Genomic DNA, 66,285 nt, shown 5'->3' with positions numbered 1-66,285 from the left:
TTGACGGGGGGGGCAGGCAGGTTTGGGGCCATCGAGCAGCTCCCGGGCTGGGGAGAAGAGGGGGGGGTGGCTGCCCCCGGGGCTGCGGCCCCCAGACCCTTGGCGGGGGGGGGGGGGTTTGCAACGGAGGGAAACAAAACCCAGCACCACCGAACTGGGATTTGGGCAGATCTGGAATAAATTGCTGCTGTGGGCAGGCGTAATTTGGTCCAGGTGCGTCTGCCCCCCCCCCCCCCCCGCACCCCCCATTAGCTGGGACCCCCCGGGGCCAAGCAGGGTCCCAGGGTGCCCCCCCCCACCCTCTTGGCTGTAACATCCCCTTCCTGTGCTCACCCCCCGTAACCAAAACCTATTGAAATTCCCCCAAAACAAGATGGGGGGAGGGACACATTGCCCCTTGATTTTAACAGGGATTCACAATCTGGGTGTTACGGGACCGTGACCCCCCCCGCCCCCGGCACCCCTCCATGTGCCACCACCACCCGCTGCAGTGACCCCCGTGGGCACCAGCCACCCCAGATCCCTCCGGCCTGAGACAGCGATGGTTCGGGGTGGGTGGGGGGGGATGAAGGCAACCCCCCCCTCATCACTTCTACTGAAATAACTCCTATAAATCTCCTCTCCCCCCTCTCCAAAAAAAAAAAAACCCAAACCCAAAAACCCCAAAAAACCCCCAACAACTCCAGGCCTCTCGCAGTCGCTGACCTAAATCTGGTTTCTCCATCGTAACCTCAGTTTTACCGCAATTAATTTTTTTCTGCTGGTCACAAGATAATTCCTGACGCCAGAAAGTCTGGAGGTCAGATGAGAAGCGGATTGAGGAACAGGGCGGCACTAATTTCCTTACGAGACCGGCCGGTAAAAACGGGGGCGGGGGGGGGGAACCCCCATCGTCTTGCTTAAAAATAGGGGGGACTCACTGGGATGGGGGGGGGGCGCAGGTTGAAGGGGTTGGGGTGTCCGTGGGGTTCGGGGGGGGGGGAATCCCCTCGCCAAGGGGGTGGGTGTGAGGTCTGGCTATGGGGTGGCGATGGGAACCTCCGTGGTCGTGTGTGTGTGTCCCCCGTGGGAGCACCCCGGCCACCAAGGGTCACTTTTTGGGGAGGCGGGGGGGGGGGGGGGTGTAGGAGGGGTGGTGTCTCTCGCTTCATTTACATGCAAGGGTGGTGTTTAGTGCCTCATTTACATAAAAAGGGTGGGACATACGCCTCATTTGCATGCGGGGCCCGCCCCCGCAGCGCTGCCTATATCAGGGGCGGCGCGGGGCCCCCCCCAGCCCAGTGCAGCAGCGAGCTCCGAGGGGTGGCGGGTTGGAGGGGGGGTGCCGCTCCCAGCGCTCGGTGCTCCAACCTTTGGTGGTCCCGGGGCTCGGAGGTCCCAGCAGAGCTGTAGCTGTCGCGACACCCACCGACACGACCAGGCATTTCCTCCTCCTTCTCCCCCCCCCCCCCTTCCCTCCCACCCTCCTCCACCTTGCCCCTGCATCCCCCAGCCGAGCTCTGAAGCCCACCATGAAAGCCATCAGCCCGGTGCGGTCGGTGCGGAGCTGTTACGAGGCGGTGTGCTGCCTCTCGGAGCAGAGTTTGGCCATCGCCCGGGGGAGCAGCAACAAGAGCCCGGCCTTGGAGGAACCCATGAACTTACTGTACGATATGAACGATTGTTATTCCAAATTGCGGGAGCTGGTGCCGGGCATCCCGCAAGGCACCAAGGTGAGCCAGATGGAGATCCTCCAGCACGTCATCGACTACATCTTCGACCTGCAGATCGTGCTGGAGGGGGCCAAGGGCCGCGACCCCTCCTCCGAGGCCACCCTGCTCTCCCTGAAGGTAAGGGCTGCTTGGGGCTGGGGGGGCACTCATGTCGGGCTGGGGGTGATGCGCGGTCCCGCATGCGGTGGGGGGGGGGGAGGAGGAGGGATGGGGACCCCCCCCCCGCCGCCGGGGTGGCCCTGAGTCCTGTCCCCGCTCTCCGCAGGCGGCCGACCTCGCCTCTGAACTCTGCTCCAAAGACGAGAGAAGTTTGTGTCACTAACGGCTCCTCCATCAGGTGAGTCTCTCCCCAATTCCCCCCCCCAGCACCAGCATCCCCAGGGGACCGATACCAGCCCCGATACCACTCGGTCCCCCGGCTCCCCCCATTTCGCGCGACCCCCAAATCCCCCATCCTATCTGCCTAGAGTTATCCCCAAACTAATTACATTTTTTTCCCCTCTCTCTTCCCTCTCCCCCCCCCCCCCCCTTTTTTCTCTCTCCTCCCGGTGCCAATTAGCAAACAGGCAGCGAGTGTCGGTTCCTGGTTCGTTATCAGCCGGAGGTAAATAGCAGCTTCCTCCGTGGCGCCGGGCTGTCTGCGACCTACCGGCCCCGGCATCGCCTCCCCCGGGCCCGGGCACCGCAGGCGGGGAGCGGCTGGTCCCGACCCCCCTCCATCCCTCCACCGCCAGCATCCCCCCCCCACACCCCCCCCTCCGAACCCGGAGTGCAGCATCCCGGCTTTCGCAGGACTTTGGACCCGAACCTTAAATGAGACATTTTTAATGATAGACTGATGAAGAGGCGGTTGTCTGTATATTTTTGGATTATAGCAGCGAGTCCTTTTTTTTTTAAAGGTGTTTGATGGGATGGGGGGGGGGAATTAGGGGGTTTTGGGGAGGGGGGGGACACGACTCACACACACACACATCCTCGAGTATGAACCAAACTCTCTGGGGCCACGGCCTCGTGTATTGTGGAGCTCTATACTAGAGTATAATGTTTTGTACCTTTTGTGCAGGAAGGTGAATTTCTGCAAACATGCCTTGTACTTGCTTTATAAACTTTTTATAAAAGTTACCATTTTTACATAATAAAAAAAAAAAGTCGGTTTGAATGTTTTCCCCATCCTTGGGGTGGAGGGAGCCAGGGTGCACCCATGGGTGGGAGAGCAGCACCCTGGGGGTGGGAGCCCCCTGAACCCTCTCGATTGTAACTTCTAGGGTTACAGTAGGAATCTCACTAATTGTTTAATAGCTTTGAAATGTCAGCTCAGGTATGGGAGGAATTAACCCTAGGCTGTCGTCTCCCGGCGGAGGTGTCTGCCAGCTATTTTGGGTGCTGCTCCGTTTATCTGATATGGAAGGAGTGAAGACGCTGCTGAGCCCCGGGGACCATCTGGAGGTGTAGCTGGAGCCCTGGGAGGGGGGAAAAGATGCTTTTTCCAGGCTTCTACTCTCTGCCTTGCAAAAAGGGCTGCCTGGTGCCTCAGGGCTGGGTTTGAGCTTCTCTTGGGCTGGAAGGGGTGATGCTGCTCCCCCAAGGGTAGAGGAGTTTATGGGCTGCAGCTGTCCTGGCTCTAATTGGGGCTGCTCTGAGCCTTGCAATTCCCCAGGTGGCATCTGCACCGTGTACCCCCTGCCTGGCCTGGAGCCCCCTGGGGTTATGGGGGGGAGTAGCACCCCAGGGAGGGGGTGTTGGGGGGCAGAAATGCCTTTCTTTCCTCTTGGATTAATGCTGTGGTTTCCCTTTGGCCCTGGAGCAGATGTGACCCGCTGGCCAGCTCAGCTGCAGAGCCCCATAGCTGCAGCACAGCTGGGCCAGATCCTGCTCCCTGGGGAAGGTTCTGGCCTGCCTGCAATCGGGGTCAGGCCTGGCTGCTCTGCCCATGGTTAAGTTAAAATCCCCCACCTATAGCACCATCATCTTCATCCCCTGTGCCAGGCTCTGGCTTTGCTGGCGTGGGCTCAGCCACGCACGGTGTGGGTGCTCACCTCATGGCACTGGGGTGTCCCCAGGGTGCTGCAGCATCCAGGTGAGCTGCAAGGGGTCAGGGGCTGCAAGATAGGAGGAGGAGGAGGAAGGCAGGAGGGGGTCTTGGGGCATGGGGTGATCCAAACCTTCTTCCGCATGCTCTGGCTTCAGCCCCCACCCCTACAATGGCCAGCGTCAGCTCAGGGTGCAGCTGGCACCCACCAAGCACCCCTTGTCTGTGGGCATTTCCATGGGGAAAAGCAGCACATGGGGCATCTGAAAAGCAACAGCCAGTCCAACGGGATCGCAAACCCCTGGGAACATCCCTCCCTCCTCCTGGCCTTGTTTCCCCAGGCTCCCCCAGCACGGGCTACCCTCTGGCACCCATGGGTGAGGTGGGATGGGGTGACACGGGGCTGTCCCAGCAGGCTAGAAACCACCGCTTCTGGGAACGGAGCTGGTGTTACCCTTAATGGCTAAAAATGGCTTTTGCCATCTCTGCTGGGTTTTAGTTTGGGAGGATAAGCCGAGGGTGGGTCGGGGGCAAGCGTCCCCACGCTCACCCCGGTGTCGTGGTCCTCCAGCTGTGCTGCTGCAGATGTGCCAAAGGGGTTTAATTGGGATGGGTGGGAAAAGCACCCCGGGAATGAGATGGGTCTCGGTAGCTGCAAAATGGGGCTCCCCTGGTGCGAGCACCCTGGCTTGCAACGGGTCCCCCAGCTGGGGTGATGGTGGTGGAGATCCCAGACCTGCAGGAGCAGTTAATGAGCCCAGTTTGGGGCTGGGGTTACTGGGAGAAGTGGGGACAGGCACTGGTGGGGTGGCAGAAACCATCCTGCTGGGGTTTTTCAGATGGAAACGGCACTGGGGAGGCGGGGGGGGAAGGACTCCCAGCCTGGGGGAGCGGAGGTGGCCCCTGTCCCCTCGCTGCGGGGGGGTCAGGGCAGGGGATTCCCTGGGCCAAGGCCGGGGGCCACAGCTCCCTGGGGGGCCCTGGGATTTGGCAGGGCGAGGGTTTGGCGCTGGCTCCCAGGAAGCCTCCCAGGGCCATCGCCTCCTCCCCCGTGGCGGACGGATCCCGGCGCCTTTCCTGGAACAGCCGCCCCACTGTTCCCAGGCCCCGGGGATGGCTGGGGGGGCACAAACCTTGCCTGGACCCCCAGCCTGGGCTGAGGCGTAATGCCGGCACTTTCCTAGCAAATCCTGATTTAAAAAAAAAAACCCCAAGAAAAAGGGAAAAAAGGAAAAAAACACGACTAAAAATAGCTGCTGTTGCCCCGCCGGGGCTGGGATTTACCTTGCGGGGCAGATTTTGTGTAAGAAATGCCCCCGGCCCCCCCCGCCGAGCAAACCGGGCTTTGCTTTTATCTTCCAAACTACGTCGCATGGGTGCAAAAAGAGGATGAGGAGAGCAAAAAAAATAACCCCGGGGGGGGTGTGTGGGGGTGAAGGCCAAGCACCCCCCCCCCCCCCGCTGTGCCGGTGGCCGGCCAGGCCGGCTCGCTCGCTCGCCTCTTGGCAAGAGCGGGAGTCTGATGCAATCGGCTGCGCTGACGGAGGCCGTGGTTCCCCACCTGTATTTGCCATTGTGTGCCCGGAGCTGTTTGCAGGTGTTTGCTGGCGCCGCACTGTCTGAGCCGCACTTCCCTCCTCCTCCTCCCGCTGCCTGCCCCGGCCAAGGCCTGGGCCCCCCCCCCGCCTCCTTTGCTCCCCGCCGCCCCGGCTCACCGCCAGCCGGCCGCCGCCTCGCTGGGACGGATGCAGCGCTCACACGCGTGGCCTTGGGCGGGCGTGCACGGCTGGGCGCGCTCACGCGTGGGATTGGGCGCGCGTATGCGCGCTTGCAGCCTGCGGTACGTGCGTGCGCTTAGCATGTGTGTGCGCACATGCACTCGTGTGCACACATGCACGCACGTATGCACGCGTGCCTATGTGCGCTTACACACGTGCCTACAGCCACTTACACACATGCCTATGCGCAGTTACACACATAGGCATGCACGTATGCACGCACACGCATTTGCATGTGCATGCATGCGTGTACACGCACATGCTTATGCACGCATGCAAACATACCGCAATGAGGGTACGCACACGGGTATACGTGCACGCTCTGGTGGACACACGTGCAAGCACACCTACGACAAAGCACCAGCTGCGCATGCGCTCCTCCAAAACATGCATGTGCACACATGCACTAATGCACATGGGCTGCAATAAGGGTGCAACACACACGTGCACCCCCTCAACAGGGGCGCACACACATGCACATGTGTGCACACCCACACGTGCACAGATGCATGCACACACATGCACACCCCAGCCCAGCCAACAGGGACATGCATCCACAGGCGTGCATGTGCACAGCACCCCAAATCCAAACATGCAGCCCCCCCCCCCCCAAGCACCTTGGCCCCCCACCGTGGGTGCCATGGGTTTGCTCCCAGCCCTGGAAGCCGCCCTCCCCAGAGCGAGCCCTGCGGCCCTTCCGGGCTCCCGGTGTATTTTGGGCTCTGCTGGGGATGGCGCCTGAACCGGCCCCACGTGGCCCGTTGGCCCCATCCTGCCCGGCACAGGGCGTTCCCAGCACCCTCAACACCCTGCTTACGCCTCGCCCTGCTCTGGTTCCCACGCAAGCACTGAGTGGGGAAACTGAGGCACGCTCAGGATTTCCAGTGTGGGGAAGGGGTGAACAAACCCCAGCCTCCCCCCGCACCCTTCCAGAGGCCCCCAAATTTCCTCTGGCACCCTCCACCCAAGACGCTCCTACTTGCCAGGCCAGGAGGGCTCATCCTGCAAACCGAGCCGTGGTGCAGCTCAGCACCCCCTTGGCTGGAGCTCCTGGCGGTGCTGTGGGATTGGGGGGGTGGCTATTCCTGTCCCCTCCCTTTCACAGGGAACAAACAAGGTTGTCCCCCCCCCCCTTATTTTACACGTGGGGAAAGTGAAGCCCCCTCCCCGCTATCCCGGAGACCACCCAGAGTCCTGGCAGCCCCCCTGCGTGCTCCCACCAGCCCCTCGCCTTCCTTTTCCCACGGGTGACATCGGGACTCTGTCCCACAGAGGGACCGGGGCTCCCCACGCGCCTGAAAGCAGCCCCAAAATTCATCGGGGATGGTGCTGCGGGGAGGTGAAGGCTGGAGCGGAGGAAGGAAGCTCGTTACTGCTGGGTTTTAATTAACGAGGGGATCTGGAGCATGGAGCTTTGTGATGGGTTCGATCACCCAGAGAGACCCGAGCCACTGACACCCGTGGGGACACGGTGGTGGACCCATGGGCTCTGCTGGGGGTGGTCCTGGCTGTGGGTGAGGGTGGGGTGGGCGACGGGGGAGCGTTTGCGGGGGGGGGATGCGATGCGAGGAAGGTCATCCTGATCGTGGGGCGGAATCGGCAGAGAAACCTGGTTCTCCATCCACAAAATCTTGGGGCCGTTGGGTCCCTGAGCTCCCTCCGTGCCTCAGTTTCCCCATCTGTGTAGAGGGGAGTGGCTGCAGCTCCAGGAAGCAAACTGGGATAGAGGAGCGATGCTGCCGGGGTAACTGGGAAAGGCCGGTGGTGATACTGGCCCAGCCTGGCTCTGGCACGTGTCCCTTGTCCCCTGGCACTGAAGCCACCAGTGTCCCTCTGGTTTCAAACTGGAGCCGGACCAGTTTGGGGAACTGAGTCCCCATTAACCTCCCTGCTCTTCTGGTCCTTTCCCCCTTCCATGCCTCCCCCTTTCTGGGGAGAAGCAGTGATGGCAGAGGGCATGGAAACGTGACGTCACACATTCTGCTGCTTGGAATGGTGAGGTCATGCTGCAGTGGGTGCTGCCAGCACCCGCCATGGCTTCTCTGCACAGGGGGGTGAAGGGACTCTGCCATCACCCCGGACTGGGGGGGGCAGCCGGGGGGGTAACTGGTCCTGGGGGCGGGGGGCAGCAGATCCCATGCGGTGCCACCAGTGCCTGTGACCGCCTGTCCCCTCCCCGCCACCAGCACAAGCGGGAGCCGGATGCGAAGCCGCAGTGGCTGCTCCTCGACTTCAGAGGTGTGGTGTGCAGTGAGGTAGGGTGGGCGATGGGCGCCGGGTCTGCCACCCACCACGACGGTGGGGACACCCTCCCCGGGCTCCCCACCCTTCCCCCCCCTCCAGGACTCCTGGGACCATAAGAAATAAATACATGGTCACGGTACGGCCAGGGCTCTTGCTCACCCACCCCGCCATCAAGCTCACCCTGTCTGTGCTCAGCATCGTCAGCGGGGTGTTGACCGCCAGCCAGACCCCCACCATGCTGCCCTGGAGCATGAGCGCTGGCCGTGCCCACCACCGCCTGCCCCTGCCCCTTCCCGCTCCCTCGCCTTTTGCTGCCTCCAGGACGGGTCCATGAAACCCTGCAGCCCCGTTTGGTGGCAGAGAGATGCCCCAACGTGACTCCTTCCCTGAGAACTTTGTGCATGGGGAGGGGGTCACCATGCTCACATCTGGGCAGTGAATTCATCCATACTAGCCACTGGAGAATCCACAAGGCTTTGTATTTACACCCACATGGGTCTGGTGGGAGAACCTTGGCTGGTTTTCCAGTGGGCGATTGCCACGTGTCCCTTGGTCCTGCCCCAGAGGTGCCCTCATCTCCTTCTCCTCTTCTCCTTCCAGTTCCAGTTTTGGCTGAGCTGCATCACAGACAACGTTGTGCTGGTGGCCCTGGTCACCAAGGCCCTGGTCCACCGGCTCACAGGTTTCTGGCTGTACTGGAAGGTGGGAGCTGCAGTGAGCCGGGCTGTAGGCCTTCAGCATCTCTCTCTCTCCCTGTGTTCCTCCATCCCTGAGTCCCTCAGCCCTCCGCCTCTGCATCCCCATTTCCCTCCCTGCGTCCCTTGCTCCCTGCATCCTTCTGTCCCTGAGTCTCTCCATCACTCCGTCCCTCCATCTCTGCATCCCTCCATCCCTCTGTCTCCATGTCCCTGAGTCCCTCCATCCCCCTGTCCTTCTGTCCCTCCATCCCTCTGTCCTTGTGCTCCAGCGTCCCTCCATCCCTGCATCCCTCCATCCCTGCATCCCTGTGTCCCTCCATCCCTCCTTCCCTGTGTCCATCCCTCCCCGCACCTCTCCATCCCACGGTCCCCCACGGACTCCGGCTGCGGCGGCCCGGGGATGCCGGTGCCGGGGGGCGGCGGTGGGGGGGGTGGTGGGGTGGCCGGGGCGGTGCGGGCCCCGCAGCCGCGGCTCGCTGCTGCCGTCTCCAGGGCAGAGGAGGAAGAGCCCGGCTCGCTGCCGGGCTACGGGGCTGCTCCCCGGGAAGGACCGGGACCTCCTCCGGTGCCCCCCGCGAAGGATCGGGACCTCCTCCGGTGCCCCCCCGGGAAGGACCAGGCTGCTGGCCACCTGTGCTCGGCTGGTGGCCCATCACCTGCTACCAGGCCAGTGCAGGGCCGCGGGGTACCTGCACCCCTTGCAGCCCCCTGTCCCCTGTGGATGTTCCTGGGGGGGAACATTAGGGGAAGGGCCCTCATTTATGGTCCAGCCTCAGCCCACTGCTCCTCTGCCCGCAGGACGACTGGAACATCAACGTCTTCCTCGTGGTGGGGCCGCTGATCCCCAAGCTGGATGTCCAGGAGATTTTCCAGCATCCGAGGTGATCGAGGGCAGAGGGTGCCATACCCCCAAAGCCTCTGGTGTCCCTGTGTTGGTCTGAGCACAGATGCTGTGGCCCAGGCATGGTGCCCCCACCCCACGTGCTGGATCTGCACTGGGAAAGGCAACATCATCGCTTGCTCTTCACCCTCACTTTTTTCCCCTGGTTTGAGGGTGCAGTGTAGACCCTCCCCAAACCCTCAGGGGAGAGGCCAGGAGGGGACCCAGGTCTCCTGGCTCCTTTCCCCGCTGTGATCAGTGCAGTGATGGGATCTTTCACCTTGCCCCAGATGATGAGGTGCTGTAGGTCTGCAGGCTGGTCGAGGGGCTGGCTGGGATGCTTCAGGCCATCCTCAAGGTCAACCCTGACCTCTGCAACATCATGTTCATCCTCTTTATCTCCATGCTGGAAATGCCCTTCTGGGCTTGGAGCATTGGCTTGGAGAAGTGTCTTAGCCAACGGGGTCCAGTGCTGGCCATGGGACCTTGGGGACCATGGGGACAGCAGGCACATACCCAGCAGCAGGATAGTCCTTCCTCACCATGATGGCCCATCCCACCTCCCCAGCAGGCTCAGGGACACTGAGGGGAGTTCTGAGCTCCCAGCACCGGGGCTGTACTCGCTCTTCACCTGCATCACGCTGGACGGCTGGCTGGACATCTATGAGGCCTTCCAGTGAGCACACAGCAGGGTGTGAGCCCACCACAGGGCAGGGGCTTGGGGACAGCTGGGGCTGAGCCATGTCCCCCCACCCAGGGAGGGATGTGGGGCACATGGGGGGCTCCTTTCCTGTGGATGCTGAGAAGCTCTCCCTGAGCTTGGTGCTGGGGTGGTGGCCACCACCAATGGTCAAACAGATGGTCCCTGTCCCCAACAGGGAAGAAGGGCAGACCCTGAAGATGATGGTGGCCATTTACTTCATCATCTTCATCACAAGTGAGGCCTTCATCTGTGCCAACCTGCTGGTGGTTGTGGTGACATCCAGCCTGTGGGAAACCCTGTTCACCCAAGCCAAGGAGGAGCAGAGGGAGCAGGAGACCAGGCTGGAGGAGAGCCAGGACCAGGCACCCAGGGCAGGCTGGCTCTGCGGGTGAGGATGGACAGAAAGCATCTGTCAAACCCATCCTGAAAGGGCTACGTTTTGGTGGTCCCCTGTAGAGGTGGCTTGGGTGAAGAGCTGCATGGTTCTTCCTCCACAGCCAAAAGCCAGGAGAATTTTGATAAAACGGGTGTTTCTCACAAAAACCATCAATGGGAGGAGGGGAGGAGGATAGAAGTGGAGATTTTGCAACAGTTTGAAGCTGGTTGTAGCAGAGATCTGCACTTTGCACCCACCATTTAAAGGCCGGGATTTCCACCTCCATGATGTTGGACTCTGGGCTTGGCTTGTTTGAGGGAGGGTTGGGAGGAGGGGCTGGTCCTTTAGTTCAGTCCTTGGAGGAGAGGACACAGCCACATCGCTTGTGTTAACTCTTTCAGCTGGACGGCGGAGAAGCCAACATGGACACTCAGCTCAGCCCGAAGGTGATGGAGGACGGGGCCTTCATGCACATCTCCCAGGACCTGTTCACCTATAGCCAGCTGGGCAAGCTGAGCGAGAAGACCTTGCATGAAGTCGAACGCCTCTCAGAGAGCAGCAAGGAGAACATCAGAGAGTACAAACGGATCCGTGAGGAGCTCAACGTGTGAAACCTGCTGCAAACCTTCCTCTTCGCTGGCCTCATTGAGTGGAATCAGCCCATTTATACACAGCCAAGGCAAAACTTCCCCGAGCTGTTTCTTTTGGGTTGGGGGTGGAAGCTGGTGGCTGCCACCCATCCGGAGGCATTGGTGTCACAGGGAGATATCAGCCTGTGGTTTCTGGCATGGGAGAGGACTTTGCTGGTGGAAAGCCATGGCTGGAAAGCCTGGAGAAGGTTTATTGAGCAGGTATTAGGTACTGGGAGGGGGGAAGGATGCTCCTAACTCCTCGTTTGGCTGTGCCTCCCAGCACACCGAGGACGTGAGGGTCATCAAGTTCAACACAGCACAGGAGCATGAGATGATTCAGCAGAAGCTTTTCTACACCACCTTCTCGGACAGCCCTTACCCCAGCAAGGTCACACTGATGATGTGTTTGGACATCACCTTTGCTTTCTCCAAGCTGGAGAAGGTAGGGGCACAACCTGCCAGCACCAGCTCCTGGAGCCAAGACCCTCCCCGTACCCCGATGTCCCTGTCCCAAGGGTCACCCAGCTGAAGCCAGCCCAAGGCAGCCAAGCGACACTGATCCGCTCTGCCGGGCACGGCGTTGTCTTTGTGCACTGAAATGGAGATGGCAGTTGCCTTCTCCCCGCAGGGGAGAAGATGAAGGTCTGGGTGGGTTGAGCTGCCAAGCTCAGCCGTGCTCCTGGCAGAGGGACACGGTGCCCAGCCGTGCGGTGGCTTTACTGCTGCCAGGCTTTTTGTTCTGCCTCAAAGCCCTTGCACAGTGGGATGCACATGTCTGTCCTGGATCGGAGGCTCCTGGCAAATTTTTGGATGTCCTCCCCCAAGCTGAGTTGGACTCTGGAGGTCTGGTGTCCATCCTCATGTAGAGCAGAGGCAGCGGTGCTGGTATGTGTGTCCGTCTGTCTTCTAGTAGGCTTCTTTGCAAGAAAGTCCATCTCTGCAGCTGAACGTCCCCATCCCAGACCTGGAAATGAAGCTGCCTCATGCTGGAGAGGAGAACGATGGAGGGGAAAGAACCGATGGAGAGGAGAATGATGGAGGGGAAAGAACCGATGGAAGGGAACGAGGTGGTGGAGAGGAACCAGGTGATGGAGAGGAACCAACCGCTGTGGCTCGGTGGCCTCAGCAGGATTAACCTGTGGCTCAGCTCAGCAGCTGTGGTGGCCTTTTACTGGTCCCAGTAAGTCTCGCAGTTGCCCTCACCCGGGGATTTGCCGTTGCCTCGGTGCTTTCTGCCACTGCTGCACCCTGCAATACTCCGTGGGCCAAACGGGGAGCCCTTCACCCCCTCTTTGCCAGACAGACCTGATGTGCCCCAAGGACACGTGTCCCTCTGAGGGCCCTGCCTGCACAAACAGCACCCACCCTGCCTGCTCCCTGCCTGCGGGGGGGGTGGTGGTGGGGGCTTTGCTGCCAGCCAGCCTCTGGCTGGAGAACCCCAAAATGTTTTGTCTCCCAAAAAGATGCAACGCCCCAACCCCCCCCCCCACCCCGCAGCCCGGCTCGCTGCAGCTGGGGATGGGGGGGGGGCGATGGGGATGGGGGGGACACAGCCCCCAGGCTGCAACCTACCAGGCTGGGGGGGGGTGTGCGTGTGTCTTTTAATAACTAATTAATAAAACATCAGTCCCAGTCCCGATCCCAACCCCAGTGTCCCCCCCCCATCCCAGGCACCCCCCCCGCAGGTGATGCCAAAGAGACCACGCCCCCTACTTTGCATACAAAGCCCCGCCCCTCCCGCTCGCCGCCGCGCGGCCCCTTTAAGGCCCCTCCCGGCGCGGCGCCGCTGGCTGCCGCGCGGGGGGGGGGGGGGAGGGCGGAGCGACAGCGGCGGCAGCCAATCAGCGCGCGGCGTTGTCCGCGGGAAATCCGAATTTCGCGGGACGGCGTTTGGCGCTTAAAAAAAAAAAAAAAAGAGAGGGGAAAGAAAAAAAAAAAAAAAAAGGAGCGATCGGGGCCGGGCGCGATCGGGCAGGAGCGGAGTTGGGTGCGGGGGGGACCGGGCCGAAGCGGGGCCGCGTTCCGGGTCGCCCCGGTCCCATCCGGCCCGAGTGCAGGCGATTTTTGGGGCCAACGGCGGCTTTTTCCGCCCGGTTTTGGCGGCACCGCCGCGTTGCTGCTCTGCAGGTTTTTCGCGGGGGGGTGTGTGTTTTTGGACACCGGCCGGCGTCAGCGCCCGGCGGCCCTCCCTCCACCCCCCGCTCCCCAAAAATGCCGCCGCTGAGATTGTGACACCCCCCTCCCTTGCTGCAAAATCGCGGGGTGCTTCTGCCCCCTCCCCCGGGCCGGCCTTCTCGGAAAGGACTTTGCAATGCTGCGGCTCCCCAGGGGAGTGTCCCCCGCCCCGGGGAGGGGGGGCGTTGCCCTCCCGCCCCCCCCTCCTCCCCACCACCCGAAGAAGGTCATGTCGGTGATGGGCTCCGTGGAGAGGGGGGCTTCCAGCCTGGGCAGCCCCCCGTTACCTGCCGGTTGCTTTACCCAGGTCTACACGCCAGCGGCTGTCAGCGTCCCCGCTCCCCGGGAGGGGTGTCTCTATGCCACCCCCCAGGGCCCCCAGCTCAGGACTCTCCGCTCGGCCTCGGCGGGACGGCTGCAGGTAAGGTGTCCGCACCCCATCCCCTCCTTGGGCATGGCTTGGGTGGGACAGGGGGCTGGGGGCTCCGTGCAGGGCGGGGAGCAGGGGGTGGGTGACCTCAGGGTGCACAGCACCCTCCCCTTCCAAATTTTGCAGCTTACGTTGGGGTCTGTGCCCCCCCCCTCAGATGTCTCTTTGGGGTGGAGGAGGGTAAGGTTTGAAATCAGAAGTCGCAGTGAAATGGCTCATACGTTTCTCAACTTCCCTTCGCCCCTGCGTGCCCACAAAGCTGGCTCCCGGCTTCCGCTTTTCGGCCTTTTTCGGCCTTTATTTCTCTCTCTCCGGCTTGCAAACAGTTTGGGTCATGCCTCAAAGCCCGGCCGTGGTGCTGAGGCCCTTTGCAAACCTCGTTCCACGTTAAGGAAGCGAGGGCTGGGTGCAGGCAGAGCTCCTGCCTGCTGCGGGTGGGGGGCACCGTCTCTGCCCGCTGCCTCTCCCCGCTTTAGGGCTGCGACCCCCGGGGTGACCCGTCACCCGGGAAGGTGGGGGGACGTGGCGCAGGGCTGGTTCAGCGCCGCTGCCCGAGCTTGGTTCCTGCCTGCGGTTACGGCGGGGCTTGCAATGACTTTTTTTGGGGGGTGCGTGTGTGTGTGAATTTAAAGCAATCCCCCCATCCTCCACGGGACACCCCAAGGCTTTGAGGCAGGGACCCTGACGTTGGGAGCTGTGCGGGCTGGCGTGTGGAGGGGGTTGCTGGCCCCGGCTGTGTCCCTGTCACCGAGGCCGGGGTCATAGGGCTGTGCTTGCAAAGCCCAGCACCCGCTGCCCCTGAACAGGGAAACTGAGGCCCAGGTCGGGCGTTGGCCCCGTGCTCAGCATCGGGGGGCGCGGGCGGCTCTGCCCAACCCGTCCCTCGTCCTGGAGGGCCCCTGCCGAGCCCCCGGCCGGTCGGCCCCGCTGGCAGCTGGCATTTAATTCCTGCCCACCCCAGCCCGGGCGCGTGTCCAGCCCTCACTGTGAGCCTCTGTTCTCCCCGGATCCTGGGAGGGATCCCAGACCCCGCTAACTTCGGGTTAGTTTTTTCAAGGCTTGATTTATTTATTTATTCCCCCCCTTTCCCTGGTCCCTGATGCTCGGTGCCAGCTGGGGACATCGCCGTGGCTGGGGGAGAGGAGGTGTTGTTGCTCCCCTCTCCGTGCCACCGCTGCGGGGCTGGCCGGGGCCGTTGCGAGCCCCATCCCGGGGGGCTCCAGGGCCACCTGTCTCTTCTCCGGCCTCTTTGTCTCCGAACCGCATGAGAAGCTGCATCCTGCACTGCTGGGGGCTGTTGTGTAGGGAGAGACCCCGTGCCGCTGCCCCCTCCCCTAAAGGCACCCCACAAATTCACAGTCCCTTTTCCGTGCATCGCTGCAGAGCTGGTTTTGGGCTAATGGCCTCTTGGGCATCGTCATCGCCCATGCCAGGCCACAGCTAGGAGATGTTTAGGGTGCTCCTGCCCATGGCTGTCCCCTGAACGGAGTCTGGGGGGGCTGATGTGACACTTGGGGACATGAAGTGCTTGAGGACATGAAGTGTTTGTCCCCAAGTGACACCTGAGGACAAGAGGTTTGGGGCTAAAGGTCCCTTTGGTGTCACCACCATCATCATCATCACCCACGCCAGGAGATGCTCAGGGTGCTCTTGCCCAGGGCTGTCCCCTGAACGCGGTCTGGGGGGGGTTTGGGTGACACTTGGGAACATCAAGTCCTCCTGCATCCCCCTTGGTGGCTTGCAAGTGGCGTTCCCCTCTGTCTCCATCCCATTCCCTGATGCCGTGATCCCATTCCTGGGGCTGGAGATACCATTTCCAACCCCGGTGCGACACTCACAGCCCTGGCTCACACACACACACACGCGCGCACACACACCCCCAGTTTATGGGCACAACCTTTGTGTGCAGATCCGGGGCAATCAGATAATGAGCCTTTCCTCCCGATTCCCGACCAGGGCAATTGCGGCCGCTCCCTCCTACTTGCTGGATTTGTGCCGTTTAAATGATTTGGGGTCACCTGGTCCACCTGGAGGGAGCCCATCACCCCACATCCAGCCAGAGGAAAGTGGGACGGGTTGTCTCTCATGGTCCAAAAAAGTCTCAGATTACCCTTAGTCCCCCGATTTGAGCGTCCTGGAGCAGGTAAATGTGTTTTCCACCATGAAAATGCATATTTCGGAGTGGTTTTGGCCCGTGCCAATCCCACCCTGAGTATTTGCCTTGCTCCTGGCTATATGGGATCTCTATAGGGGCTCAGGGCTGCGAAGGAGCCCTGGAGAGAGCGATGTCCCCGCTGTGAGGTCCCGGCTCTCCCTGCCTCCTCCGTGTCGGGAAAAGGGCGTTCAGAGTCCGCCGTGGTTTCGGTGCGAGCTGGCAGGGCTGAGCCACCCGTGCAAAGAGCACCCGGGGTGGCAGGAGGATGGCAGCCCCCATGGGTGCTGGGCTGAAGCTTTTCCCCGGTGGGAGAACCACCCAGCAGCACCCTGGATTCTGCTGGGGTGACCCAAGGTGATCTCGACCCCCCCCCTCTTGATGCCATTGAGGGTTCTTCTGCATGGGCAGGAGGGGGTGATTTTAGGGGGTGCAGGGAGCTGGTGGGCGGGGGTTGGGATGGGTGGGAAAAGGGTGGCTGTCCTGTCGCCCTTGGAGGGGCTTTTTCTGGCTTTGGCTTGTACAGCGTCCAGCTCTTCTCCATCTGGGAACGTCTCTGGCCAGGCCTTCCCCCCCACCCCCGACCCCCCCATCTGTGCTGGGATGGGGCTGGGGGGGGGGGTGGAGACGCCGGCCACATCTTGGAGTGGGGAGCGGTACCCGGGGTGGGGGCTACTGCCTTCCTCCCCAGCGCAGGGTGAAGTCTCCCCATTCTGGGGCCAGGGCTGGGGTCAGCCTCCCTCCCCTGCCCACGGTGGGGCTGAAAGCCCCCCTGACCCCCCAAATCTGGGGGTTCTGCATCCCCCTGTCCCCCCCGCTGTGCCCTACTAGCCCATAGCCATCCCAAAAGGTGGGGGGGGGCTGCACCTGGGGGGCCTGATCCAGCAGTGACAGGGCAGTGTCCCTGGCGTGGTGGCACGATCCTGGGGTGCCCTGTACCCCCCCCCCCCCAGCTCCGGGTGCCCATCCCTGGGTGCTGCGTTCCCACGCCCTGGATGGGGGGGGGGGGGGATGGCGGGGGGGGTGCAGAAGGGCCGGGCAGGGCCCGGGCAAGCCTGGAGAAGGCAGCGGGTGCTGTTGAAAGGAGCGTTGGCAGGAGGAGCCCGCCGCGGCCCCCCCGGGGGGACAGGGCTGCTCTGATGCTTGGGCTGGGTGCGGGGTGTAGCCCCTGGCGCCAGGGCTGGGCCGAGGGCTGCTTGGCAGGCAGAGCTGGCGGGGGCCCCCCCCCCCCCCCCCAGGAGGCTCCTGCCTTCACCCTGGGGTGGGCGTCAAGCCTTCTTTCCTCAGCATCATATCGGGGGGCAGCTGGTGTGCCCCCCCCCCCCCAATCCTGGGAAGCAGTGGCTGAGGGCTGGCGAGCAGCGTGAGGGGGGGGGTCTTGGGGTTTGGCTCCTGCCTCCCCCCCTCCCTTCGCCCCCGCCCTGGTTTGTCTGGTTTGGCACTGGGAGCCCCTCGCCGTGCCCCGCTCAGCTGTCGTGTGCCTAATCCTGCCTGGCTGGGGGGGGCAGCAGCTGGGACACAGGAGGGACCCCCTTGTTCATTGTCCCTCACTGATGTGTCCCAGCGCCGCGGGGTCCTGACCCTGCCCGAGCCTGCCGAGCTCCCCCCCCCATGCATGTGGGGGAGCAGGGGGTCCCCCTTTGTTCCCTCCTGCACGTGGGGAGGGGAGACCACCTTGGTGGCGGTGTCTCTGAGGGGTTGGAGGTGGCCGGGGACACCAGGACCTGCCCTGTGTTGGTCCTGTGCCTCAGTTTCCCCATTGCTTGGGCAGATGGGGTGCAGCTGACCCCCCCACATCAGCGATGGGGACACGTGGGTGGCCATGGCTACCGGGGAAGCAAGGGTTTGGGTGCCAGCAGAAGGGGGGGCAGGATGATGCCCCCCTCCTTCGTCCCAAATCGTGCTGGCAGATGTGTTGGGGTCTGATCTGGGGCAGGTGTTTCCCATGCGCTCGGCGTTAACCGTTGGGGTGCCGGCAGCTCGGGGGCAGATCCGGGGGCGCGGGGCCGGGGATGGAGGCGCATTCGCTGGGGAAAACCTGCTCGGGGAAGGGAGGGAGGGAACGGATTCCCACAGGAGCTTGGGACCAACCTGGCTCCCTGGGGGGGTGGAAAACAGCCCCCGGCGTCTCTTCCGCCGGCCCCCTTGGGTGGGAACGCCGCCGAGGCGCCCAACCCTTCCCCGCAAAGTGGGGTGCGCTCCCCAGGGAGCTGCCATCGGAGCCGTGCTGAGCCGGCACGGGGACCTGGGCACCATGCGGGACGTGCTGGGGGGGACCCTGTGGGACAGCCCGACCTGGGAGCAGGTACTGGGGGGGGGGGGAGTGGGATGGGGCTGGGGGGCTGCTTTCTGCTGCTGAGCCAAAGCGGCCCCCCAAGGTCCCCCTGCTTATATTTGGGGATGTGGGGGGGATCCTGGGCGATTTGCACCCATTGAGGGGGTGGTTTGGTGACACCCCCCCAGCTCCTCTCTGCATCTGCTCTGCTGCACCATCGGCCCCCCCCCCGCCCCTGCTTCCCTGGGTCTCTTCTCCCCAAGTGATGCTGGGGCGGGGGGGGGGTCCCTTGAGGGCAATTTCAAGGAGCTGCTTGCCCTGGCGAGGGGAGGTGACCCTGCTCCCAGGACCCAGCACCCACCCCTCCTCACCCCCCCCCCCCCCGCCTCGCCCCAGTTTCCCTCCAGCTGGGTGCACGTGTCTGGGGCAACCACAGGTCCCTGGGGGGTGTGGGGGGGCTGAGCGTGGCTGGTCCCAGGTGTGCCGGTGGCAGCTGGGTGCCCTCGGCTGCCTCCAACCGTGTCCGGGGGGGTGGGGGCAGGGGGTGAAACCCTGCACCCCAAAGAGCCAGCTGGCAGGGTGGGAGGGCGAGGATCCGGCCTCGGAGCCGCTGCGTTCCCAGGGCTCGGCCCCGTGGAGCCGTGCCAGGAGCTGGGGGCAAGGGGAAATCCCGGTGGGTTCCCCACGGCTGCCAGGGGAGGGACGGGATGGGCTGGGGTGCTGTGCCGGAAGCGGGCAGGAAGCCATGGGGGGGGTGCTGGGACCCCCCCATCTCCTTCCCACCCAGCTCTCCCAGCAGCCCCTCACCCTGCTTGGGTGCTGTGGGAGCTGCTTGGGTGCTGTGGGAGCCGCTTGGGTGCTGTGGGAGCCCTTCCCAGAAGGAGTTTTGCAACCGGATGAGTCTCTCGCAAGATCCCCCCACCCTGGGCTGTGGCACCCAAGACTTGGCCAATGCCCCAGGGAGAATCCAGCGGGGGGGGCTCAGGGGGGTGTCTGGCTCAGCCCCAACGCGGGGTTTTCTCTTCTGCTCCAGGCCAAGAGGAAGCTGGACCTGGAGGGCCCCGAATTTCGCACGCCCAAGGGGAAGGGCAGGACGCTGGCGCACGTCCCCAGCCCCAGGAGTAAGTGGTGCTGGGGGAGACGGGGCGGGGGGGGAGCTGGGAGGGGGACAGACCCCGTTTCTCTCCCCTCTTAGGGCCGCTGCGATGCCCTGAGGTGGTCCTGTGGGAGCAGCGCCCACTCCTCAGCCCCTCCTCGCTGCTGCTCAGCAGCTCCTTGAGCCCATTCAACGCCCTGCGTTGGCAGAAAACTCCCTGGGGGGGTTATTTCTGGGTTATTTTTCCACCAGGTTAGGGATCGTACAGTGTTTGATATCCCCAGCCCTGTGTCACCTCCATCCCACGTCCCACGCTAAGGAGAGGATGGGGGGATCTCTGGTTACCCCACAGCCCCCAAGTCTCCCGGGGAGAAGACTCGCTACGACACCTCGCTGGGGCTGCTCACCAAAAAATTCATCCGTTTGCTGAGCGAGTCGCCCGATGGCGTCGTGGATCTTAACCGGGCGGCCGAGGTGCTGGAGGTCCAGAAACGTCGCATCTACGACATCACCAACGTGCTGGAGGGCATCCAGCTCATCCGCAAGAAGTCCAAGAACAACATCCAGTGGATGCAAGTGATGCTGGGGGGAATGGACGTGGGACGTGGGGACGGGGCAGGGTGGGGGACAGGTGGCTTGGGGACATGGAGTGTGTGCTGCCGCTCAAGCGTCATCTCCGCTGGCAGGGGGACGGGGATCTTTGAGGACGTGGCGGTGACGGCGAAGCAGCAGGCGCTGCGGGGGGAGCTGGTCGAGCTGGCCAGGACGGAGAGGACGCTGGACCAGCTCCTGCAGGATTGTGCCCTGCAGCTCCGGCAGCTAGCCGCCAACGAAGCCAACCAGAGATATCCTTGCTGGGGGAGATGGGGAGGGAGGACAGGGTCTTGGGAACAGGGTCTTGGAGACCCCTCTGAGCCCCTTCTCCTCCAGTTGGCTTCCCCCGGGCTGGGGGGGATGTTTGGAAGCTGCTGCCGGGATGGGGGGGTTGAGCCATCCTGCTCGCAGCTCCTCTTTTTCCTATACCTCGTCCCCGTCCACGCTGGCGTACGTCACCTACCAGGACTTCCGCGCCATCAGCAGCTTCCAGGAGCAGACGGTGATCGCCGTGAAGGCTCCACCGGAGACGCAACTGGAGGTGCCAGACTTCAGCGAGGTGCGAGCGGGGCCGGGAGCTGTTTTCCCCCTTGCAGCAAGGTCGGGGCCGGGGCGTGGGTGCTGGTGCGGGTGCTGCTGCATCTGCACCATCCTTGATGGGTTCAACTGGGGCACCCAGGGTGCAGCCCAGCATGGCCCTGGGTGGTTTTTGGGGTGTCTCCATGGGACTGTTTGACCTTGAGCTGGTCCTTTAGGTGTTGCAATGCCCTGCCTGAACCCCACAGAGGTTGGGGGCAACAGGGTGGGGTATGGGTGCCCTTCTGGGTGGCTCCTGAGCGTTGCTCTGCCCCCCCCAGGACAACCTCCAGCTCCACCTGAAGAGCACCAACGGCCCCATCGAGGTGTACCTCTGCCCGGAGGAGATCATGGAGGAGACCCCCACCAAAGACCACGGCGTCCCCTCCGCCGCCACCTCCCCACGGGACCACACCATATCCCCTTCCCCACAGAACAGCCCCGGGCCAGCCCCACAGCCGCCCCATGCCGTCCCCCAGAACTGGGGGGGCACGGGAACCCCTTCTTCATCCCCATCTCTGCCTCTCACTGTCCCGGGGGGGCCCAGCTCACTGCTGGAGGTGGAGGCTGGGCTCCTGGGCTCGCCCCCGCACCTCCTGCAGCAGACGGAGGACCAGCTGCCCTGTGCCCCCTCCCACCTGGACTCAGGACCCTTCGTCACCTTCTCGCCCCCCCTGGAACAGGACGACTATCTCTGGGGGCTGGAGGGTGAAGGTGTCAGTGACCTCTTCGAGGCGTACGACCTGGGGGACCTGCTGAAGCACTGAGCCCCCCCTGCCCCCCCATTGCCTTTGTCCCCACTCTGCTCACTTGTGTCCTGAGCGTGTGGGGTCTCTGCGGGCAGCTGGAGAGTGTGGGGTGGGTTGGGGAGTGCTGGGTTTTCTGAGGGTGGTGGTGGGGGGCTTATGTCAGCCACCCTGGGTGGCTTCTCCTCACTCTTCTGTCCCAGCACTGGCCATAAAACTGGGGGGTGCCAGTAATGATGCTCCCCGCCACAACCCCTCACTGCCCCGGGGCTGCTGGCAGACTGGGGGTGCCTTTGGGTGCACAGGGTGGGTTAGGGGCACCCCTGGGTGGCGGAGAACCCCCTACCTAGAATGGGTCATGTTGGGACGATGTCATGTTTGGGGACAACTCCAGTTGCTCCCCAGTTAAACTGGTTCTTCAGGGTCATGACGGGTCATTTCCAGTGGTGTTTCCCTGGCCACAGCTGGAATATCCTTAAAAAAAACGCTGAGGCGGCAAAGCTGAAGTCACCTTTGGGTGAAGAGAGGATGAAGCTCACGTGTGGGCACTGCACCCTCCAAAATCAGTGGCTCTGGCAAATCCCAGAAGCCCTATTTCCTGGGGGGCTATGGCCTGTTTCCCCCCAGCTCCCTCCAGCTTCTTGGAGCTATTGGTGCTGGGGATATCAAAACTGGAGCATACTGGGAGGAGGGATGCTATCAACTGGTGGCTGGAGCATCATCTGCGGAGAGGGGCTTGGGAAGCAGCGCGGGATGAGCCCTGGATACGGCTTTTAGTTGTGCCATTGCAAAATATATGTAATTATTGCACTGTATTTATACGGGACCCCCCCCCCCCCCCTTTCGGCACGGCGCTGGAGAGGCTTGGGTTAGTATTTTGGTTTTTACATGAGTGTATTTAAGTTGTCCTTCCTCGGGTTGGTTCTCTTGCGGTTTGGCTCGGAGGTGGTGTGGGTGAGAGTGTGTTTTGGCATGGAAAAACTTGTGGCACTTGATGTTTTCTGCCTGGGAGGGGATGAAATAAAATAAAATGTTGGAGTTATAAGGGGCTCTTTACCTCTAAGCAGATAAATTCTGGGATGGTTTGGGAAGAGGGAGGTGTTGGGCTGGTTTTGCTCTCATTTTTCAGTGTAAAAAAGCCTGGTTTAGGGCCTTTTAACTGGCCAGCTTGCTCCGGAGGAGCTGGTGGAGAAGGGGATTGAGATGAAGCTGTGGCTGGAGTGAGAGAAATGGGTCTGAGCTGCTGCAGATTAGTGATTTCCAGCCAGTCTGACTGGGATGAGCCTTCGCCCAAGCTTGAGCCCCTTGAACCAGGAGCGTGGGAAAAGCCCTGGGGCTGGGGGCCGGCTCCCTGCAGGTACCGGGGCTGGGACGGGTTTGTGCACCCGGATTTGGGGGCAGGTTTGGAGGCTGCAGAGCGAGAGTGTGGTGGGTCCTTCCCCACGGAGGGTCCTTCCCCAGGGTGGTTCCCCTGCCAAGCCACACCGTGACCCGGTGGTACCCGGTGATGCCCGGTGGTACCCGCTGATGGCTGGTGGTACCTGGGGTCGTGACGCACGTTGGCGTTGCATCGCTCATCTGACGGGCTGGAGGAAGAGGAGGAAGAGGAGCAGAGCCCCGGGCCAGGTAAGCCGGGTGAGGGGCACAGGTTGCTGTAGCCACGGTCCTGTCCCCATCACCCGTGGGGCTGCGTGTCCCGGAGCAGCTGGTGGGTGTCCCCGGGCTGTCACCCCCCCCCCCCCCGCCCCGCAGTCCCCAGGCCGGCCAGGAGGTGGCAGGGCCACCCCAGCGAAGGGGCTGCCCCCCACCCCGTGCCCGGAGGGACCCCGCGGTACAGCGGGGAGAAGCGGGGGGTCTGGGGGGGGTCTCGGCCCTGCCCAGGGGGGCTGTAGGGTTGGGGGGGTGTTTCAAGCCCGACTCACCCTGCTGTAAGCCTCTGCCCTGTGGTTGCTCTGCTGAGGCCAGTGTGTCGTGTCCCCCCTCCATGTCCCCTAAAGGAGGCTCTGGGGGTGCCTGTCTGCCTCCTACCCATCGGGAACCCCCAAATTCCTCCTGTTCCTGTCTTGTCTGGGCTGCAGCCTCTTAACCCTGTATCTGCCAGAGCTCTGCTGGGGCACATGTCCTGGGTCCTCAGCGGGTGCTGGGCCTTCCCCAAACTGCACCCCAGGCTCAGTAAAGGGGACAGGGGCCTGTCACCCCCCGACCTACCCTGGGTGAGAGGTGCTTGGTGCAGGGGAGCAGGAGGAAGGGGCATGGGGGGGCGGTGTCTGCAAAACAACCTCGCACCCATTTATCCTCTCTAGTGGCAAACCAGCCCCGCAGAGTGCGGCTGAGGCTTTTTGTCCCCTTCTTTGCAGTTTGCCACCAGTCCCACCCCCATGGCGGGATGCGCTCGGTGTGTGCCCAGCCTCAGTGCCTGCCCATGGGGTGTCCAGGTTCCCCCATCCTCTGGGAAGAGCAAATAACCAGGGAATGGGACACCAAAATCCAGCTCCTTGCACCTGTAAGGGCCCAGACGAGGCGAGGGGATGGGTGGCTGCAGAGGGTCTGCTCCGGTGGGACGACGAGCCTCCTGTGAAGAGCCGAGAGCTTCGGGAATCGCTCCCTGCCCAAGGAGGGATTGTCCCCTCTGGGCCCCAGGTAGGGCCGGGTGAGGGTGGCCTCCAGTTAAACCAGTGCTCGGCAGGGACTGGGTTTAATCCCAAGCCATCCCTGTGCTACTTGTGTGCCCAAACTGGGCTTCGGGTGAGACCTCGCTCCCGGCCTCTCCTGCTCCTCTCCATCTCCCGTCGTGCCGGGACGGCATGGCGCTGTCCTTGCACTGGGTGCCTTGTCACCCATCCCTGGGTGCTGGCCAGCCCGCCCCGGGGTGAGGTTGGGCGTGCTGGCAGTGTCCAAGGCCAGGTTGGATGGAGCTTTGGGCAACCTGGGCTAGTGGAGGGTGTCCCTGCCCATGGCAGGGGGTGGGAACTGGATGGGCTGGGAGGTCCCTTCCCACCCAAACCAGTCCGGGATTCTGTGATCCAGCGACACCCCGGGCTTCTCCCTTCCTCTCACCGCCGCCCCCGGGCACCCTGCACCCCCAGCTCCCGGTGTGGGGGGGGTGGGGGTGGATGGGGGGTTCCCGGGGCTCTTCGCCTTTAACGGGCGGGCGGGGCTGCCCACGTGACGGCGGCGGGGAGGGGGCGGGCAGAGGGAGGGGGGGGCGGGGAGCAGCTCCCCGGCGCGGCGGGTCCCGGTGCTGGGCATGGGGCGCTGAGCCGGGTCCCTCCGGCACCCACGGGGCGCTCCCCGGGCACTCCCGGTGCGCTCCCTGCGCGCCCCCGCCCCGGTGCGCGCCCCCGGCGCTGCCCGCACCATGCCCGAGCAGCTCAGCGTGGCCGAGTTCTTGGCCGTGACCGGCGAGGACCTCAGCTCCCCGGCCGCCGCCGCCTTCGCCTCCAAGATGCAGAAGTGCCGGGGGGCGGTGGGGGCTCTGGAAGAGGTGAGCGGGGCTGGGGGTGCCGGGGGGGGTCGGGCTGCGCTCCACACCTGGGAACATCCCCCGCACCCCGCGCTGGGGCAGCCCCTGGCACCCGTGGGTGCTGGTCCAGTGCCCGCCGCGGGGGGGGGGGGGGGAGTGACCTCCCTTCCTTGGGCTTCTATTTTTTGGGGTCCCCCCCTTCGCCCCGAGACCCCCGGGAGGAGGCTGGCACGGCCGGGCTTGCGCTGGGTGGTCACCCTGCGTGGGTGCGTTGGAGCCCTCGGGCCAGGGTGGCCGTTTGCATCCTCCGAGCAGCCCCAGCATGTGGGGTTTTTTTGGGGCCGAGGCCTGCAGAAATGGGCAAAAGTCTCCTTTAAAGGAAACTTTAAAGGTTTTGTCTCCAGCTCCAGGTGCCACCCGGGGCTGGGACATCCCCCCGGGGCCGGGCAGAGCATCGGCCGCTATCGAGCTGCCACGCCGGAGCCAGCCCTGATGTGATGTGGTGTCCCTGGAGGGGGGGTCCCCCCCGTGATTAAAGCCAGGGGAGTATTTTTAGCCTCCCCCCCTGAAATCCCCGGCAGTGTTTGCGAGAAGGGCGGTGGTGGTGGGGTGCCTTCGTCCCCCCCTTTCTCCCGCCTGGAATAAAGGCAGTTTCCAGCTGGTCCCGTGGCTTTTGCCAACTCCTCTTAGCGAAGGAATGGCTTTGAAGGAGAGCCAGGGCTGGCGGGGAGCGCGGGGCCCCAGGTGCCGGGGCTGTCGGGATCCCCGGGGGCAGCGGGATGGGCGTCCCCCAGCTAGAAATCTGGGGACACGCTGTGGAGCATCCCGGTCCCCGCCAGCGTGTGCTGGCCGCTGTCCTGGATCTTCCTCTCAGCCGGGGAGGGGGAGGCAGCTCCAGGCAGGAGGAAGCAGCAGGAATTTCGTTTGGCTGCTCGGAGAGGCTGCGGTTGAGGGGGAAGGGGATGGCCGGGAGAGGCGTCCCCCAGGAATGGCAGGGGTCTCTGTGGGGTTTGCTTAGGAAAGCTCCAGCGAGCGTGGCTGAGAGCTGGGAGTCGCGACCACCCTCATGCGTGCTGTGGGGCTGAGCTCGGCCATCCCACCGGCGGCTGCAGGGAACCCTCGTGGGGGGGCCGAACCGCTGCCAGGCCTTTGGCATTCCCGTGCTCCAGCGTGAGGGGAAGAGGGAAATCCAACCAAACGAGCCCCAGCCCCACGCCACCCTCTGAGCCTCGCTGGGGTGATAGCATCAGGCAAGGGAAATAAACGGTGGGGGCTTTGGGGAGGGCTGGGGACTGGGAGAGACTCTCTGCGACCAAACCGAGCCTTGGTCTTCCCCCGTCACCACCCCAGATCCCAGCTGGTGGCTTGGCGAGCAGGAGGGAGCGAGGGTTCCCGGTCTTGCTCCAGCAGCTGCTGGGTGGGAAGGGGTGACCGTGTCCCACCAGGTCCCCAAGACTGGGCGCTGCTGCCTTTGGGGCACAGCCGCGTGCATCTGTCTGGGAGCCGGTCCCGAATCGGGGGGACAGGAGTGATGTGGGTGAGCGGGGCGAAGGCTGGAGGCTGGTGTTCACCATCGAGGAAACACACTGGTGTTGGCCGGAGCTGGTCGATGCCTCAGTTTCCCTCCTGGGATTAAAAAGGGCTCTCCCTTCCCAGGGGGTTCGTGTGACTTTGGGGTCCTTGGGGCTGCTGGGGAGTCTCTGGAGCGGGCTGGAAGGTTGGATCCAGCCCTTGGTAGTTGGGATTGGGTGCTCTGCCTGTATCACACGGGACTGGGCACCTCCAGGCTGGGGCAGGGTGACATGGCAGAGGCCCCTGGCATGTTTGGTGGCAGAGCTGGCAGCGGGGCTCCCAGCTCACCCCGTCCCCGTGTAAATAATACCGCGTCCCTGCCACGTGTTGCCCTTTGCACCCATGGCAGCGCCGCATCCTGCTCCCGGCCCGGCAGCGTCGCCGCTCTGGCCCCTGGTACCCACGGCGGCTCCTTCGCCAGGCGGCACGAGCTGGCGGTGGGGGGAAGGCAGAAGAATGGCCCCCATTGAGCGTCCTGCTGGGGCCGGGGCGGGGGGGGGGGGGTGGCGGCGGTAGCTGCTCAGGGTCCCCAGGCTGCGAGCCCGGGTGGCTGCGGTGCAGGTGCGGATCCGTCCCTTCCTCCATCCTCACGGGGAATCCATGGTGCTCCCGTCCCCGCTGTGCCGAGGTCCTGTGCCTCCCCCAGCCAGGAGCCCTTGTCCCTGAGCTGGGTCGGGGGGGGTGATGGGTGCTGTGGGGGGCTCCAGCCATCGCTGTCCCCTGCTCCAGAGGGCTGTCCCATGCAGCCAAGACCTGTGTCTCTGGCAGCTGGCCCGGTACATTGGGGAGCAGCTTCTTCCCCTGCTTGCACGGTGCCTTGACGCATCTGGAGTGTATCATGCTGCCTCGATTTCCCCTTCCCCAGGCTACGCCAGGTTTACGAGCCTGAGCCATCCAGGCGTTCAGCCCTGGCGTTCTCCCTCGAGGTAGGGGATGCCTCTGCTCCAGCCTGCGGCTCCAGAGAGCCGGGGGCAGCCAGATTTGGTGCAGGGAGTGGGCACGGGGGGCTTTGGGGTACCCCAACATCCTCCCCGTTGTAGAAGCATTGCAAGACCCCTCCAGGCAGGGGGGTTTGGCTCCCACCTCGGCCCGGATCCCCTCCCAGCCGGCTCATCCTGGCCAAAGCTTGTCCGCAGCATCCCGTCCAACGAGGAGGGCCTCGGAGAGCGGCGCCGAAGCCAGGCTGACCCCACTGTCAGGAAATCGGCCTTGACATCAGCCTGAAAACCTTCGACGAGAGTGCGAGCGAGCGAGCGAGAGCCTCTTTATTGTAATTCCTCCGCGGTTTCATCCCTCGCCCTTCTTGCCGTTCACGCCCTCTAAATATTTCCAGCCTGTTATCATGCCTCTGGTACCTGCAGCCAAGCCGCTCTTAACCCTTTCCTGATGGCTAGGGCTGGTGCGTGTTTGGCTACGATGCTCTGCAGGCAGCACCGTGGGTGGGTTGGCGTTGGGTTGACGTTGGGGTTGAGTTTGCCCAGGTGCTTGGTGGGGAGAAATGGGGTCCGCCCGGGTGGGGAGGGATGGAGCAAGGTTGGGGGGACCAGGCTGGGGATGGGGAGTGCTCTAAGTCAGCGCAGGATGCAGCTGGCGGGGGCTGTGGGGCGGTCCACGGTGCTGGGGGCCACGGCCAAGACCCTGCACGAGCTCGGGGGGGGCTGTGGAAAGCCGCATCCCCGGTTGTGGGATTTCTGTGATTTAGGTGCCTGCTGGGCATCGGCGGGAGGTAGGTCCCATTTTTGGCTCTGCCGTGGACCTCTGCGGGGAGGTGGGCGCCCTCATAGGTCTGTCCTGCCATGCCTGGCCCCGAGCTGTGGGGATGCACGCTGGGGTGGCGGGAACGGGCTGGTTTATTCGTGCTCCGTGATGCTTCACCCCCTCCTTGGTTGAAACAGCCCCTGCGAGAGCTAGGGAGGCATTTTCCATGGTTACTGGAAGCTGCTCAGACCCAAAGAGGCGCTGGGCACGCTGGCCGAGCCTCTCACGCCCTGCTACCATCTTGCTCGAACCCGCCTCTCCGGGGGCAGCCAAAGCCCTGCCTGGCAGCAAAAGCCACGGGGACCACAGGCCTGGCAGGGGACCGGCTGGACGCTGCGGCTCTGGCATCCCCGGGATGCCTCCGGCTCCTCTCCCAGCCCCGGGAGCTTGGCCGCTGCCCCGCACATCTGCATGGCAGAGCAGCCGCCTTTCCAAGGGCCAGCTGGGCCGGGGGGAGCGGCGGCTGCGTTTGGCAGGGCTAACGAGCTCGGTTTGTTTTCTTTCTTTGCTTTCGCAGAGCCTGGATGGGGACCAAGCCGTACTCCAGAGGATCAGGAAATATGTGAAAGCCATTCACGTCTCCGGGCTCAGTGAGTCGTGCTTTGAGAGCTGATGGGCATCCCTGGGCTGGCGGGGTCTGTGATGGTCCCGTCCTCCACCGATGCTGGTCACATCTGTCCGTGGGGTGACGCGGCTGGACAGTTGGGTGGCCATGGGTGCTAGCCAGCCAGCCTGGCAACATGATAGGGTGCCCAAAACTGGCTTAAAAAAGGGTAAAAAGAGACATCAAGAACCTGAGGGAGGTTGTTTAGGGCACACCGCTGCTGTCCTGCAGCAGGATCAGCCCAGCTCTGCTATGGAGGGATGGAGAGATGGGTGATGGGTGCTGATGGGACCTCGTGATGTGGCCATCTCCTAGGGACAGGGTGCTGCAGGGTCACCCCATGTCCCTCACCGGCGTCTCCCCACACAGCCCACGTGGAGAACGAGGAGCAGTACAGCGAAGCTCTGGAGAACTTCGGCAACAACCACCTCTCTCAAAACAACCACGAGCTCTCCACCGGCTTCCTCAACCTGGCCGTCTTCACCCGCGAGGTCACCGCGCTCTTCAAGAACCTGGTGAGCTGCCCCGCGTTCCCCTGGCACGCTGCCGAGATTGGGGGGAGGCTTTAACTGCCCGGGGGGAGGGAGGACCATGGGGTTCACGGTGTCTCCAGTGCAACCTCAGGCTGTTCTCTGCATCTGACTATTGCCAAGCTGGGGAAAATCTCCAGGATCCATCTGGATTTGGAAAAAAACACCCGGTGGTGCCACCCCCCTCCTCCCAATTTAGCTGCCCTCCACCGCGGCCGGCAATCCCCAGCTCCCATCCCTGCCTTGGGGACACACTCCTGGTGCTCCCAGACCATCCGATACCCCCGTTGCTGGATTTACAGCTCGTTCCCAACTCCGCTGGGGGCACCGACGCTGGGACTTGATGGGCGGTTGGGGCTGCTATTTTCTTTTTTCCCTTTCTCGCTCTTTTATTTTATATATATTTCTTTTTTTCACATCAATTGCATCTCTGATCTCGCTTGCCAAGAAGTAAATCAAAGCCACGCCGAGCTGCGCAGTGGGGCCTTGGGGAGCCGCGGGAAGCAGGCAGGCAGGCAGAGGCAGCTGCGAGCCGAGCCGGCAGCACCTTCCCCACCACGGGAATGGCTCCGCTGGAGAAATCGGTTCCTGGAGGGAGCTGGGTCCTTGCGTACGCAGCAGCGAAGCCCCTTTCGAATCCCTCTGCAAAGGGTGTTTGTGGCCCCTGGCTCTGCTTAAGGAGGAGATTTATTTCTGCTGCCCTTCCCCCAGCAAGAATTTCAGATTTCGGTGTCTTCCTCTCCCAGTTACCCCAGTCCGGGCCTCCTTGCTCCTCCCCTTCCCCACTGTCCCAGCCTGGCTGAACCCCTGTGCTCTGGGGGGGCTCTACGGGAACCATCCTGGCAGAGGAGTCGGACCGGTTCCGTCCCCCACCTCCCGCCCGGCGTGCTGCTGGCGTGGGAACAGCCGCTGCCGTGTTCCCCCTGCTCTCCCCGGAGCTGGGTTACGTGCTGGGACCCTCAGCGGGATCCGAAAAGCCAGGTTTCCCCTCCCAGAGTCCCCCCTGGGGCTGTTGGAAGGGGGGTGCCCCATCCCGCCTCATTCGGGGCCGGTCCCATGCCCCGGAGCTGGGTTTCTCCCTGGGTGCTGTTGCGGACCAAAACCCTTGGGAGCCTTTAAAAGAAATCTGGGTGCAGCGGGGAGGTGCCGCGTGGGTGCTGGAGCTGCTCTGGCAGCACTAAAACGGGGTGCTGCCCCATGGGGCGCACGGAGGGACGCCAGGACCGGAGCAGGCTCCTGTGATCCCACCACGGACCCCTGCACGGTGCTGGTGGGGACGGCACTGGCCACGTCGCTGTCCCCAAACCCCAGGAAAGGGGAACGTTTTGGGAAGCTCCTTTGACATCGGGGAGGGGGAAGAATTCTTTGCATCACGGGGCCGCGGAGGGGCTGGTGGCATCACCGGGTGCCGTGTGGGGATGGGGACAGGGTGGCGATGGCGGGGAACAGCTTTGGTTTTGGCAGTCGCGGCGCTGATGTGGTTTGTGGGAAGGGCCCCACGTCAGACATCTTGCAGCCAGCTCCGACAAGCCCCAGCCTGCCCGTGCCTGGATCCGGCCCTGCTTCCAGCCGCTTTAACCCTTCACGGGGCAGCGATGGAGCGGGGACGGGGGTACACCCAGTGCTGCGAAGGACCTGGGGCTCTGGCTCCCCAACCTGCCCTGAGATGGGGACCCCCGTGGGGTAACCCCATCCCTCCCCTTCGCAGGTACAGAACCTGAATAACATCGTCTCCTTCCCCCTGGACAGCCTGCTGAAGGGGCAGCTGAAGGACGGCCGCCTGGTGAGTCCCCTCCAGCACCGTCCCCGGGGCTGCAGGTCACCCATTTGGGGACATATTGCAGCGAGACCCCCCCCGCCTCGTTACGGGCTCGGCTCATTCCCGTGGCCAGGAGAAGGACGGAGCGAGTCCCCAGGGCTGGAAGGCAGCAGCGAGGGTTGGGAGCGAGGGGTGAAGCCCCGGTGGGGACATCCCTCATCCCCAGGGAGCAGGGCAGGGCGCGGTGATGCTGAGCAAAGCCCTCGGCCGCTTCGGTGCCACGGGGTGTTTCGCCTTCCCTGACGGCTGCCATCCCCTCTCTCCTTTTGCCGCAGGACTCCAAGAAGCAGATCGAAAAGGCCTGGAAGGATTACGAGACCAAAGTGTAAGGAACTCGCTGCCTCCGGCAAAAATCCGCCTAATCCCGCTCCGCACAAAGGTGTTTTGTCCCAGGGCCGCTGCCGGGCGCTGATCGGTGCCGTCGGGTGGGCTCCGGTCCAGCCTTTCCCAGCTAGATGGGCTGGAGGTGGTTCTCCTGATCCCATCCCCGCCGTAGCTCCCCCCGGCACGGGACACCCCTCAGAGCAGGGCTGTCCCCAACCCCCCGTCCTGTCTCGCAGGGGGAAGATGGAGAAGGAGAAGGAGCGAGCCCGCTTGGCAGGAGTCATCCAGGCTGAGCCGTCCGCGGTGGAGGTGGCCGAGGACATGCAGAAGGAGCGGCGACTCTTCCAGCTCCACATGTGCGAGGTAGGGGCTGTGCTGGGGCGGGGACGGGGACTGTTCGGCCCTGGGGGACACAGGGGACAGAGCTCGGAGCTGCGTGGGGATGTTGGAGCCTGTCCCTGTCCCCACCACCAAAGCAGCCCCCCGTGGGTGCTGTGCGGGACCCTTGGCTGTCCCCATCCCATCGTGTCCTAGCTCAGGGACCCCCCCATCCCCACCTTGGGGTCCTGCGGCTTCGAATGGCACCCGTGGGTCACCCAGCAGTGACTCACCCGGGGGTTGCACCCACATCCTCTCAGCTGCACTCCTGCCCCTCTGCAAAGCCAGTTTGGGCCTTTGGGGTAAAAAGTGAGCTTTTTGGATAACATCCCTGAGGTTGGCTTTGTGGTTTTGCCCTATTCTCAAAACTGCTCTTGGTTTTGGTTTAGGGGGGCTCATGAGCGGCCCCAGATCCCCGATAATCCTGGGGGTCCACGCTCAGGAGGCGAGATGGGAATAGGTGAAGGATGGAGACCCGATGTCAGACCCCCCCCCCCAGCGAGGGGGGAGACCCAGGTGTCCTAGCTCCAGACACCCCAGCAGCCCCATAAACCTCTCGAGAGTGACACAGAGCAGGGGACAAATCCCCAGTGGGTTGTCCCAGGGGTCTCCCATGGCCCCAAGAGCCAGGCAGCAGCACTGGAACCCCATGCAGCCTCATGTCCCCCCCTCTCCATCTCCGTCCGTCCCCCTCCCCACCCCAGCAAAGGGCAGGGTGTGCGGGGAGGAGGCTGCGCCTGCTGCAGTGGGGCCAGGGCTGGGTACGGGGCCGGGGAGCTGGGACGCGGCCAGATGAGTCACAGCCTTGAATAGCACCACTGTGAAATAAAGAACGGCGCATGGAAACGCGGGAACCGCAGCCCGGCTGGGGAGGGGCCGCTGCCGGCAACCCTGCAAAGAGCGACTGCGTGCGAGCGGGCGCACGTGCGGGTGTGCGCCGGTGTGCACGAGAGCTGGTACTTTCCTGGGGAGCCTGCTTGGAAATGAGGGGACAGGTCTTCTGGGTGGATGGTATTTGCTGTTTCTTGGGGTGGGGGCACGATCTGATTTCTGGGGTGGTTGCGTCCCCCCTCATCGTGGGCCATCTCACCGCCCCCGGGGGCTGCGGGGTGGATGGATGGTGCTGGGAGCGTCCCTCTGCTCGTGGCCCAGCGCTGGCCGGAGCTCTTCCCTGCCACCGTCCCCCCTGGGTGTGTGCGGCAGGGCTGGGAAGTCCCACGGGAGCCGGGCACGCGTGGCCTTTTCCAGCTGGGAATTTCTTCAGGGAGGGGCAATCGGTGCTGGGCACCCCGGGGCTCTGGGTTGGATGCTACGACGTTGGCTTTGCATCTCCAGCTTGCATGGAGCAATTTAACAACCCTCCCCAGCTCAGGTGACCTCTGGGAGGCTCCATCCCAGGGGCTCCATCCTGCTGTGGTGCTTTCCCACCATGGAAAACCCCTGGAGCTCAGGGCTGCCTCCCTCTCCCCTCAACTCCCGCTCAAAACCATCCTCCAGCAGCTGCACTGGCCGGGAGAGGAGCTCTTGGGGACGGGGCGGGGGGAAATCTCTCCCCCTCCCTTATTTTGCTCGGGGTGAGCAAGGCTCCGTGTGTTTTCTGCCTGCAGCTGATGGATGGGTTTGATGGATCACGCTGAAATTCTCCATCCCATGGAATGCCTCCGCGAGGACTGCAGACCTCCGGGGCTGATGTGCCGCAGGCGCTCGCTGCTTGAAATCTGATTTTTTTGGGAGCAAAGGGGTCATATCGTAAAAAACATTTGAGCTATTTTTTTTTTTTTTTCTTCTTTGCGAGCTGCCTTGGGTTTTGGTTATTTATTAACTCCAGAAGTAATGAGCAGCGGGAGGAGCATGCTTGGCTGGAAACCCTGGGGGCCTGCCTCAGTCCTTGAACTTTTCAGGGCTTGGAGGACTTCCAGAACCAGGTTTTCTGAGGGTGGTCCCCAGCGAGCTGCCTTCAAATCCAACATCGTGACTCGACTTCTTGAAACCCAGCCAGTGTTTTAACCCTCCTCCCCAGGCCGGGAAAGGAGGCGAGGGCTGGGCAGGCTCTTGCGCTTTCCTCTGGGGTATTTTCAGCTGGTCCTCGTCTCCATCACCTAACCAAGTGTCTTCTCCTCCTCCAGTACCTGCTGAAAGCCAGCGAGTCTCAGATGAAGCAGGGACCAGATTTCCTGCAGAGCCTCATCAAGTTTTTCCACGCTCAGCACAAGTAGGTCCTGCCTGGATCGGGGGGGCTCATCCCTGGGGTCGGTTGTCACCCCTGGGAGGTCTCACGAGGGTTTGGGGACACCGTCTTCCATTCCACCTCCATAAAGCTGTTGGTGAAGATGCTGGGCAGAGCTCATCGCTCTCCAGTTGCTTCCAAGGAGTTGAAACGTGCTTTGTTGGCTTGAGGAGCTGTAAACGTGTCCGTGGGGGCTGGGGGAAGGGGGTTGGCTCGAGATATATCCGATGATTTGGTTTCTGGATAGATTTCCAGGGATGAGTTCAGCCGAGCAGCTCTGCTGTTAGCCATGGGGCTCGTAACGAGGGCGTTTGGAGCAAGGATTAATATCCCCTTGCCTTTCTCGTTGCTCCATGAGGCTGGAGTAGCAGCATGCAGGTGTCGTGTCATCTCCTCCAGCTCTTGAGTGGGGAAACTGAGGCAGGGAGGGGACAGTTGCATTGGCCAAGAGCATGCCCTCGACTGGGGCTGTGACCCAAAGACCCCCAGGATCTGGCCTCCAGGGAGATGAGCTTGAATTGAACAAGATACCACTCCTGCATCCCAAACACCCCAAATATTTGAGGTATCCAGACCCCATGGGCTGGGCTTGGCCTTTGGTGGGGTCTCTCCAGGCCCCACTAGCAGGGGAACCTCAAAGCAAGAGCAGCTCCCCGGGGGGGGTTGCTATGGTCTCCTGCACGTTTTCTCTAAAAAAAACCCTCTTTTTTCTTCCATCCTCCCCATCTGCATCTTAATCACATTAAATAAATGCCCAGTTTCTTCCAAGACGGCTGGAAGGCTGCCCAGAACCTCTACCCCTTCATTGAGAAGCTCGCTGTGTCCCTCCATGCGGTAAGTCTCCCAGCCTGCCATCCAACACCACTCAGATGTGTCCCCTGAGATGCCACCGCCCCCGCCTGTTCCAGCCCCTGAGAACACCCACATTCAGCGCAGCAGTGAGGGCAGCTGCCTCCCTTTCCAGCTCCACCAAGCACAAGAGGAGGAAGTGAAGCAGCTCACGCAGACCCGTGATTCCCTCCGTAGCATCCTGCAGCTGGAGAACAAGGAGGTGAGACCCCGGGATGGGCAGGGGGGAGATGGGAAGGAAGTTTGGGAGGGTGCTGGGTGCTAAGGAGGGGTGAGTGACCCAAGGTTAGCTTGGGGATGGGGAGCAGCAGAGAAAGGGGAGCTGGGGACCAAAGGGGACATCCATGGGAGCAGAGCAGGAGACCTGGGAGATGCTTGGAGGCTGGGAGGGGACGGGGGTCTCTGGCATCCTGATGGACACTGCACCCACATAAGGATGAGTTCACTTGGGGGCAGCACCCACCTCTACACCTCTCACTTTGCTTTTTAAATGCTTCCCCCCCCCCCGCCCCGGTGAGCTCAGGAAAACCTGAGCAGGAAGAACTCTGGCAGCGGCTACAGCATCCACCAGCACCAAGGGAACAAGCAGTATGGGACGGAGAAGTCAGGATTTCTGTACAAGAAGAGCGACGGGTGAGGATGAGTGTTATTTGCCCACTTGGCTTCATCCTGGTGTTTCTGTGGGCTGGGAGAGCATCATGCTGATGGGAGGCCCCAGAGCTGGGACATCCTGAGGTGGAACTGTTTGGTTGAGGTTTTTGGTCACTTTGGATTCCATTGGTCCCATCTGGTCTTAAGCATTCATCAAGAGAACGGGACTCTTCCCCAAGCTGGAGGAGAGGTGGTCAGGGGTTGGTGGGTCTCCAACTGCAGCTGGGGAAGGAGGAGGTTTGGAGGTGGTGCAGGGGACCTTCTCCTGTGATGGTTTGGCCCATTCCTTATGTGACGGCCCCCAGCAGGCTCTGATGCCTCGGATGGTTCTCCTGTGATGCTCTCCTGGGCAGCTGGCTGGGCACAGTGGCTGGTGCTGTGTGGGTGTAGTGTCCTTGGATGTGGGTCTCCAGGAACAGCCACCCAGTGCCGGGTTCATCCTGAACTGTGCTGTGCAGCTGATGGGAGGGGAAGAAATTCTTGTTTCTTGGGCATGGAGGGAGAAAGGATCCTGGTGGGATCACCTGGGGTGAAAAATAAAGCCCTTAGAGCCCCAAAGAGAAGGTCTTCACCTTTTCAGTGGACCTCTGGGTGATGGGCACCAGGTTTTGAGCAGGTGGTTATGCACTTTGCTGAACTGGGGCTAGCAGATCTTTGATACTGATGGCCAGCATGGCCCGTGGCCAGCCTTCTCAGTGAGACATTTTGTGCTCTGCGAGCTACCGGAAGCACAACCCCGTGTCCAGAAAGCCATTAGGCCTCTGCCGAGGTCTGCCACAGGTGTTTTGGGAGCCGGATGTATGTGGGTGATCAGGGCTGTGCAGCACATCCTCACTCCTCTTCTTCCTCCTCAGGATCCGCAAAGTCTGGCAGAAGAGGAAGTGTGGCGTGAAGTACGGCTGCCTGACCATCTCCCACAGCACGGTGAGGAGCAGCGGGTGCCCCAAAGTGTTGGTGTCTGTTGGATTTCAGGTTTAGTTTTGCCCAAACTGGATGCAAATCTCCCTGGCTTAAACTTTACTATGAGCCGGGACTGGACGTACTAAATGGGGTTGCCTGTATTTGATAGGTCTCCGTGGGAGGGGCTGGTGGGTTGGGCTGGGGCAGCGAGATGAGCCTTGAGGTTCCAGACAAGGCCGATGGGGTTGGGAGGGGCATTCTGCCCCCTGGCGGTGGAGGCTGCAAACTGCGGCAGGGACAGAGGACGCAGCTCGAGGACATCTCTGAGCCCTCTTCTCCTGCGAAGGGTCCCTCTTCTCCTGCACAGGGTCCCTCTTCTCCTGCGAAGGGTCGAGAGGGTCCCACTCACCTGGTTATCCCAAGAGGGACCATCTAGAAATGGTGGTTGTCCTACTGGAGTTGCCATCGGAGGTACGTGCTTGGTGATGGACGTCCCACCCCTTCCCAGTCCTTTAACCCGTCTCCGTCCTCACACCCTGCAGATAAACCGCCCCCCCGTCAAGCTGAACCTCCTCACCTGCCAAGTGCGGCCCCACGCTGAGGAGAAGAAATGCTTCGACTTGGTGACGCGTGAGTTCCCAGAGTGGGATGCCACGGCTGGGGTGGGTGTGTTTGACCGGGAGGTGGCCGAGCTGTGGATGGGAACTCCCTTTTTGGAGGAGAGCATCCTGGCCCTCCACCAGCCCTGCCACAGCACCTGGTCACCCTTTGCCCTTTTAATCTGGCTTTGGGCGTCTCCCCGGCTGCCTTTACAGAGGAAGAACCGACCTCTCCAAGGAGATCTAGCAAGCTCAAGACAAAAAGAGGTCGTGACAGGGCTCGGGTGATGGAAGAGCAATGTGCAATTATTTAATTTTAGTTTAAAGCAGCCCCTTTGCAGTAGTTTCCGCTCCTTCACGCTGTCATGGACATCCCTGAATCCCCCCTCTCACCTTCTCCCCGCTCTCCCCATCCCTGCAGACAACAGGACGTATCACTTCCAAGCGGAGGATGAGCAGGAGTGCGTTGTGTAAGTGCCGTGGCCCGTCCCCCACTCCTTGCGGTGTCAGATCCTGCTCTGCCTTCCCCATCCTCCTCCTCCTCCTCCTCCTGATGGGACTCCCTCCTGCCCAGGTGGGTCTCGGTGCTGCAGAACAGCAAGGACGAAGCCCTGAGCAACGCCTTCAAGGGGGACCCCAATGGCGGCGGGGCAGCAGCGGGCGGCGGGGCGGACAGTGGCGTGCAGGAGCTCACCAAGCTGGTCATCAGCGAGGTGAAGAACATGCCGGGAAACAAGCAGTGTTGTGACTGCGGGGCCCCGGGTAGGTTGGGGCTCGGGGTGTCACCCCCGCCCCGGGTGTGGGTCGGGTACCCGGGGGGAGTCGGAGCATCCTGCAGGGCTGGGTGGTGATGCTGAGCCCCACATCGCTCCCCCCCTGCAGACCCCACGTGGCTGTCCACCAACCTGGGTATCCTGACGTGCATCGAGTGCTCCGGCATCCATCGGGAGCTGGGCGTGCATTACTCCCGCATCCAGTCCCTCACCTTGGATGTGCTCAGCACCTCCGAGCTGCTGGTAAGCCGCTCCCTGAGCCCGGCGATCTCGTGCCCGCCAGGAATCACCTGCAGCTCCCAAACCTCCTGGAATGCAGAGTTCATCCCACCTCCTCCATCCCATCTGTGCCCACTTTGCTCCGGTGCTCACAAACTTGCCTCAGTTTCCCCAGCGGCCCCTGGTGCGGTGGTCTGGGTGAGCGGGGGGGGGTGGGGGCTCTGGAAAGCCACTTGCTAAGGCGGGGGGATGCTAGCAGCCCCCCAGGACCTGCTCCCTCTTAAAACAGACTTCTCCTGCTGTGAGAGTTCATCATCCCTGGGGGAGACGCTGCTCTGGGAAGGTCCTGGGTGGATCCAGTGGATTCCTTCCCTCTGCCTTGGGGATGGGGATCTGGCTGGGGCAGGGTGAGCACGGCCAGGAGGGCTTGTCTCCCCCTGTGCCTCTCTCACTGCAGCTGGCCGTCAGCGTCGGGAACGCTCGCTTCAATGAGATCATGGAGGCCACGCTGCCCGCACAGGAAACCCCCAAGCCCTCGGCTGGCAGCGATATGTGAGTTGGCCACTGGCCAGGGGGCTTGGGGTGGGCTGGGAGGAGGAGGAGGAGTGCATGGTGCATGGTCTGTCCTTGTCCCCGTGCTGCTGCCCATCAGCTCCGAGACAGCCTGGGGATGGGAGGTGGGAGGGATCCTGGTGTCATTGCCTGGATTTTGGTGGGGGTCTGCACCTTTTTTGGAGGGTTCCCCCTCATCCTAAGGCTTCAGGAGGAGGCAGGAGCCCAGGGTGCCCCTGGCTGTGGTGGGGATAGGGAGGGTCTGGTCTCCGTGCCCATCCACGCCGATGCCACGCCACCCTGCCCGCAGGGCCGCCCGCAAGGAGTACATCGTGGCCAAGTACATGGAGCGGCGCTACGTGCAGAAAAGCGGCCGCGATGACCCCCACCGCCTCTGGGAAGCCATTCGCAGCCGTGACCTCCTGGCCCTGCTCCAGGCCTTCGCCGAGGGGCACGATCTGGCCAAGCCTCTGGCCAGCCCCGAGGGCCAGGTGAGCCCCGCTCCACCGCGGCCGCCCCCCTCCCTCTGCCTGGCAGCGTCAATGGATTTTCCCCTCTGGCTGCCTATGCTCAGGGTTTTCCCGGCCTCTGGGTGGAGACGTGCCCTTGGGAAGATGAGCATCCTCGGGTCCAGCTCTCTTCTCCCTTCCAATCTTGGGGGAGATGAAGTATCCTTGGCTCAGCTCTCCTCTCCCCTCCATCTCATGGCAGGACCCAGGCGAGCTGGCGCTGCACATGGCCGTGCGCCACGCCGACAGATCGTCCCTTCCTCTGGTGGACTTCATCATCCAGAACGGGTGCGTCCCCAGGTGCTCGTGGTGTCCCCTGGCCGCTCCCCTGCGGGATGAGCGTGCGTGAGCAGGGGGACCGATGCTTGTGTGCTCCTGAGCCTTGAACTTCTTGCCGGTGACCCTACGCAGGGGGATGCTGGACCGGGTGACGCAGGACGGGAACACGGCTTTGCACTACGGCGCGCTCTACAACCAGCCCAACTGCCTCAAGCTGCTCCTGAAGGGCAAAGCCACCTTCACCACGGGTATGGGGCTGGGATGGGAGGTTTTGGGGCTCTCCGGTGGGAGCGAAGCGGCAAGGCTGTAACCTGGATCCGGCCCCTTTTGTCCCTCGCGCAGTGAATGCGGCGGGTGAGACGGCTTTGGACGTGGCGAGGAGACTCAAGCACACCGAGTGTGAAGAGCTGGTAGGTGGGATGGAGGGATGGAGGAGATTCTCAGGCTGGGGAGAGGGGGCTGAGGCACTATTGTGGGGCTGGCAAGGAGGCGGGGGCTGCCAGGACCTGTTCCCCCCGTGCTGAGACCCCCCTGACCTGCCCCATCCGACAGCTGGAGCAGGCGCAGGCGGGGAAGCTCTCCCTGCAGATCCACGTCGACTACGACTGGGAGCCCCCCCAGGAGTTCCCCTACGACAGCGAGGACGAGCTGGAGGAGAAGGTACCCGTGGCACAGCGGCGGGAGGGACCCCACGTCCCCAGCGAAGGGGCTGGGGGGGGTGCAGACCCTGGCGGGGGGAGGGGCTGGCGGTGGCAGGGCAGCCCTGGAGCCGGGTGTCTACCCCCAGGTGAGCCCCCTCCAGCGCTCCTTCAAGGGCATGTCACCGCTGGCCGCCGGCCCCCCGCCTGCCTGCCCCCAGACCCGCTGGAGCTGCATGGGGATGGACATCACCAACAAGACCTACGAGAGCATCCTGGTGCCCTCGCGTCCTGCGCCCCGCCGGGCCCACAGCGAGGAGATCCCCCCACCGCTGCCCCTCAAAAACCCCACACGGGGCAGCTCCCGCCCCAAACCCGGCCACAGCCCCACCGGTGAGTCGAGTGGGGGAGTCACCCGTGGTGGGGCTGTCACCTGTGGTGGGGCTGTCCCTTCACCCAGACATCAGGTGTATTGTCCCCATCACGTGTCCCCTCCCAGAGCGCCCTGAGCTTCCCCGGCAGGTGTCAGATCCGCACTTCCCCGGGCCGGCAGAGGCTCCGGCATTGCGCAGCCTCCCCTCCACCGGCAGCGTGGGCACCCTGGATGGCACCGCCAGCCCCCCGGCCCCCGGCACCCGCAGCCCTACTGAGAGCCGGCGGGCAGTGTACTGGGAGACCCGCTCGGAGATGGAGAGCAGCAGCACCCGGCGGGGGCCGGACCTGAGCCCCCCACCTGGGCAGCCCCCGCCGGGCAGCACGGCCCCCGACATCCCCCCCGTCAAGTTCAGGTAGGGATCCCCCCTCCAGCCTGGGGGTGCACTGGGTGCGTGGGGGTCACTGCGTGGTGCTGGTGCGTTGGCTTCGACCTCTGCTGGGTCCCCCCCAGGTATGGGGAACCCCAAATTGTCCCTGGGGGGTGTGGAGCAAAGGGATCCCCACCCTGATGTGGAGTCCCCAAGAGAGTTGATGCTGGCCCTGGGGCACAGGAGGTGATGGGTTGTTCCTAGAGAAGGTGACACAGATTATTTGGGGGTGACACCAAGACTGGGACACCCTGCAAGTTATCAAATATATTTTTTCCCTCTTTTTGGAAATTGCGGTTGAGGGAGGATGGGTGCTAGGACCCTTCTCCATCAACATCCAGGGGGCTGTGGGTGGGACCCTGGTCTCTTGGGTCCCATGGGGGAGCCCTGACCCCACTGAGAGGGGGACAGGGGGGAAAGCACCGGCAGAAGGGGGGGTCACACTGTCCCCGCTGTCCCTGGCAGCTCGGAGAGCACCCGCTCGTACCGGCGCATCAGCGGCGTGGTGGGCAAAGCGGGGTCGGCCATGTCTCCCCAGAGCCCCGGTGGCCCCGAGGACCCTGCTCTGAGCAAGGTGCCGCCCGTGCCCATGCCCAGGAGATTCGCTCCGGTAGGTGCCATGACTCGGGGGGGGTCTCAGAGGGGCTGCGCTGGGTGGGGGGGTCACCCTCTGCATCCCCGAGCATCCCAGCTCCCCTTATCCTGGGGTTGCAGATGGAGGGATCAGGGGTGTCACATCCCTGCGCCCCACCTTGGGGGTGGCCTTGGGGATGTCTGTCACCCCCTCGTCCACCCCTTTGCAGGCCAAGGGGAGGCAGAAGCGGGTGAAGGCGGTGGCTGATTGCAAGGGGGACAAAGCGCGGGAGCTGACCTTCTCCAAGGGAGAGGTGATCGTGGTGACGCGGGAGGAGGACGAGCAGAGCTGGGTGAGTGTCAGCGGGGCACGGATGGATGCTGGGCTCCCAACCCTGGCCCCTGTTCCCCCCAGTTCTCTTCTTGATGTGTCACCACGGCTTTGCCTCTCAAAATCCCTCTGGGAATTGGGATATCGGTCCCAAAGCTTCTCCCCTGCCTGAGATGGGACTCCCACCCCCTTAACGCCCCCCCCCTCTGCACCCCTAGGTCGGCTTCATTGAGGGCGATGGCTCCCGCACCGGCGTCTTCCCAGCCAGTTTCGTCCACCTCTTGCAAGACTGACTGGGCAGTGGTGGCCCCTCTTGTCCCCGTCCCCTCGGCCAGGACCCGAGGCAGCTCCCCACTGGCCGGCGAGGGCTCGGGTGCAGCCCCAGCCCCGGGGCCTTGGCAGAGCCGGGCCATAAGGGACACGTGCCCGTGCCGAGGACTCTGGCTTGGGACCACCCAGCCCAGCTGGACGCTTCTCTCCAAGGGGGCTCAGAGACCCCCCCATTAGGAAGACCGTCCATGGATGGTGGCTGTGGGGAGCTGAAGGGCGGGTAGGGCAGAGAACGGACACGCTCGCTGCATTAGTGGGCTGAGGTTTCTGTGCTCGTCCCCAGTCTCCCCAGCTCCCGCTGCTCTCCCATCCCTCTGGTGGGCTCTGCCCGTCCCTGGGGCTTTCTTCTCCCCTGGCTGCAAGGACTTGGGGATGGGGGAACTGCACTCGGTGTCCCCCACCCTCCTCTGCTGGGGAGCCATGGACCCCCCGTCCCCGGCCTGGAGGGAGCAGGGCTGGGGAGTGGCCGTGTACCCCCTGGCCGCCTTCCCTACCCCAACTGTGAAGCCCTTGGGAGGGGCAGGGAATAAGAAAGGGCTTTTATTGACCTCGCCTGGGGGGGCTGGAGGGTCTCTGCCCCCCCCCAGGCTCTGGGAGCTGGTGGGGCTTGGGGGGGGATGCTTCAAAGCTTCCCCAAAACTGGTAGGGAAATGCCATTCCCTGATTTGGAGGAGTGTGTGTGGGGTTCAGGTGGCACCGCAGAGCCCCTGTCCCATGTCCCATGTCCCTTGCCTGGGGTGGGTGCTGGATCACCGCCCCAGCCCTGGGCGTGCGTCTGAGGGGATTTTGCAGTTTTTTCTGGGACCAATGTGCCGGTGTCCCTCAGGAGCCACCTGCCTCTGTGCCTCCCCCAAATTTACCCTCTCCCCTTTCTTGTTTGTGCGTCAAATGTTTCATCTCAAAAAAGTCGTCTTTTTTTTTTTTTTTTAATGTTTTCTGTCTCTGATTTCTAATAAAGCTGTTGTTTTTGTAAGTGCCTGGGTGCATGTTGGGGGGTGCGCAACCCCTGCCCCGGGGCTGGCAGTCCCCATCCTGGGTGACTCCGGTGCTGTGTCCTGGAGTCTCCCTGTCACCAGCGTCTCCATGACCTGCTGGTGCCCATCAGCGCTGTGACCCTGGGCCTTGGGGTGTCACATGGGGGGGAATGCTGTTTCGGGGGGGCTGTGTGTATGGGATGGTGCACCAGCTGGGGTTTTGGGCAGCCAGACTGCTGTCGAGCCCGGACCCCCCCATATGGGCTGGGCTGGGGCACGGGTGGATGCTGGGATGGATCCAACCCGGTGCAGAGTGGGGTGCTTGCCCTATGGCCACCCCTGTTGAGTGGTGGACAAGCGAGGGTGGCACGCTTGCTCTCACCCACCCATCCCACCCACCTGTGCCAATCAAGCCTGGGGATGGCATCCCCGCTGCGGTGCACCCCGCTGCTGCCCGTCCGACTGATGCTTGGGGGGGCTCCTGGCACCCACCACAGGCTGGCGCGCCGTGCACCGGGTGCTCCCGGGGGGGGTCAGCAGAGCGAATGCTGGAGCAGGCTTAGTGCCCGCTGGGCTGAAAAGGCTGTGGGAGGTGTTGGGGTGTCATTTGTCACGGCAGTTTATTCCCCCAGGGAGCTCGCTGCAGCAGGACCCCGGGTTTGGAAGGAGCAACCCCCCGGGCCTGCAGAGCTCGCGCCACGCTGCGTCGCGCTGGCGCCCATCCGGAAACGGCGGCTGAGCTGTCCCGGTGGCAAAGCCACGTCCCAGGCCCTCTCCCTGCCAACGCTGGGCTCCAGCCCCGTGGGCCGGCAGCTGCTCTGGCCCCCCGGCACCCCCGGGTTCCCCTCCGGCAGGCACGGGTGCGTGTCCCGGTGTACCCCGCCGTGTGCCTCCCCCCAGCTCCTGCAATCGTGGCCCTGCCCGGTGCTCTCAGCTATATTTAGCCCTCCCCCGTGCTATTTCGCCTGCCTGGCAGGAGTTTATAACTGGCCGGGACAGCCCCACCTCCTTTCTGCTTTCTCTCCCTTCCCTTCCCTTTCTTTTCCCCATTTTTTTCCCCTCTTTCTGCTCCCAGCCTGGCCGCCGCTTTGCACCAGGCTGCCCTCCCACCCCTGCCCGACCCCCCCATGCTGGCAGCGCCCAGCTCTGCCTGCTCCTGCCTTGGGTTTGCTCCACCGGCCACCGAAGCCCAGCGAGCGACGAGCTGCCGGCATGGGGCCCGCTGAGGAGCTGGTCCGGATTGCCAAGAAATTGGATAAGATGGTGGCCAGGAAGAGCACGGTAAGGCGGCTGAGCCCCTCGGGGTGGGTGCGCACACGTGTGCGTAGTTACATGCATGTGCATATTTACATGCATGTGCATGCGTGTTTGGACATTGCAGCATGGCTCAGGGGAGGGAAGGGCGGGGGGTTTACTTTGCGCCCCCCCGATTGCTCACGGTTCCAGAGGGGCCGAGTGGGTCCAGGGAGTGCTGAGTCCCCACAGGTGCCACCAGCACCCCGGGGTGCTGCCTGTGCTGCCCCAGCCCAGCCTTGTGATGTCAGAGCACCCAGGGGTATTTTAATTTGCCTCCAATTTGGGGCTCTCTGACACCCCATCGCTTCTGGCTGTTGGGATCTGGGGGCAAGGGGCGGGGGGGGTGTCTGTCCCAAGGGTGGCAGCTCCGGGCACCCCTTGGCAGCGCAGGACCATGGGCAAACATGGGTGACAGGTGCTTGGCCACCAGCCCGGCCACCAACACCCGATCGGGGCTGGTGCCCTGGGCTCAGCCCTGTGCAAGGGAAAACTCCCCGGGGAGTGGGGGTGGGGGTGGCTGGTGGGCATGACCCCCCCCCCCCAGACCCAGACCCAGGTCTGCCTGTTGCACAAGTGCGTGCAAGCATGCAAAGGGAGGGGAGGGGGCTGAGTGACGGCTCCCAGGTGGCTTTGGCAATGGGGTGCCGGGGGGGAGCCAGGATCTGGCCCTGCCACCCTTTGCTCCAGGTGAGGATCCATCCGGGGATCCTGGCAATCCGGTTACGCGTGGGCGAGCAGAGTTGAGCCCGGCCCTTAAAGTTAATATTTGACCATTTCTGCTGGCCTTTGCCCCAACAAGGTGCAGGCTCCCAGGCCCGGGGTGGGGGGGTGGGCAGTGCTGCTGTTCCCCCCCCAGATCCAGTGGCTTTTTGAGATGCCAATGCTTGGAACTGAATCAGACCCCATGGGAGACACAGGGGCTCTGCTCCCCGCTGGGAATTACCCCGGGGTCAAGGGACTGATCCTGCCCAGCCTTCCTGCTCCACACCCCTGTGCCTGCGCTTTGGGGAGGGGGACAGAGTCAGGGTCCGGCCATGGCACAGGGATGTCCCCTGTGCCCATCGTACCGGGGAGGGCCTGATCCAGCCCCTCAAGGTGGGGCGGGGGTCCAGCCCAGGCTGGGGCTGTGTGCCCTGTGGGGGGGATACCTGCGAGCTGGCGTCTGCTACTGGGGCTCTAAAAATACCATGGAGGAGGAGGAGGGCTCCGTGCCCGCGCTATGTTTAGCCCTGCAGCCGCTGTGCACCCAGGATTGGGCTGAAACCCCATGGGTGCGTGTCCCACAGACCCCCGCACCCCTGCGTGGGGACACTTGGGTGTCCCCCAGCCATCCCCAGCTCCCAGCAGCCCGGGGTTTCCTTACGGAGTTTTCCTGAGCTTTAAGGGAAGCTCTTGCTTCCCAGCTGGAGACGTGACCCCACGCTGGGGTGATCCTGCAGGATTTGGGTTTTGTGTTTTCTTCTATAAGTGCATTGCTGTGGAGGGTCAGATGTTCCCCAGGGACCCGCCCAGGGCTTTGTGTCCCCTTTGTGCCCTGCCTGGTGCTGGCGAGAGGAAAGGGGGGATGCGGGCTGTCTCAGCATGTCCCCCCCCCCCCGTTTCTCTCTGGATCCTCAAGGGTCTCTGTGGTCTCTCCCTGCTCTAGGAAGGGGCGCTGGATCTGCTCAAGTCCCTCACCAGCTACACCATGACCATCCAGCTGCTCCAGGTGAGGGGGTCTGGGTAGGGGGCAGCAGTTGCTGGTGGGGGGACACCCCATGGGGTGGCTCGTCCTGTCCCCAGCTGGCACATCCCTAAGGACACATCCCTGCTGTGCGTCCCCAGACCACGCGGATCGGGGTGGCCGTCAACTCGGTGCGGAAACACTGCTCGGACGAAGAGGTGGTGGCCTCGGCCAAAATCCTCATCAAGAACTGGAAGCGGCTGCTGGGTGAGCGATGTCAGGGAGAGGCAGGAACCCTCCCCAAGCCCCAACCCTCCCAGGGCTGTCCTGGCACCCCAAACCCCTGATGGTCTCCAGGGGGGTCAGGGTGGGATCAGTCCCGAGCTGGGACCTGCAGGCTCCCATGCATCGCAGCCACTGTAACCCTGTCCTGCCAGGCCATGTGCAAACTTGATGGGTTTTCCAAGGGCTCGTTTTTGCTCTGGGATGGAGTGGTGTAAATCAGTGTGTGACTCCCCCGCCAAGGGCTAAGCATCACCCCCAGCCATCTACCCACCCTGGGATGCAGCTCCCCAGGTGTCTTGCGCTGTTTTGGGCCATGCCTGTGACACCCAAATCCTTCCCCCAGAGTCCTCCACCACCTCGAAGAAGGAGAAGGATGTGGATGGGAAGAAGGAGAAGGACACTGATGGGGAGAAGGAAAAGAAGGAGAAGGGTCTGGATTTTCCCAGCTGCCCCAATGAAGGGGTGAAGCACCCCAAGAGCCTGGCCGAGAAGCACAGGGAGAAGCACAAGGAGAGGTGGGGGCTCCTGCCCGCTGTCGGGGGGCACCAACCATGTGGCTAAGGCGTCGGTGGGGCTGATGGGCGACCACCCTCTGCTCGCTCCTTTGGAGTTTGGTTTATCCATCTCTGCCTGTCCACGGGTGCCGGCAGCACTGCCGGAGAACCAAAGGGCAGCTGCCTGCAGCTGTGGCAGCACCAGCTTTCAGAGCAGGAAAGGAGAAATGGCTTTTTTTTTTTTTCTTTTCCCTTCTTGAGAGCTATTTATTCCCTGAGCGAGGGCTGTTTGGATGGTGCTCATCTGACCCTGCCCTGCTCTTTCTCTCTCTGTCTCTCCCTAGAAAGCCCAGCAAGTCTGGTTCTCATGCCACCACCCCCCGGGGCCACTCTGCCGACTCCAACCCTGAGAGGTACCTGCCGAAGGATGTGCCGATCCTCATGTTGGGCTCTACCAGGCACTGCCAGCCTAGGGGAGGCTTTGCTGGCAGCCTGGGGGCTGGTGGGGCTTGGGGGTGGCTTGGTCAGGGATGGGGTGTGCAGATGGGCAGGTGGGATCCAGCTCGCTAGATCACAGCAGGGGATGCTGGGACCAGGCTCACTGAGAGCATCTCTCCCTTTCTTTGGGCTTCTGCGGTGAAGAGAGTCCAGCAACGGCCGGAGCCCTACTGCCTCCTTGAAGAAGTCACATTCAGATGGCAAGAAGGAGAGGTGGGTGCCTGGACTGGATGGGGATGGGAGAGGTCGGATCCCAGCCCCCCGCCTGGTCCCTATTGCCGTCCTCTGACATGGGGCTCGTCCTGCCAGGAGAGACTCTGCTGACTCAAGGACCTCTACCACCTCAGCCGTCTCCTCCTCTTCCTCCCCGCAGAAGAGACTATCAGGGGACAGGTAAGGGGTGGGGGGGGCATCCCCAGGCAACCTGGGGATGCTTTGAGGGGGGGAATCACCTTTGGGGATGCTCTGACCTCCTTTGGGGATGCTCTGATCATGGGATCCACCTCTGGAGTGGGTAGAGATGGCTGGGAGCCCTGATTCTGCCGTGGGCACTGGGACATTCCCCATGAGGAGCAAATCCTCCTCTGGGGAGATTCCTGTTGGCTTCCGAGTGGTCTCATTGATGTCCTGGTGCCTGAGGTCCTGCCACTGATCCCTGCCCCCTGTCCTACCTGCTCTGTCTCTGGTGTCATCCCCACTGTCGTTCCCCCCACCGTGCCACCCCCAGGAGACCCTCTGTGGGCACCAGCCCCTCGCCAGCTCCCACTGGCTCCCGGAGAAACTCCAGTGACAGCAAGGAGGAAAGGTAGGAAACACCCACCCCACTGCCATGGGACCCCTGCCAGGTCCCCTGGGGCTGTGCTGGGACCCTGGACCCTGCCTGTCCTCCCCGTGTGCCCCTCCAGAGCCAACAGCAGCAAGGCCAAACCGGAGACTCCACGGACGCCCACCAGCCCCCACTTCTCACCCAGCCCCTGCTTTCTGGCCCCCTGCTATCTCACGGGGGATTCGGTGCGGGACAAGTGCATTGAGATGCTGACGGCCGCCCTCCGCATGGGCGGTGAGTGGGTCTGGGGGGTGCTGGAGCTTGGGGGGTGCTGGGTCTGGGGAGTGCAGGAGCCGGGGGGGCTGCAGGAGCTGGCTGCACTGGGCAAGCAGGCAGCTTTAAGCCCTGGTTTCATTGCATGTGGCAAAACAGGGAGGAAAGATGCCTCCAAACCTGCGTTGAGCTGTGGAGTCACAGCATTGCCCCAGCCAAGTCCTCCCCTGTGGGTTATTCAAAGGGACTGCAGGTAACCCATCACCTCCTCCCTAAGCTACTGGCCCAAACTGGACTGTTTCTCCTATGAGATAGCCCTAAGAGAAGCAACCCTACAATAACAAGCGAGGCTCTGTGTCCTGGGGCACCCACAGCCCTGTGACAGCAAACTCACCCCAGACTGGCAAATAAACCGCAGCTGTAGCGCATAGCTCAGTGCTCAGCCCAAACATGAAAGACAAGGAGGTTGGTAGGGTCTCCGATAAGGGCTTGGATGTGGGGGTGGGGTCTTTGTAAGGTTCAAGATGGGTAAAAATAATTTTTTTAGAGATGGGGAGCCTGCGACAAGTTGAGGGGGAGAGGTGAGATTTTTTTTTTGGGGGGGGGAGTTTATTGGTGCATGGGGAGGCCCGGCTGGTTTCATTCTGAAAGTCACCTCTTGGCCTCTGCTCTTCAGATGACTACAAGGAGTTCGGTGTCAACTGTGAGAAGATGGCATCGGAGATTGAAGATCATATCCTTTGGGGGGGCTTGGAGTCCCCAGGCTCCATCTGCTGGGGGACACACATGCGGGCTCAAGAGTGGTGGTGGGGACAGGACCGAGGGTGATGGGCTCTGCTGTCCCCGTTGCCTGCAGAGGGAGCCCAGACCCTGGTTAGATGCCGATGCGGAGCAGAGCATCCCCTGGGCACCTGCCTCAGCACAGGAGTCTGTGTGCCCCCCCCACCCCTCCGCTCAGGGACCTGCCTTCATCTCTGGGGAAGTAAAACCCAAACCCACCCACGTCTCTTTTCTGAGCCTGCTGTCTCTTGCCAGCCCTGGTCCCTTGCAGTGCCTGGGCTGTGTCACGCTCGCAGGGATGGACCCACCTCCGTTCACCCCCAGCTCAAGGCTTGGGGGTCTCCTGGCAGCACCCCGAGATTGGGACCAGCCCCAAGATGTTTTCTCCTCCTGAGTACGCTTTGATTTTTGGTGCATGCCGAACTCTGGCAATGTGCCTGGGGCTTCACGGGACCCCAAAGCTGCCACCCCAGCCTGTCTGCCAGCATCCATGCAGGCAGCTGTGGCTTTTTGGGCAGCCTGGGAGGAGGAGAGCAGGCTGAGTCCTCTGCACCGTGAACTCACATCCCAGCACGGAGCTTGGTGACTGTCCCTATGCCCTGACAGCCTTTGGGTGTCACAGCAGGGAAATGCAAAGGTGTTTTCCTCCTCACATCCATCCCAAGCTGTGCTTTATCCTACTGAGCCCAAGGAGGAGGAGATCCCCCGTATGTGGTGCCCCAGGAAGGAAAGCGCTGTTGAGATCGTCCACCTCCACGTACACGTGGGCACTGGCCCTGGTGACAATCAGCACCATGTTGCCCAGAGCAGCAGCAGGACCCCGCAGGGCTGGCATCTCCCCGCCTTGACCCCTTGATTCCTTGACGGACCCCCCACATATCTTCCAGGAGCTGAAGAGCACAGACATGAAGTATCGCAACCGGGTGCGGAGCAGGATCAGCAACCTGAAGGACCCCAAGAACCCCAGCCTGCGGAGGAAAGTGCTGTGCGGGGCCATCCTGCCCAGCCTCATCGCCCGCATGACTGCCGAGGTGGGGAGCAGTGTGGGGGGCACGGGGCTGGCTCTTGTGGACCACGTCCATGTTACCTCTGGGGGTGAGTGAGACCTCCCAAAGCCTCTGTTCCTGTTGCCCAAGGGCTGGCTGGGTCGTCGGCTTGGTGGTGTCCATACTGGGCTTGTCCCAGCATCTCCCTGTCCCACCCTGGTGCTGGCTGGGGCACAGGGAGCATCAGGCCATGGGTGCATAAGCATGGGGGTGGCAGCCAAAAAGATCTGGGCACTGCCTGGTCCCCCCAGAGCCCTGTAACTCCTCAGCCCATCACAGAGCTGGGTGCAGGATGTCACACTGGCAGGAATCAGGCTTGAGGGTTCCCATTCCTTCTACTCAACTGGGGTCCCCAAATCAGGCTCCTGGGAGCCCAGGTCCCTCCGTGGGGAGCCCAGGTCCCTGCAAGCAGCAGTTTTGGTTTAAGGATGGGGTGATTTTTTTCATCTGGATGGGCCTGAGCCCTCCAGCAAGCACAGAGAACAGGATCAGTGCTGGTCCTGGAGAGGATGGGGAGGGTGCTGGACCATGGTGGGTTGCACCCTGTGCCAGCTTGGCTGTGAGCCCCTGGGCAGAGCCGCAGCAGTGCTGACCCTGCTGGGCTGGTGCCGGTGGCAGGAGATGGCCAGCGATGAGCTGAAGGAGCTGAGGAACGCCATGACCCAGGAGGCCATCCGGGAGCACCAGATGGCCAAGACGGGTGGCACTGTCACCGACCTCTTCCAGTGTGGCAAGTGCAAGAAGAAGAATTGCACGTACAACCAGGTCAGTCCTGCAAAGCCCCTGGGGCTCCCTCCCATCCCCAGGGAACCCCGACTGGGGGAATGCCAGAGGGGTCTCCACTCACCCGGCCGCCCGTTCCATCCCAGGTGCAGACACGCAGTGCTGATGAGCCCATGACGACATTTGTGCTGTGCAATGAATGTGGGAACCGCTGGAAGGTCTGTGCCCAGCCAGGGGGGCTCCGAGTGCCCCAGCCCTTTCCTGGCCCTGGGGGGGGGCGTGGCAGAGCCCCCAGAATGGTGCCGGGGGCTGGGTGATGGCTCACTGCCTGCCCTGGCTCTGCTTCTCCTGCAGTTTTGCTGACGGTGCCTGGCGATGGGGCTGGAGGGGATGCGGTGCAAGACGGGATGCTGTGACAGCCACATCGGGCAGCTGAGGTGGGGAGGGAGGGTGATGGGGCAGCACCTGGTCCCCACATCCCCGCTCCTTGTTTCCTTGCACTGGGTTCCCTTGAACATCCCAGGAAACCGGGCTCTGGCGACAGGCGGGTTTGCTTGGGAAGACCTGGGTGAATTCGAGTGGTTCCTCCTTGTAAATACCTGCCCTTTGCTTGGGGGTGCGCTGGGAGCCCACTGGGAACAGACGCGGCTGTGGAAAAGGACACTGGTCTGACCCGGGCAGCTCGCCTTTCCCTGGGGGAAACCTGGACTTGGATGATTTGGGGGCACGAGGGACATTGTCCCATGGATGTGGGGCTGTGCCACTGTCCTGGTGGTGGGAAAGAGCCAGGTTTTACCCCCAAATACCTTCTTCTCCACCTAAGTGCAGCAGTGGGAGGACATGGAGGGATGCAGGGTGGTTGTAGGGTGTCTGGATGCTGGAGGGATGCCACCATGTCCCTCTGCTCTGCGACACATGGACCTCTCTCGAAGGAACTGTGTCCCCAGGAAAGGAGAAGGGATGGGGGGGCAGAGGAGTGGGGGAAAAATCTCCAGCTAGAGCAATAAAGATGTGAACTGTCTCTGTGTCACAGACTGCTTTCTGAAGAGGGGTTGGGACCTGTGCCTCAGTTTGCACCCCTCCAGCTCGAGCCTTGCGGTCCTCCAAGAGCCCCCGGCCAGCTCTGGCACATGTCTTGAATTCACCAGCCCCCAGCTTGGGATGTAGTGGTAGCTTGATGCCCATCCATCACCTGCCTGGTGATTAAATACCTTTAATTAAGGCTGGAGTGGCTCCCTGGCTGGGGCTGGATGCTGAAGGCTGTCCCGTGGCAGGGCAGCACCTCTACTGACAGCTGGGAGGCTTTTCCAGGGAAAGGGCATTGGGGACCGGCCAGGAGATGAACCTTTGGCTACAGGAGGTGCAGAATGGAGCCTTGTGGCACCGATCCTGTCTCTTGCCGCCACCAGCCTCTCCCAGTGGCTCCATTATGGAGGCAGCAAGATGTGACGGGGATGCAGGTAAGGTCATGGTGACCGTGGATGGGGCATGAGGGTGCTGCTCCTATGCCTGCGTGAGATGACAGGCAGGAGTGGAGGAGGATGGTGGAGCTGTTGGAATAACCGATCATTAATTTTTTAATTTTGGGATGAGGTGTGAATTTTTCCCCAGGCAGAGCTCAAGGCAGTTTGCACCCAGATTTGGGTGCTAACCCACCAGTCTCTGGGGGTCCTGGCAGCCCAGGGAAGGGTCAGACACCCCTGAAAGCATGCTTCAGGCTTTGGTGCTCATTAGCACGCCAAAGTCATTAATAAGCCTCCAAGGCAATTGTTTACACTTGCAAAGTCACGTGGCTGCAATTAAGGAATATGCGGGGCTGTGGGGGATGAACAAAACATCGGCATCGCCTTGTGCATCGTGGGCGGTGTGCAGGGAGTGCAGGACGGGCAGCACTGTGCCAGCATCACACAGGACCAGGGCTTATGTGCTGTCCCCGGGGTGCAACAGAACGCATTTGGGTGGGACAAGCCTGAGACGGGGGGATTTAGACCCATATTTTTTGCAGTCCAGTTCAGCAAAGGTGTCTGAGCAATACTGGAGAGACCCTGGCCCAAACACTTTGTGAATAGAACTCCCGGCATCCCTATGTGTCTGTCTGTCCCACAGGGGACATGTACCCAGGGAAAATGTCACCCTGCACCCCCCTCCCAGGTCTCCTGAGAAATCCCAGAGGAGGAAAGGGAGCAGAGAAGGCAAACTGGAGAGCTGGGGGCTGCCGGGGGCTCCCCTGCCATCCATGCAAGGTGATCTTCCCCAGGGAGGGTTTTCGCACCTGCCTGGGGCTGGAGGTGCTCTAGCCCTGAAGGATGCTTTGGCCTCTGGGTGGGGATGCAGGATCTGTCCCCCTGCGGCATGACCAGCGGGGTCACTGGGGCAGGGGTCAGCGAGGGGCACTCTGGCATCCAGCTGTTTCCAGGGCTTGAAATGAGGTCTGGGTGGCTCTTGGGGACAGTCCAGAGGGCTGAGCCTCCGACCCACTCCACGGGGAGGGCACAAACACCTGCATGTGTTAGAAAAACCTGGTTCCCAAATTTCCAGTCCCTGAACTGGGATGGCTGACAGCATTTGGGGTTTGGCTGAGCTCCCTGGGAGATCCCACTGTTCCCTCCCCAGCCATCACCCACAGGTGCCATGTTCCCGGGGCTTTCCTGTCTCTCCTCAACAGGTGACAGTCCCTTCCTCCCCTCCGCATCCCATGGCAAGGAATAAGTGCAGGCAAGAAACCTGGCAGCTGCCTGTCTTGCCAGCACTCAGCCCAGGAGCTCTCTCTTGACCTTTGGGAGAAGTGGGCACTTCAATTCTGATTTTTCATCAGTACCAAAGAGGTGTAGCCATGGCTTCAAAGAGCACACGCTAATGCTGGTCCCCTCCCCTGCCCTTCCTCTGCCTGCACAACCTCTGCAGGCAGGGAAGCTCAGACAAGAGGCCTCAGGAACTCTGGGGCTCTGTCATGGCCCTGGGCTGAGCCAAGCTCTCAGGAGCGGATGGGCTCCACCCGGGGCTCTTTGTGACCTTGCAATGAGGACAGGCCCATACGGTCCCTGCTAGGTGCATGGAGAGCCTGGGGGGCTCCCACGGTGGCTTCCCCCGTCCCCCGGGGCTGCAGGTTTTAGATGCTCTGAAGCTTCAGCAGAGGCTGGTGTCTCTTCCTGCCTGTCCCTGCCTTGCCCTCCACAAGGCACTAAATCCTCAACGTGATGGAGGTGTTATTTTTAATGTACAACCTGCAACACTTTAAACAACCCCGCAGTCTGCCCTCCCCAGCCAGGTCCCCCATGCCCCTGCAGTGGTGGGGACAGCCACCATTGGTGCTGCCAGACCCCAGCCGTTCCCCATGACCCCCTGAGACAATCCTGGGGACATTTATACCCTGTAGGTGCAGAATCCAGCACACCTGAACATCCACATTTTGCTTTGCAATTCTGGCTTGTCCAGAGTTCAATCCCCCCACACCTCAGCCCCCCTGCTCGACCATGTTGTGGCGCTTCACTGCTGCCCTTCTCCCCTGCATTTTTTCCAGCCTTGACAAAAAAAAAAAAAAAAAAAAAAAAATCAGTGCTTTGCTATTCATTGCTTTCCTTGGCAACTCCATTTCCCCATCCTCCTCTCGCTTGATGCCTCGCTAACCCCCCTGCCCCCGGTACTGGTCGCCAGCCCCCAAAGCATGGTGGTGGGTCCCTGTCCACAGGGATGGAGCAGGAGGTGGTGGGTCCTGACCTCCCCCAGGAGGGCTGGTCCTGTGGGGGGGATAACCCTCAGCCAGGGCTCGCCGAGCATCTGGACTTCTTGGAAAGGGGATGGAGTAGCCGGTGATGAATCATGTCTGAACCAAACTGAATTAATGCAGTTCTGGATCTGGTTTTTACCCCTCTGTGTGGGTCCCTGTGTCCTCCCCATGCCCTACCCCAACCCTGGGCAGCGGGACCCCCCTCAGCACTGAAAAGTCGAGCCCTCTAGACACTCTCTGGGGTGATGCTGTGGCTGCATGGCCCCCCCAAGGAGGCTGGAAGTGTTCTGTGGGCTACTTCCGGTGCATGGGAGCATTGTTGGGTCTGCCAAGTAAGCCCAATCCTGTGCCTGCCTGGGGCCGTGGCGTTGCAGTCTAGTGCATGTTGGGATAGCTGATGTATTGGGTTTGCGTGCAAGGTTTTGCGGGGCGGGGGGTTACAGGGGTGGCTTCTGCGAGAAGCTGCTAGAAGCTCCCCCTGTGTCTGACAGAGCCAATGCCAGCCGGCTCCAAGATGGACCTGCCGCTGGCCAAGGCCAAGCCAATCAGCACCTCTGTGATAACATATTTAAGAAGGGAAAAAAACAAGTGAGAGAGAGCTTTTGCAGCCAGAGAGAGGAGTGAGAAGATGTAAGAAACTCTGCAGACACCCAGGTCAGTGCAGATGGAGGGGGAGGAGGTGCTCCAGGCACCGGAGCAGAGATCCCCCTGCAGCCTGTGGTGAAGACCATGGTGAGGCAGGTTGTCCCCCTGCAGCCCATGGAGGAAGGATGAGGGGGTGTAGAGATTCCACCTGCAGCCCGTGGAGGACCCCACGCTGGAGCAGGTGGAGGCACCTGAAGGGGACTCCGACCCCATGGGAAGCCTGTGTTGGAGCAAGCTCCTGGCAGGCCCTGTGGCCCCGTGGAGAGAGGAGCCCACGCCAGGGCAGGTTTGCTGGCAGGACTTGTGACCCTGTGGGGGACCCACGCTGGACCAGTCTGCTCCTGAAGGTCTGCACCCCATGGGAGAGACCCACGCTGGAGCAGTTCGTGAAGGACTGTAGCCCGTGGGAAGGACTCACGTTGGAGAAGTTTGCGAAGGACTGTCTCCCGTGAGAGGGACTCCATGTTGGAGCGGGGGAACGATGAGAAGAGTCCTCCCCCTGAGGAAGATGGAGCGGCAGAGACAACGTGTGATCAACTGACTGTAACCCCGGTTCCCCTACCCCCTGTGCCGCTGAGGTGGGGAGGAGGTTGAAGCTGGGAGTGAAGTTGAGCCTGGGATGATGGGAGGGGTGGGGAAGGGAGGTGTTTTAAGATTTGATTTTATTTCTCACTGCTCTACTCTGTTTTGCTTGGTAATAAATTAGATGAATTTTTCTCTAAGTTCAGTCTGTTTTGCCCGTGACAGTAACTGCTGAGTGATGTCTCCCTGTCCTTATCTCGACCCACAAGTGTTGCATTACACATTCTCTCCCGTCTAGTGAAGGAGGAGTGACAGAGCAGCTCTGGTGGGCACCTGGCCTTCAGCCAAGGTGAACCCACCACACATCCCTTTTGGGGCTGGCACCTTTGGCCTAGGAGCTAGGGCTGGATGTTTAGAGTTTGGAGGCTGGACGCAGATTTTGAGCAGCAGTGACGTAAGGCTCTATGTTGAGCCCTTGCTCGTCTAGGCGAGCCCGCAGCCGCAATGTGAGTGGGTCTGTGCGAGGGCCGCTGAGGGAGGTTTGAGGGCAGGCATGCGTTTTGGGGCTGGCACCTTTGGCCTGGGAGCAGGGGCTGGACGTTTACAGTTTGGAGGCTGGATGGTGATTTTGGTCAAGAGGGACAGTAGGGAAGTTCGGCCCCTTTCAACGGGTAGATGAGCCTGCAGCCCCAGTGTTGGCAGGGCTGTGCAAGGTCCACTGAGGGAAATTTCTGTCTAGAAACATCTTCTCCATGGCTGGTATTTTTGTTGTGCATTAAGGAACAAATCTTCACAGGTGTGTGCTGGGACTGGGCAGCCCAGCTGTGTCAGATAAGGATGGGTTTGGGCCTAGTTTTTAAAAGGGCTGCAGGTGGTGAAGGACAGGGCAGCTCTTTGTGTAGTCACTGGGTCTGAGGAGGGCCCTGGTGTGCTGAGGGCTCTAGCTGGGAACAGGGTTGCCTGTGCTTGTCTGTCCTTGGGAGCTGGCCTAGAAGAGAAACGAAGGGGCTGTCACATGCAGCTGCCCCCAAGGAACAGCCAGACCCTGTGGCAAGGTAGGATCTCTCCCAGCATTCAATGACAGTGTGCACCATCAGCATGCAGCGCCAGGAGTTTGGTGCCTTCGTCAGACATGTGTGTGAGCTGCTGTGCCTCTGGGAAGCCTGGTGGGAGAGGAAAATCGAGGCACCTGCCACCTGCTCCTGGGTGGGTGAGGGCTGGGCAGCCATCACTGTGTAGGAGCAAGGGGCAGAGGCAGAGAGAGGCCTCGTGGTGGTGCAGGTCTCCTGTTGGTGCGAGGAGTTGTGTGTCCAGGCCCATCCCTGCCATGCTTCTCCAGATCTCTGCCTGACTCCTTCCTGTCCCTGCCTTCATCTCCCTTTCAGGCTGTCCGGATCCCTGAAGACTTTCGCTCCTCTGCCAATGCTGCCCTGTACCCAGCTGCCTTCCACTTTTCCTCTCTAAGGCTCTCCCATTGTGGTACCCAAACTGCTATCATTTAAGTCTTCTTATATTACTGCTGAAAAAAGCATTTCTATGTATCTCTTATGCAGTAACATGTCTCTGTCTGCAGTATGTCCTTCTGGTCTCCACCCAATGGCTCTACTAAAGTCCTTCTGACTGTAGCTGTCTAGTGGGTTCCCTCTCCAGACAATTCAGAACTTAGCTGCACGGCTAGGACGGTAGGAGGGAGAGAGAGAGGTAGGGAACTGTCAGGTATTAAAGGCGAAACCGCAGCCCCAGTGTAAGTCGGTTTGAGCGCGGGCCACTGAGGGAGGTTGCAGGTCAGGGACCCCTTTTGGGGCTGGCACCTTTGGCCTGGGAGCTAGGGCTGGACGTTTTCAGTTTTGAGCGTGGACGCTGATTTTTGGTGGAGAGGGTCGTAAGGCTCTATGTTGAGCCCTTGCTCGGCTAGGCGAGCCCGCAGCCCCAATGTGAGTGGGTCTGTGGGAGGGCCGCTGAGGGAGGTTTGAGGGCAGGCATGCGTTTTGGGGCTGGCACCTTTGGCCTGGGAGCTAGGGCTGGACGTTCACATTTTTCAGTGTGGACGCTGATTTTGATGGAGAGGGTCGTAAGGCTGTATGTTGAGCCCTTGCTCAGACAGGCGAGCCCGCAGCACCAGTGGGAGTGGGTCTGTGCGAGGGCCGCTGAGGGAGGTTTGAGGGCAGGCATGCGTTTTGGGGCTGGCACCTTTGGCCTGGGAGCTAGGGCTGGACGTTTACCATTTTGAGCGTGGACACTGATTTTTGGTGGAGAGGGACGTAAGGCTCTATGTTGAGCCCTTGCTCGGCTAGGCGAGCCTGCAGCCCCAATGGGAGTGGGACTGTGCGAGGGCCCCTGAGGGAGGTTTGAGGGCAGGCATGCGTTTTGGGGCTGGCACCTTTGGCCTGGGAGCTAGGGCTGGACGTTTAACATTTTGAGCATGGATGCTGATTTTTGGTGGAGAGGGACGTAAGGCTCTATGTTGAGCCCTTGCTCAGCTAGGCGAGCCCGCAGCCCCAATGTGAGTGGGTCTGTGCGAGGGCCCCTGAGGGAGGTTTGAGGGCAGGCATGCGTTTTGGGGCTGGCACCTTTGGCCTGGGAGCTAGGGCTGGACGTTCACATTTTTCAGTGTGGACGCTGATTTTGGTGGAGAGGGTCGTAAGGCTCTATGTTGAGCCCTTGCTTGGACAGGCGAGCCCGCAGCCCCAATGTGAGTGGTTCTGTGCGAGGGCCGCTGAGGGAGGTTTGAGGGCAGGCATGCGTTTTGGGGCTGGCACCTTTGGCCTGGGAGCTAGGGCTGGACGTTTACCATTTTGAGCGTGGACACTGATTTTTGGTGGAGAGGGTCGTAAGGCTCTATGTTGAGCCCTTGCTCAGCTAGGCGAGCCCGCAGCCCCAGTGTGAGTGGGTCTGTGCGAGGGCCCCTGAGGGAGGTTTGAGGGCAGGCATGCGTTTTGGGGCTGGCACCTTTGGCCTGAGAGCTAGGGCTGGACGTTCACATTTTTCAGTGTGGATGCTGATTTTGGTGGAGAGGGACGTAAGGCTCTATGTTGAGCCCTTGCTCGGCTAGGCGAGCCCGCAGCCCCAGTGTGAGTGGGTCTGTGCGAGGGCCCCTGAGGGAGGTTTGAGGGCAGGCATGCGTTTTGGGGCTGGCACCTTTGGCCTGGGAGCTAGGGCTGGACGTTCACATTTTTCAGTGTGGACTCTGATTTTTGGTGGAGAGGGTCGTAAGGCTCTATGTTGAGCCCTTGCTCGGACAGGCGAGCCTGCAGCCCCAATGGGAGTGGGACTGTGAGAGGGCCCCTGAGGGAGGTTTGAGGGCAGGCATGCGTTTTGGGGCTGGCACCTTTGGCCTGGGAGCTAGGGCTGGACGTTTACCATTTTGAGCATGGACGCTGATTTTTGGTGGAGAGGGTCGTAAGGCTCTATGTTGAGCCCTTGCTCGGACAGGCGAGCCCGCAGCCCCAATGTGAGTGGGTCTGTGCGAGGGCTGCTGAAGGAGGTTTGAGGGCAGGCATGCGTTTTGGGGCTGGCACCTTTGGCCTGGGAGCTAGGGCTGGACGTTCACATTTTTCAGTGTGGATGCTGATTTTTGGTGGAGAGGGTCGTAAGGCTCTATGTTGAGCCCTTGCTCGGCTAGGCGAGCCCGCAGCCCCAATGTGAGTGGGTCTGTGCGAGGGCCCCTGAGGGAGGTTTGAGGGCAGTCATGCGTTTTGGGGCTGGCACCTTTGGCCTGTGAGCTAGGGCTGGACGTTCACATTTTTCAGGGTGGATGCTGATTTTTGGTGGAGAGGGTCGTAAGGCTCTATGTTGAGCCCTTGCTCAGCTAGGCGAGCCCGCATCCTCAATGTGAGTGGGTCTGTGGGAGGGCCGCTGAGGGAGGTTTGAGGGCAGGCATGCGTTTTGGGGCTGGCACCTTTGGCCTGGGAGCTAGGGCTGGACGTTTAGCATTTTGAGCATGGATGCTGATTTTTGGTGGAGAGGGTCGTAAGGCTCTATGTTGAGCCCTTGCTCGGCTAGGCGAGCCCGCAGGTCCAATGTGAGTGGGTCTGTGCGAAGGCCGCTGAGGGAGGTTTGAGGGCAGGCATGCATTTTGGGGCTGGCACCTTTGGCCTGGGAGCTAGGGCTGGACGTTCACATTTTTCAGTGTGGACGCTGATTTTGGTGGAGAGGGTCGTAAGGCTCTATGTTGAGCCCTTGCTCGGACAGGCGAGCCCGCAGCCCCAATGTGAGTGGGACTGTGCGAGGGCCCCTGAGGGAGGTTTGAGGGCAGGCATGCGTTTTGGGGCTGGCACCTTTGGCCTGGGAGCTAGGGCTGGACGTTTACAGTTTTGAGCATGGATGCTGATTTTTGGTGGAGAGGGTCGTAAGGCTCTATGTTGAGCCCTTGCTCGGACAGGCGAGCCCGCAGCCCCAATGTGAGTGGGTCTGTGCGAGGGCCCCTGAGGGAGGTTTGAGGGCAGGCATGCGTTTTGGGGCTGGCACCTTTGGCCTGGGAGCTAGGGCTGGACGTTCACATTTTTCAGTGTGGATGCTGATTTTTGGTGGAGAGGGACGTAAGGCTCTATGTTGAGCCCTTGCTCGGCTATGCGAGCCCGCAGCACCAACATGAGTGGGTCTGTGCGAGGGCCCCTGAGGGAGGTTTGAGGGCAGGCATGCGTTTTGGGGCTGTCACCTTTGGCCTGGGAGCTAGGGCTGGACGTTTACAGTTTTGAGCATGGACGCTGATTTTTGGTGGAGAGGGTCGTAAGGCTCTATGTTGAGCCCTTGCTCGGCTAGGCGAGCCCGCAGCCCCAGTGGGAGTGGGTCTGTGCGAGGGCCACTGAGGGAGGTTTGAGGGCAGGCATGCGTTTTGGGGCTGGCACCTTTGGCCTGGGAGCTAGGGCTGGACGTTCACATTTTTCAGTGTGGACTCTGATTGTTGGTGGAGAGGGACGTAAGGCTCTATGTTGAGCCCTTGCTCGGCTAGGCGAGCCCGCAGCACCAACATGAGTGGGTCTGTGCGAGGGCCCCTGAGGGAGGTTTGAGGGCAGGCATGCGTTTTGGGGCTGGCACCTTTGGCCTGGGAGCTAGGGCTGGACGTTTAGCATTTTGAGCGTGGATGCTGATTTTTGGTGGAGAGGGACGTAAGGCTCTATGTTGAGCCCTTGCTCGGCTAGGCGAGCCCGCAGCCCCAATGTGAGTGGGTCTGTGCGAGGGCCCCTGAGGGAGGTTTGAGGGCAGGCATGCGTTTTGGGGCTGGCACCTTTGGCCTGAGAGCTAGGGCTGGACGTTCACATTTTTCAGTGTGGATGCTGATTTTGGTGGAGAGGGTCGTAAGGCTCTATGTTGAGCCCTTGCTCGGCTAGGCGAGCCCACAGCCCCAGTGTGAGTGGGTCTGTGCGAGGGCTCCTGAGGGAGGTTTGAGGGCAGGCATGCGTTTTGGGGCTGGCACCTTTGGCCTGTGAGCTAGGGCTGGACGTTCACATTTTTCAGTGTGGATGCTGATTTTTGGTGGAGAGGGTCGTAAGGCTCTATGTTGAGCCCTTGCTCGGACAGGCGAGCCTGCAGCCCCAATGGGAGTGGGTCTGTGAGAGGGCCCCTGAGGGAGGTTTGAGGGCAGGCATGCGTTTTGGGGCTGGCACCTTTGGCCTGGGAGCTAGGGCTGGACGTTCACATTTTTCAGTGTGGACGCTGATTTTGGTGGAGAGGGACGTAAGGCTCTATGTTGAGCCCTTGCTCAGCTAGGCGAGCCCGCAGCCCCAGTGTGAGTGGTTCTGTGCGAGGGCCCCTGAAGGAGATTTGAGGGCAGGCATGCGTTTTGGGGCTGGCACCTTTGGCCTGGGAGCTAGGGCTGGACGTTTACAGTTTTGAGCATGGACGCTGATTTTTGGTGGAGAGGGTCGTAAGGCTCTATGTTGAGCCCTTGCTCGGCTAGGCGAGCCCGCAGCCCCAATGTGAGTGGGTGTGTGCGAGGGCCCCTGAGGGAGGTTTGAGGGCAGGCATGCGTTTTGGGGCTGGCACCTTTGGCCTGGGAGCTAGGGCTGGACGTTTAGCATTTTGAGCATGGATGCTGATTTTTGGTGGAGAGGGACGTAAGGCTCTATGTTGAGCCCTTGCTCGGCTAGGCGAGCCCGCAGCCCCAATGTGAGTGGGTCTGTGCGAGGGCCCCTGAGGGAGATTTGAGGGCAGGCATGCGTTTTGGGGCTGGCACCTTTGGCCTGGGAGCTAGGGCTGGACCTTCACATTTTCCAGTATGGACGCTGATTTTTGGTAGAGAGGGACGTAAGGCTCTATGTTGAGCCCTTGCTCGGCTAGGCGAGCCCGCAGCCCCAATGTGAGTGGGTCTGTGCAAGGGCCACTGAGGGAGGTTTGAGGGCAGGCATGCGTTTTGGGGCTGGCACCTTTGGCTTGGGAGCTAGGGCTGGACGTTCACATTTTTCAGTGTGGACGCTGATTTTGGTGGAGAGGGACGTAAGGCTCTATGTTGAGCCCTTGCTCAGCTAGGCGAGCCCGCAGCCCCAGTGGGAGTGGGTCTGTGCGAGGGCCGCTGAGGGAGGTTTGAGGGCAGGCATGCGTTTTGGGGCTGGCACCTTTGGCCTGTGAGCTAGGGCTGGACGTTCACATTTTTCAGTGTGGATGCTGATTTTTGGTGGAGAGGGTCGTAAGGCTCTATGTTGAGCCCTTGCTCGGCTAGGCGAGCCCGCAGCCCCAATGTGAGTGGGTCTGTGCGAGGGCCGCTGAGGGAGGTTTGAGGGCAGGCATGCGTTTTGGGGCTGGCACCTTTGGCCTGGGAGCTAGGGCTGGACGTTCACATTTTTCAGTGTGGACGCTGATTTTGGTGGAGAGGGACGTAAGGCTCTATGTTGAGCCCTTGCTCGGACGGGCGAGCCCGCAGCCCCAGTGTGAGTGGGTCTGTGCGAGGGCCGCTGAGGGAGATTTGAGGGCAGGCATGCGTTTTGGGGCTGTCACCTTTGGCCTGGGAGCTAGGGCTGGACGTTTACAGTTTTGAGCATGGACGCTGATTTTTGGTGGAGAGGGTCGTAAGGCTCTATGTTGAGCCCTTGCTCGGCTAGGCGAGCCCGCAGCCCCAATGTGAGTGGGTGTGTGCGAGGGCCCCTGAGGGAGGTTTGAGGGCAGTCATGCGTTTTGGGGCTGGCACCTTTGGCCTGGGAGCTAGGGCTGGACGTTCAGGTTTTTCAGTGTGGATGCTGATTTTTGGTGGAGAGGGTCGTAAGGCTCTATGTTGAGCCCTTGCTCGGCTAGGCGAGCCCGCAGCCCCAATGTGAGTGGGTCTGTGCGAGAGCCACTGAGGGAGGTTTGAGGGCAGGCATGCGTTTTGGGGCTGGCACCTTTGGCCTGGGAGCTAGGGCTGGACGTTTACCATTTTGAGCGTGGATGCTGATTATTGGTGGAGAGGGTCGTAAGGCTCTATGTTGAGCCCTTGCTCGGCTAGGCGAGCCCGCAGCCCCAATGTGAGTGGGTCTGTGCGAGGGCCCCTGAGGGAGGTTTGAGGGCAGGCATGCGTTTTGGGGCTGGCACCTTTGGCCTGGGAGCTAGGGCTGGACGTTCACATTTTTCAGTGTGGATGCTGATTTTTGGTGGAGAGGGACGTAAGGCTCTATGTTGAGCCCTTGCTCGGACAGGCGAGCCCGCAGCCCCAGTGTGAGTGGTTCTGTGCGAGGGCCGCTGAGGGAGGTTTGAGGGCAGGCATGCGTTTTGGGGCTGGCACCTTTGGCCTGGGAGCTAGGGCTGGACGTTTACCATTTTGAGCATGGATGCTGATTTTTGGTGGAGAGGGACGTAAGGCTCTATGTTGAGCCCTTGCTCGGCTAGGCGAGCCCGCAGCCCCAGTGTGAGTGGGTCTGTGCGAGGGCCCCTGAGGGAGGTTTGAGGGCAGGCATGCGTTTTGGGGCTGGCACCTTTGGCCTGGGAGCTAGGGCTGGACGTTCACATTTTTCAGTGTGGATGCTGATTTTTGGTGGAGAGGGTCGTAAGGCTCTATGTTGAGCCCTTGCTCGGCTAGGCGAGCCCGCAGCACCAGTGGGAGTGGGTCTGTGCGAGGGCCCCTGAGGGAGGTTTGAGGGCAGGCATGCGTTTTGGGGCTGGCACCTTTGGCCTGGGAGCTAGGGCTGGACGTTCACATTTTTCAGTTTATACGCTGATTGTGGTGGAGAGGGTCGTAAGGCTCTATGTTGAGCCCTTGCTCGGACAGGCGAGCCCGCAGCCCCAATGTGAGTGGGTCTGTGCGAGGGCCCCTGAGGGAGGTTTGAGGGCAGGCATGCGTTTTGGGGCTGTCACCTTTGGCCTGGGAGCTAGGGCTGGACGTTTAGCATTTTGAGCATGGATGCTGATTTTTGGTGGAGAGGGTCGTAAGGCTCTATGTTGAGGCCTTGCTCGGAGAGGCGAGCCCGCAGCCCCAGTGGGAGTGGGTCTGTGCGAGGGCCCCTGAGGGAGGTTTGAGGGCAGGCATGCGTTTTGGGGCTGGCACCTTTGGCTTGGGAGCTAGGGCTGGACGTTCACATTTTTCAGTGTGGATGCTGATTTTTGGTGGAGAGGGTCGTAAGGCTCTATGTTGAGCCCTTGCTTGGACAGGCGAGCCCGCAGCCCCATTTTGAGTGGGTCTGTGCGAGGGCCCCTGAGGGAGGTTTGAGGGCAGGCATGCGTTTTGGGGCGGGCACCTTTGGCCTGGGAGCTAGGGCTGGACGTTCACATTTTTCAGTGTGGACGCTGATTTTTGGTGGAGAGGGTCGTAAGGCTCTATGTTGAGCCCTTGCTCGGCTAGGCGAGCCCGCAGCCCCAATGGGAGTGGGACTGTGCGAGGGCTGCTGAAGGAGGTTTGAGGGCAGGCATGCATTTTGGGGCTGGCACCTTTGGCCTGGGAGCTAGGGCTGGACGTTCAGGTTTTTCAGTGTGGATGCTGATTTTTGGTGGAGAGGGTCGTAAGGCTCTATGTTGAGCCCTTGCTCGGAGAGGCGAGCCCGCAGCCCCAATGTGAGTGGGTCTGTGCAAAGGCCCCTGAGGGAGGTTTGAGGGCAGGCATGCGTTTTGGGGCTGGCACCTTTGGCTTGGGAGCTAGGGCTGGACGTTCACATTTTTCAGTGTGGACGCTGATTTTTGGTGGAGAGGGACGTAAGGCTCTATGTTGAGCCCTTGCTCAGCTAGGCGAGCCCGCAGCCCCAGTGGGAGTGGGTCTGTGCGAGGGCCGCTGAGGGAGGTTTGAGGGCAGGCATGCGTTTTGGGGCTGGCACCTTTGGCCTGTGAGCTAGGGCTGGACGTTCACATTTTTCAGTGTGGATGCTGATTTTTGGTGGAGAGGGTCGTAAGGCTCTATGTTGAGCCCTTGCTCGGCTAGGCGAGCCCGCAGCCCCAATGTGAGTGGGTCTGTGCGAGGGCCGCTGAGGGAGGTTTGAGGGCAGGCATGCGTTTTGGGGCTGGCACCTTTGGCCTGGGAGCTAGGGCTGGACGTTCACATTTTTCAGTGTGGACGCTGATTTTGGTGGAGAGGGTCGTAAGGCTCTATGTTGAGCCCTTGCTCGGACGGGCGAGCCCGCAGCCCCAGTGTGAGTGGGTCTGTGCGAGGGCCGCTGAGGGAGATTTGAGGGCAGGCATGCGTTTTGGGGCTGGCACCTTTGGCCTGGGAGCTAGGGCTGGACGTTTACAGTTTTGAGCATGGACGCTGATTTTTGGTGGAGAGGGTCGTAAGGCTCTATGTTGAGCCCTTGCTCGGCTAGGCGAGCCCGCAGCCCCAATGTGAGTGGGTGTGTGCGAGGGCCCCTGAGGGAGGTTTGAGGGCAGTCATGCGTTTTGGGGCTGGCACCTTTGGCCTGGGAGCTAGGGCTGGACGTTCAGGTTTTTCAGTGTGGATGCTGATTTTTGGTGGAGAGGGTCGTAAGGCTCTATGTTGAGCCCTTGCTCGGCTAGGTGAGCCCGCAGCCCCAATGTGAGTGGGTCTGTGCGAGGGCCACTGAGGGAGGTTTGAGGGCAGGCATGCGTTTTGGGGCTGGCACCTTTGGCCTGGGAGCTAGGGCTGGACGTTTACCATTTTGAGCGTGGATGCTGATTATTGGTGGAGAGGGTCGTAAGGCTCTATGTTGAGCCCTTGCTCGGCTAGGCGAGCCCGCAGCCCCAATGTGAGTGGGTCTGTGCGAGGGCCCCTGAGGGAGGTTTGAGGGCAGGCATGCGTTTTGGGGCTGGCACCTTTGGCCTGGGAGCTAGGGCTGGACGTTCACATTTTTCAGTGTGGATGCTGATTTTTGGTGGAGAGGGATGTAAGGCTCTATGTTGAGCCCTTGCTCGGACAGGCGAGCCCGCAGCCCCAGTGTGAGTGGTTCTGTGCGAGGGCCGCTGAGGGAGGTTTGAGGGCAGGCATGCGTTTTGGGGCTGGCACCTTTGGCCTGGGAGCTAGGGCTGGACGTTTACCATTTTGAGCATGGATGCTGATTTTTGGTGGAGAGGGACGTAAGGCTCTATGTTGAGCCCTTGCTCGGCTAGGCGAGCCCGCAGCCCCAGTGTGAGTGGGTCTGTGCGAGGGCCCCTGAGGGAGGTTTGAGGGCAGGCATGCGTTTTGGGGCTGGCACCTTTGGCCTGGGAGCTAGGGCTGGACGTTCACATTTTTCAGTGTGGATGCTGATTTTTGGTGGAGAGGGTCGTAAGGCTCTATGTTGAGCCCTTGCTCGGCTAGGCGAGCCCGCAGCACCAGTGGGAGTGGGTCTGTGCGAGGGCCCCTGAGGGAGGTTTGAGGGCAGGCATGCGTTTTGGGGCTGGCACCTTTGGCCTGGGAGCTAGGGCTGGACGTTCACATTTTTCAGTTTATACGCTGATTGTGGTGGAGAGGGTCGTAAGGCTCTATGTT

General features: G+C 61.9%; 4 protein-coding genes across 5 annotated transcripts; all 4 read left to right on the top strand.

Moving 5' to 3' along the window:
* The first annotated feature begins 1,262 nt into the window (after positions 1-1,262).
* Positions 1,263-2,868, top strand: ID3 (inhibitor of DNA binding 3). The gene is made up of 3 exons (XM_054802401.1): positions 1,263-1,829; positions 1,978-2,049; positions 2,272-2,868. Exons 1-2 carry the CDS (start codon positions 1,512-1,514, stop codon positions 2,032-2,034), a joined length of 375 nt encoding a protein of 124 aa, XP_054658376.1. The 5' UTR covers positions 1,263-1,511; the 3' UTR covers positions 2,035-2,049; positions 2,272-2,868.
* Positions 2,869-12,967: 10,099 nt separating this feature from the next.
* Positions 12,968-22,126, top strand: E2F2 (E2F transcription factor 2). The gene is made up of 6 exons (XM_054802609.1): positions 12,968-13,648; positions 19,118-19,205; positions 19,533-19,752; positions 19,867-20,025; positions 20,219-20,333; positions 20,632-22,126. The coding sequence occupies exons 1-6, from the start codon at positions 13,364-13,366 to the stop codon at positions 21,115-21,117; spliced, it is 1,353 nt and encodes a 450-aa protein (XP_054658584.1). The 5' UTR covers positions 12,968-13,363; the 3' UTR covers positions 21,118-22,126.
* A 2,181-nt stretch (positions 22,127-24,307) lies between these two features.
* ASAP3 (ArfGAP with SH3 domain, ankyrin repeat and PH domain 3) lies at positions 24,308-42,747 on the top strand. Of its 2 annotated transcripts, XM_054802607.1 has the most exons (26): positions 24,308-24,580; positions 28,407-28,479; positions 28,863-29,008; positions 30,732-30,806; positions 31,118-31,167; positions 31,403-31,529; positions 33,671-33,756; positions 34,530-34,605; positions 34,736-34,822; positions 35,144-35,253; positions 36,126-36,195; positions 36,714-36,801; positions 37,192-37,240; positions 37,345-37,532; positions 37,653-37,786; positions 38,220-38,314; positions 38,625-38,805; positions 39,026-39,111; positions 39,235-39,350; positions 39,445-39,512; positions 39,655-39,762; positions 39,890-40,133; positions 40,240-40,528; positions 41,009-41,153; positions 41,347-41,469; positions 41,666-42,747. In XM_054802607.1, the coding sequence occupies exons 1-26, from the start codon at positions 24,455-24,457 to the stop codon at positions 41,738-41,740; spliced, it is 3,015 nt and encodes a 1,004-aa protein (XP_054658582.1). In that variant the 5' UTR covers positions 24,308-24,454; the 3' UTR covers positions 41,741-42,747. The 2 variants fall into 2 exon arrangements, with proteins under 2 accessions (XP_054658582.1, XP_054658583.1); XM_054802608.1 differs by lacking the exon at positions 41,666-42,747 and having other exon boundaries at positions 41,082-41,153; positions 41,347-41,468.
* A 985-nt stretch (positions 42,748-43,732) lies between these two features.
* Positions 43,733-51,596, top strand: TCEA3 (transcription elongation factor A3). The gene is made up of 14 exons (XM_054802711.1): positions 43,733-44,032; positions 45,693-45,755; positions 45,872-45,977; positions 46,339-46,510; positions 46,834-46,902; positions 47,132-47,200; positions 47,297-47,380; positions 47,715-47,792; positions 47,893-48,047; positions 48,703-48,764; positions 49,688-49,837; positions 50,471-50,617; positions 50,722-50,793; positions 50,930-51,596. Exons 1-14 carry the CDS (start codon positions 43,964-43,966, stop codon positions 50,936-50,938), a joined length of 1,305 nt encoding a protein of 434 aa, XP_054658686.1. The 5' UTR covers positions 43,733-43,963; the 3' UTR covers positions 50,939-51,596.
* Positions 51,597-66,285: the final 14,689 nt, after the last annotated feature.

The sequence above is a fragment of the Grus americana genome, chromosome 23, assembly GCF_028858705.1.
Source record: "Grus americana isolate bGruAme1 chromosome 23, bGruAme1.mat, whole genome shotgun sequence".
Lineage (NCBI taxonomy): Eukaryota > Metazoa > Chordata > Aves > Gruiformes > Gruidae > Grus > Grus americana.
Note: the sequence above shows the minus strand (reverse complement) of the source record. Positions and strands in the feature narration are given on the sequence as shown.

Excerpts from the sequence above, each read along its gene's own strand:
- ASAP3 (XM_054802607.1), top strand. The coding sequence starts at position 24,455 with ATGCCCGAGCAGCTCAGCGTGGCCGAGTTCTTGGCCGTGACCGGCGAG. Across the intron at positions 31,530-33,670 it reads TCCAGCTCCACATGTGCGAG|TACCTGCTGAAAGCCAGCGA; the intron begins GTAGGGGCTGTG and ends CTCCTCCTCCAG. Across the intron at positions 39,763-39,889 it reads AGGACGAGCTGGAGGAGAAG|GTGAGCCCCCTCCAGCGCTC; the intron begins GTACCCGTGGCA and ends GTCTACCCCCAG.
- ID3 (XM_054802401.1), top strand. The coding sequence starts at position 1,512 with ATGAAAGCCATCAGCCCGGTGCGGTCGGTGCGGAGCTGTTACGAGGCG. Across the intron at positions 1,830-1,977 it reads CCACCCTGCTCTCCCTGAAG|GCGGCCGACCTCGCCTCTGA; the intron begins GTAAGGGCTGCT and ends CGCTCTCCGCAG.
- TCEA3 (XM_054802711.1), top strand. The coding sequence starts at position 43,964 with ATGGGGCCCGCTGAGGAGCTGGTCCGGATTGCCAAGAAATTGGATAAG. Across the intron at positions 47,793-47,892 it reads AGTGACAGCAAGGAGGAAAG|AGCCAACAGCAGCAAGGCCA; the intron begins GTAGGAAACACC and ends GTGCCCCTCCAG. Across the intron at positions 48,048-48,702 it reads GGCCGCCCTCCGCATGGGCG|ATGACTACAAGGAGTTCGGT; the intron begins GTGAGTGGGTCT and ends TCTGCTCTTCAG.
- E2F2 (XM_054802609.1), top strand. The coding sequence starts at position 13,364 with ATGCTGCGGCTCCCCAGGGGAGTGTCCCCCGCCCCGGGGAGGGGGGGC. Across the intron at positions 13,649-19,117 it reads CCTCGGCGGGACGGCTGCAG|GCCAAGAGGAAGCTGGACCT; the intron begins GTAAGGTGTCCG and ends CTTCTGCTCCAG. Across the intron at positions 20,334-20,631 it reads AGGTGCCAGACTTCAGCGAG|GACAACCTCCAGCTCCACCT; the intron begins GTGCGAGCGGGG and ends TGCCCCCCCCAG.